The sequence below is a fragment of the Lygodium microphyllum genome, chromosome 11 (assembly GCF_053477565.2).
Source record: "Lygodium microphyllum isolate KBCC chromosome 11, Lygodium_microphyllum_v1.1.10, whole genome shotgun sequence".
In the NCBI taxonomy this organism is placed as follows: Eukaryota; Viridiplantae; Streptophyta; class Polypodiopsida; order Schizaeales; family Lygodiaceae; genus Lygodium; species Lygodium microphyllum.
Window position 1 is genome coordinate 151,931,258 of NC_141145.1, and position 72,089 is coordinate 152,003,346.

The following is a 72,089-nucleotide window of genomic DNA, read 5'->3' on the forward strand; positions in this document are numbered from 1 at the left end:
CATCCTTGATACCTTTAGCACTTCTGAAGTACCTAAAACCTAGGCTTGAGGAGAAATCTCTCAAATATTTGGCCAAGGAGATGGCGCATCTGACTAATGAGCCAGAGATGAAGTGCCTGGTAAAGCTTGATCACAAGTTGATAGCCATCACATGTGCGTACGTGCATGTGGACATCAGAAGGCCAACACCAAAGTACACAAAGCTAATAGCCGAACCCCTAACATGGAATGAGCAACAACATATTTGCTCCCACTATGTAGCTATTGCGGAAGAAGTCGTGAAGGACATCCCAAAGGTCACAACTAGAGCATTGCGCTTGATACCCTCACTCTATACTGCTCAATGTGAGAAAACAAGGAAAGGCTTGAAGCAATCAAACGAAAAGGAAAAGGACAAGGTAACTTTGCGCGAAATGGTACTCCAACCAAAGTTTGGTAGCCAAATTGGCCACCAATTAATGATACTTGCTAAGCAAAGAAAATCCCTTTGGACATCAATACATGATCCCACATACCTTGCCCCAACCTCATTATGAGTGTTGGCAGCGGTCCACGAGGTCCAACTTTCTACCACTGTCCAAAAACATCCCTTGTATGATAAACTGCTTCTAGAAGAAGATCTACACGTGGCTAGCAGGCTAGGAGTAGGGAGCATGATTCTTGATGTTAGTGCCTATATCTTTTGCCTCACTCAAGACCCGCAATCCTAGATCTCTATGCTTTCCATCAATACAACCCTAACTCCTTCAACTGGTTTCGTCCAAGTCTATACGGTAGGAACCCTAAAACGTCTCCTGGCTCTACACTAGAGTCAAGCGAACCCCCAGAGCAAGATAAAAACAGCTCTAAACACAACACTCGCTCTAATAAGAAGCAATGGAGGCATGTTCAAATGGGTAAGGGCAAGAGCCTAAAGCAAACACTCCCCGACCAAGAGAAACTGCCAATGCAATTGGATGAGGGGCTAGACAAAAGAGAATCGGCCAAAGAACTAAACTCTCCACAAAGAGAGGCAGTTATACCCTCACAATCTAGCGAAGCTGTTCAGCAGGCCGTGGCTATGTCCCATGAGAACACACTAGAAAAAGAGAATGTTGAGGCCCAACCAAGCATATCAACGGCTGACCTAGTTCAGGGTCCTAAGTCCTTAAAGGATACACCTCAATTGCCTAAGAAAAAGAGGAGAAAACAACGAAAACAACAGTAGTTGCAAGCACTGATAGACGCCAAGAGGATCAAGACCAAGAGCACTAAAGAGATGAGGAATAAATCATCGAGTCCATCCACCAATGAACCCATTGCCATCTCTCCTAATAGCGGTGAAACCTCAAACACATCCATGTGTTCTCATAAGTCCAAGAAACCATTACCATCAACTGTTGCTTGCAACACTCAATCCACCGACAACAGAACTTACATTGACTAATCAAGATTGGATACAACACTATCACAACAAGGTGACAAAACTATACTAGTCACATTCGAGGAGAACCATGATGCAATAGCAACAAAGCCTCAGGAGAAACACGAAAACCCTGAGGACATAAGCGATCCTAGCATTGACCAATCTTGCTCATCTAGGCCTAAGTCCTCCAGCTACGCTAAAGCCTAGGGAAACCCTCAAAACCTTGCATGAGATAGCAACTGAGCAAGCCTTCGTAGAACATAGAAGTGTCACAGAGTGCTTGGCTGAGTTGGATGCTAAACTCAAAATATTCGCACGTGTCTACATCCTTGCAGACATAAGCACATTCCCTAAGGAGTAGCTTGAGGAATGTTTGCCATATCCTCTATCCTGCGAAGAGCAAGAGTATCTTAAGGAGCACTATGACAAGCTCCTACATGAACGCATGCAACTCATCTCTAACGAGGAAGTCAACGAACTATGCTTAATTGTGACATTCAACAATGTGCTTTGCCAACCAAATCTCTTAGAGATAGAACAACTAAAGTGACAATCTGAATGTCAGAGTCAATTTGAAAAAGGTTGGTTTGAAAACTGTGCTATAATGGCCAAACTTGGAGCCCAGTCTCAGAGGAGTGATTGGCCAAATGGCAGTCTCAAAGAGACCCAACCTATGTGGCGCCAACTTCCTTTTGAGTACTAACTGCCATTCGGGGTACAAACTTAGCTGGAACTAGCCAAGAGAACTCTCTGGTTGATAAGATCTCACTAAGGAGGAGCTACATTTTGTGAGTAGACTCAGACAAGGTACCATCCTACTCGATGTTGCAAAATATATGTTGTTATTAGGTAGGCTACTATGAGCACTGGATGTGTGTGCCACATTCCAGTACAATCTCGAGTTCTACAATTGGTTTTTATCCTCACGAAGTGACATGGATTCATAAATGGTATATAAATAAATAATGAGTTTTGTGACTATGTATAGAGAATTCCAACACACACAAGCAATGATAATCGAGCATAGGAAGAAAATTTTGGGCTTGATAGGCTGAGCTCCCCAGGTCCTCTCACCACGCGTCGAGAAGTCGTGTGACCATTCCCGCCTCCAAGTGGAGGGCATGCAGCCCTCATTGCCGCCATTGGAAGCCCTTGCAAATACCTCTAAGGCTGTGGATGGGACACTGTCCCCTCCTACAAGTTTCCTCCCCTTTCGGTCTATCCTTCTAGGAATGAGCCATGTTTCGTTCAATCACAGCCAATCCACATGACTTGGCATAAGTGAAGACTTGCTACCGGCTGGAATCCGTTCCACACTTGAGGCAGGACGAGTATCATCGCAGGGGCCACCCCCCCTACAACAAATACTGCTTGCTTGCCTCACCCCTCCTTGTCATATGCACATGTTAACCTACTATTTAATCCCTCTCAAGCGAGTAGCTCTATCCTGCCTCAGGCTCTAACCCTTGGTTCACATTTTGTAGGTTCCTCAACAGTCACCAGTCATGGAGCACCCCATGCCGTTGGCTTGCAAGGAAGCTCTCCTTCGTAGAAGGGAGCACACAGCGCAAGCTCCGCCGCTCGAACGCTATATGCCCACCTTGAAGAGATATTTGTCAAGACAAGGCCCAAAGCAGAAACACCCAGGACGCAGGTCGAATGCAAGAACTCCCCCCAAACCAAAAAGAGGAAGGTTCAAAGGAATGCACAAAGGGTAGCGATCCATGACGTCCCGACCTTCCACCGACGCTCGGGAACCAATTGCTCGAAAGAGGAAAAAGAAGCAAAAATCAAGAATGAAATTGCTGAACTATTATAGAGCATTCTTAATATGGTAGCAGCCAGGGACTACACCATTTGAATCCCGGTCGACGCCTCCACTAGCCTTAGCCCGAATCAAGATGTGAAACTCTCCCCGACTGCTCAAACTCTGGCCCCTCACATGATGGATCAAGACGAGGGTTCGCACGTAGTACCTCAATCGTCTGGTCACCCGAACTCACCCTGCCTCGTACAAATAGAATGGCCCTATTTTGTATAAGATGCTTACCAAGTGCTATCTTGCCATGACTTTTAGTCTTTAGGTGGTTAAAAGGGGCAAGTTCCCCAATTATATAAACTTTCCATACCTACTTCTAATACATTTCATGTCTTTAACACACAAAAAAAGGATAATCAAACGCAGGTGATATGCATCGAAGTCAACACCATAGGATTTAGATAAGTGATGTCTTTTTACATTGCACCTGTTCATTATAGTTGAAGCATGTGGCTTGCATGTACTCTCACGAGTTGTCAAGTGGATACACGATGACACAGGTCTCAGTATGAAAGTGTCCAAATGTCCAAGTTACCACAAGACCACCAACCCCACAAAGAGCCATTACAGAAAAAGACACAAAAATACCAAGAACAAAGAGCTATGACAGAAGCCTCACTGCTAGAAGAGAAAATTGCCCTTACAAAACACCCACATTGCATTCGAGCATGGCCCAAAGCATAGTCATTGGCTAATCTCTCTTTCTTGGCCAAACTCTACATTTGGCTCATTGTAGTTGCTACCTCAATTATACCGATATCTCACGTGTTACAAAGAGGTTTGCAAAATCTCAAGTGTATCTCCCCATCTCAACAACTGTTCCTCTAGCATCGAGGCTAGTAACACAATCATCGTTGTAATATCCATTTTCACAGCCTTTGGATCTCGATATTTTCTAATCCAAATGAAAGGCTGGTAGCCTCAACATATTGCAATGGTTGTACTCATGTTATAAAAAAAAAGCAAAAGAAAAAAGAAAAATAGAGAAAACAAAAATAAAATAAAATAAAATAAAATAAGAAAGGCACCCACGATCACAACACAACACCTAGGGATCCTCAAATTAGGTACATTCACTGACCTTGGTCGGTTGGCTCTATCCCTAGTCCCCTAGCCCCTTACACATCCACCACAATTGTTCATGGCACATCAAGGGCAGGACATACCTAGAGAGCTTGTCTCGCCTATGGTTAGACCTGTATCAATTGTTCAGGGCACATCAAAGGCAAGACATACCTAGGGAGCTTGTCTCGCCTATGGTTAGACCTATCACCCTAAACTATTTGCACCATTCTTTTTTGCACTCCATCTCAGTAGTACCATTGCAATCAATAGTGGTAAGCAAGGCATGAAGGACCATGGAAAGTACATCATACTCTTTGAACAATACAAGTAGCCACCAACTACAAAAAAAAAACATCAACAATTTTTTCCACCCCATCGAACCCTTGCTTCATCCACGCATTGCTACGAGAAACCAGACCAGTAGTCTTTTAACTACATAATCTACATATGCACGTGCACTCACATAATATCTACACCACCATCTATACTCAGTTTGGGTCCTCCAGTGTAGGACATTACTCTCATCTTGCTTAGAGTTCAACCTGTCTCCCAAACTAATCAAACTACATCTTATGTACACAATAAGAAGACTAGCACTAACCCTTAGGAAGAGACCATATGAGAGGTTTTCAATTGCAGGTATTGACAACTCCAACGAAAGTACTGTCAACTCTTCATTAACACTCAATTCTGAACTCTTGTCATTTCTCATCATGCAAGCCTACCAAAAAATCGTCATGTGCAGAATCCCCAAAAACCAACACATGAGCTAGCCATCAGTGCAATCCCCAACAAAGAACAACCCTATCACCAACTCCAACAACCCTACCACCAACCACCTAGGCTAGCAAAGTGCCCCCAACGACCTTCATCCGCACCACCACCAACACTCCTCCAAGGCAACCGCTGATGTCCCTTCCACCCACGTCTTCAGTGCATGCCAAAGCCTACTACCTACGATGGTGAGTGCCATGGGACTGTAGTCGTCTAGGAGGGGTAACAAGGTGGAAAATCCATAAAATCTAAAGCAGAAGACAAGGCCAAGGCAAAAGTGAAACGAAAGACAAAGGCGCACCAAGAAGAATCTAGAAATACAAGAAGTGCAGAAAAGTCCTAAATCAAGGATAAAGATGCACACGAAAAAGCGCATGTCAACACTTTTGTAAAAGAGCACAATGTGCACCATGATTTATCTCAAGAGCGTCGGGCTCTCACCTGTGCAATTTGTAAAGGTAGATGGGTGGTAGAAAGGAAGCTAGGAAGATACGAGGACAATGGGAAAAAGGGCCAATATAAAGTTGAAAAGTGAATGAGAAGCTCATTATTGTGTGTGGCCAAAATTAGCTCTCTTCTTCTTCTTCTTCTTGCTTGCTTGAGCTTGCGCTTGAGAGAGGGAGTGTGAGAGTTTGAGGGAGTGAGTGTGTGAGGGTGAGGGACCATGGTGGAGAAGCTCTCCATCTTCTCCTCTCTTCTTCTCTTCTCTTCTCTTCTCTTCTCTCCTCTTGCTCATGGCAATGGAGCTCAGAGCATGGAGCTTGAGGATGGAGCTCACTTGAAGCTTGCACTTGGATTGTGGAGCTACTGGAGTGCTCGGGAGAGGAGGCAACTCGATCGGGCATGAGGGTAAGCTCACTACACTTGTAGGGATGGATAGCGTGTCGGCTATGTGAGAGGTAGCCATTAGTGCTCGGCTTGGAATGCTTGAAACAATAAGCGGTCCGTGGGTCTTGGTGATTGATCACCTCTACACATGAACAAATGTAGGTGTGGTTGTGTACGTGTGCACACACACAATATACATACATCTAGATGTGTTTGGATAGGAGGAGTGTTTATTTGTAAGTATGGCTGTGGGTTTTTTTATATAGCATGTGTATTACATGCACGTGCACATGTATGCATTGTAAAAGAAGAGAATGATGTAACCTATAACCCATGTCAATGCATCTTGCTTTCATAAACATGCAATCAAATTTGATATGAATTTGACTTCATGCTAAATAACAGTTCAATGAACAACTTCTAATCAAATAAATGTTAGAAATACAAAACACTAAATCTTCTTGCTTCTTTTAGCATGTGGCAATGTCCTATTCTAGGGCTCTCTTCATTTCCTCTTCTTTGTGCTATATACTTTATGCACACTATTGTGACTCTATAAAATCATGTGTGCTATGCACTACATTTTCTCTATGGTATATGTTTTATACACATTGTTCTAACCTTATAGAATCACATTGAATGTTGTTGTGCCAATGAGGCATTATAATATCCAACCTTGCCACATTGGGGTAAGTTTAAACTTTGAAGCTACCTAGGACACAATTTAGAAAGCTTTCTCCTTCGTTAGGATAGACTTGAAGCTTAATGGGTAGGAATTATATTGTAGTTTCTTGGACAAGAAACACCTAAATTTGTGGGATTCAAAAGAGACTTTAGAGGGAAACATGGCCATTTTTGCTTGGTTGTACAATAAATTAGTTTATTTTATAGGATAAGCATTTATCATCCATATAGTTGTTATGATACTCTTTTTTGGGTTTTCTTTATGAAAATCAATGTCTTCTTTTCCAATTAAAAAATATCCCTATCTCATTATCTTTCTTTCTCGCTTTGTTTGGCATGTTACTTTTATTACATTAATTAAACCTAAACATATGAATCTCACATTCTTGCATATGCATATTTGTATATTGCATGGTGCGCTTGTGGAAGATTGACAATATCCTATGCCTACATGAATGAATGTGTCCTTTACATTTTTTAAACATATTTTCATGTGCATGCTCATGCACTTGCACTTTGGTTGAGGCTCTATCCATCCCTATCAAAATAAGCTTTTCCCTTGTCCTCCACTCTTTTCTTTTATAACAATGAACTTACGTTCACTTCTCATGGAAAGGACATTTATTCCATAGCAAAATCATTTGTTGCTAATTTAAATATGTTAACTTGGCATTTAAGAAAAGCTTGGTGAGCATATTTTATAACTATGAACTTACTTTCAATTCTCATGGCAATGACATTTATTCCATAACAAAATCATTTTTTGTTGATATAACTGCATTAGCTTGGCATTTAAGAAAAGTCACATTAGCATTTAACTCATTACAATTCGTTTTTCAATATTCTCAAGCAAGTTTCCCTCATAACAAACCTTATAATTATAAATTGATTGACTATTGAAAACATTATATTTCAATGCTAGAAAATCACACATTCAAAATGACTCGTTCTCTCTTTTTTTTTCCGTAATATGACTCTCTCTCTCTCTCTCTCTCTCTCTCTCTCTCTCTCTCTCTCTCTCTCTCTCTCTCTCTCTCTCTCTCTCTCTCTCTCTCTCTCTCTCTCTCTCTCTCTTTAAGCCACATTGTGCCAACACATTATATGTTTTTTTGAAGATATTCTCTCTAAAATTAAGAATTTCAAAGTTACAAAGATCCCTCTCTATTTGCCACATGAGCTTGGGACAATCTCTAGAGAGTTGGTGATAGCTTCACATCTCCCTCTATAATAGAAGCATAGATAGACAAAGGCATACATAGATATTTAAGTTAAATAGATTAAATCTAGAATCTAATGATGTGACATCTTGTATTGCAAATATTCACAAATACAACATTAATCACATTGGTTTCATTGAGGCATCCAAAGCTTACCATTCTTTCAAATATAGTCTCTATCTAATTAAGTGGTAACACATTATTGTGTGACTAATATCATTATCAAATATTGGAGAGCATATTCTAGCTTCATAAAATTCAATTGAGTAGCATTATCAGACAAAGAGGAGTTAATTAGACCTCATCCTACCAATGGTTGATAGAACTATTATCCCAAGTCATATTGTCTTAACTCAGATGGCGTGTAAGAGCTTCCAATTCAAAAAGAGAGGCGAGTCTTCTAAATATGGACCAATGCAAACCTTAATTAGAGCTCTCTCCTATATACAATGATTACATGAACATTAGCACACAAAGATCACAACTGTACCATATTCTATGATACACCATTTTTGCCTTCCCCAACCCAAGTTGCAAAAAGGGCCTCCTCACTCAACTCATACATAACCTACTCATCTTAGTCTACTGATGTTAAAATACATGCCTATGATCACAACACCCCCTTGAATACAAAGATGACAAGAACATCAACATATTATAGACTAATGGAGATAATGGGGGGAGAGAGAGAGAGAGAGAGAGAGAGAGAGAGAGAGAGAGAGAGAGAGAGAGAGAGAGAGAGAGAGAGAGAGAGAGAGAGAGAGAGAGAGAGAGAGAGAGAGAGAGAGAGAGAGAGAGATGAAATGGTGCTACTAGAGAGCTTGCAACCATCAATGCTACCTTAAAGAAATAAATAAGTTTGTGCAAAAATACTTCTTTTCATGGGCTTCCATCAGTCATATATCCAAATTAGAGCTCCTCCTATCAATCCACAATAAACAATAAGTAGCTCAATAGTGTAATGCATACAGACATACAAATAGAGTTAACTCATCAATTAATGTCTTATAAGACTAACATGCAAAATAAAAACAACAATATGTTGAGATTATTTGAGCGGTGAGGAGTATTTCAAGTGTGCTACTAATTTGAAACGATCCCACATTTGTGAAATACAACTTATTGTTGCACAAGTCCCTAGTCTACAAGCCTACCTCGCCATCTACAAATACATCACTACATTAAACTTGTATACATTACTAAATGTCATCAAATGAGACATATCCAATATTAGATTACTAAGCTAAGCACGCAGAATATATCAAAGCCAATTTCAATGTCTAAATTTCACCAATTTATTGAAGCAAGCTTCAATATGTAAATTTGAATTCAAGACCTCATCTCCTTTTTCAATTTGATATTGATAGGTTTTACTTACATTTTGTTAATTTACAACATGGCATTTACTTGTTTATATTGTGCTTGTGAGGTCTTATTCGGCATGTCAAGCACATACTTGTAGAATGCAAGTGCCCCGAGAAGGTGCACTATAGATTGGAAAACCAATGATTGCATTGACCTTTGCCTCTGTGTGTGTGCGTGCGTGCGTGCGCGCACGCACGCATGCGTGTGTGTGAGAGAGAGAGAGAGAGAGAGAGAGAGAGAGAGAGAGAGAGAGAGAGATATATATATATATATATATATATATATATATATATATATATATATATATATGTATGTATGTATGTATGTATATCTAATGCTACCATCTCATCTTCACAAATATTAGATCACTTGTCCGATTCTATGAATATTGCTGTTCTTTTAAATCTTATCAATCAATTGATTGTGAGTTGTGATGTCTTGCACCTCCTTGATCATTGAAATTTTCATTTTTTTCAAAAAATCATGAAAAAATGAAAAGAATAGATGCATCTCTATTTCTAACATGAACATTATGGATCCAATAACCTCAATTAGTAGTAGGGATAGTGTTACATCATTGTAGATATGAATGGGCATTGTCATGCATCACCACCATGTGTCATTATTGATCAGATCAAAGATTTCCAACCATTTGCACACATTCATAATGATAGACATAGCCACAAAGAAGCAATGAAGTTTACATGAAGTAAGCCTTCTATTGATATCAAGGTCCACCAACATGTGTAGGATAATGACAAGCGTCGTGAACACAATAGCTTGATGATCAACCATTCTGTTTACCCCCCATCATCATGCCTGGAAGAGCACCTATCTCGAGGGCATCCATGAAGATGCTCACATAAGCTGAGTCTTTTGCCACACCCAAAAACTTCTAGTGTTGAAACAACACCTCGAATTCTCATACTCACACTAGAGAAATATCAAGCACACTAAAGGAAATATGCCTCACACATCCTTGAATTCATCACATTGAATGCTTCTCTCTCTCTCTCTCTCTCTCTCTCTCTCTCTCTCTCTCTCTCTCTCTCTCTCTCTCTCTCTCTCTCTCTCTCTCTCTCTCTCTCTCTCTCTCTCTCTCTCTCTCTCTCTCATAAACTGCCTTTATCCCTAGATGTCCAATAGGCGCAACAAGGAAAGGGTCTCGATCTCAATTTGAAGGCCACAAGCTCAACAACCTACATACATGTGCAAACAGAAAAACGTGAGAAGAAGAAGAAGTAGTAGTATAAGAAAAATAAGAAGTTGCTTGTAGTGTAATAGATCTAGCACCCCACTTGTAGGTTTGGCCTCTTCACCCTCTTGTTGTAGTAGAAGAAGAAGAGAAGCAGTTTATTGTGCCTCCCCTCTTCATGTCATAAACTGCCTTTATCCCTAGATGTCCAATAGGCGCAACAAGGAAAGGGTCTCAATCTCAATTTGAAGGCCACAAGCTCAACAACCTACATACATGTGCAAACAAAAAAACATGAGAAGAAGAAGTAGTGGTAGTATAAGAAAAATAAGAAGTTGCTTGTAGCGCAATAGATCTAGCACCCCACTTGTAGGTTTGGCCTCTTCACCCTCTTGTTGTAGTAGAAGAAGAAGAGAAGCAGTTTATTGTGCCTCCCCTCTTCATGTCATAAACTGCCTTTATCCCTAGATGTCCAATAGGTGCAACAAGGAAAGGGTCTCAATCTCAATTTGAAGGCCACAAGCTCAACAACCTACATACATGTGCAAACAAAAAAACATGAGAAGAAGAAGTAGTAGTAGTATAAGAAAAATAAGAAGTTGCTTGTAGCGCAATAGATCTAGCACCCCACTTGTAGGTTTGGCCTCTTCACCCTCTTGTTGTAGTAGAAGAAGAAGAGAAGCAGTTTATTGTGCAATAGATCTAGCACCCCACTTAGAGGCTTGGCCTCTTAACACTCTCTAGTTGCCTTCTCACGTTGAAACAAGAGTAAAACTGAATGGCAACCTAAAAGCAAAAAACTACAAATAGTGTCAAGTACAAGCAAACATTACCATCAATTGCCATCAACAAATCACACGTGTTTCTTTCAAGAACACATATTAAAGGGCAAGCAATGCTAGCCTAACCATAAATCTCAACCCAAGAGTTTGTTTGCAACAACTTCCTACTTCTAATCATTTATATGGTGAAAACAATTAAGCAAAATATGTGGTATGTGTCCAAATCCCTATATGATAAATGTTCATTGTATCACACAAACCATAAATGGTGTCCAATATATGGGTTTGAACTTGATACGTACATGCTCCTCATGTGTGCAAGCACTAAAAGTACCCCCATGTAATATGGACCTCACCCTTTAGCAAACCCTTCCTTGTCCAAGGTGCATGTATATGCAAAGGAAATTAGCCTTTATAAGCATTTTAAAAATGAAAAAAGGACCGTCGGCCTAGGCCATGGGGGGGCATTCCAAGATTTCCGTGTAGGATCAACCCTAGCTTTGGGAGATCTCTCAATCGTAAGATAGTATAGATGCTTATTCTACCTTGGATGTTAGGATCCTTGAAGGAAAAATTTGTAAAATCTATGAGATGGTGTTTCATCAATGGTGTGTTCCAATGACATGCAATGTGCCCTCTAGATTTTTATGTTTTGTACTAAATAGAGTTGTCATGCCTCGTTTCTTTTAGTTGTTTTGGATATTCCCTAATTGATTAGCTAGATTTGTAGAAAGATAACATGCATGTAGAAGATTAAAGAACTTAACTTTAGCAGCCCATCTTGAAATCATCAGTCCTAAATACCACTAGTACCATAGGCGGATCCTTTCTTGAATTCCATAAAGGCTACTCCTTCTTTGCTATGATGACACCAACCCTAGTTGGTGGAACAAACAAACCTTTGCTAAAAGCCTCTAAAATTGTTGGGACTTCTCCACATTGAGTTTGCTAGGCTTGCTTCGCGCATGCTTGGCAAGCACCTTGTAAGTATGTAAGCCACGTGAAGCATAAAAGGAGAAGATGGCTACCAATTGTTGCTTGAACAATAATTAACAACAATGGTCAGCTCAAATTTCATCATGCTTAAGAGAGAAGCATGAACTACTCTTATTTTAATAATTGAAAAACAAATTAAGCCCCTTCTTGTGTAGCATTTCATAAGCTTATGGAGAATAAAGAGTCTGCAAAGAAACTTATGTCATGTAATGGGAAAAGAACACAAAAAAGAAATAAATGTAGAGACTTCATCATCAAGCAAATAAGATTATCAAAGTGCTTGGTTGGCACTCCATGATTGGTTTGTGAGACCCTTACAATCGAACAATTCTACAAGGCCAACTTTTTTTAAGGTGCTAATAAACCACTTTGAGTGTTTTAAAAAGTCTAAACCCTTGCTACTATATGGTTTGACACCTCTCGTGTCGCATTTGCAACACACTATTTGCCTATATGTGTTGCATAAGAAAAGGCTCATCGGTGAGCTTTTATACACATCGAGAAACCACTTTGAGTATTTTAAAAAGTCTAAACCCTTGCTACTATATGGTTCGACACCTCTCGTGTCGCATTTGCAACACACTATTTGCCTATATGTGTTGCATAAGAAAAGGCTCATCGGTGAGCTTTTATACACATCGAGAAACCCACTTTTCATAGGCGTGTCTAACAAATGTGTCAAAACGAGATTGATTAGTCTTGGAAAATATGGACGGACATCAAGCTCATTTGCTAGTTCCACGCTGTTGAAGAAGAGACAGACATGCTTGCAAGGGTGATTGTGAGCTTCGATCAATTATTGGTTTGTGAGACCTTTCCATGTGAACAATTCTATAAGCCCAATATTTTTGAAGGTGCTAAGGAATCACTTAGAGTGTTTTCACAAATCGAAATCCCCACTAGTAGATGTTGTGATATCTCTTGGGTGGCATTTGCAATGCATTATTTGCTTATATGCATTGCACAATAAGGGGCTCATAATCTGGGTTTGGACACATGTGGACACCCACTTGATGTAGGTGTGTCTAGCAAAAAAGCCAAAAGGAGAATGATTAGTCTCTAGAAAGATGGATGGACATCAAGCTCATTTGTTGTGGGCATGTTGAGAACTTATGGCTACAAATATGAGGAAGGAGCATTGCCCTTGCAAGTGGCCTACAATGGATAATTGGCAATGTAAAGTTAAAACGATATACCTATGAATAAATTATTTGCTCACCACATCATGCATATGCCATTGGGTCCTTGCCATATCCAAATCCAAGTGCCAACTACTAAACTCCTATGGGCTAGAAGCCATAGAAAGAGAGAAATCTTCCTAGGCTTGAAGTTGTCATGTAGCTACCTCCAAAAGTTGTGTAGGAAGTTGGAACTGATTTGAGATTCTGTCTCTGTTCCAATGGCAATTGGCAATTGGCAGTGCTTTGATACTGCTCATTTTATATTCTCGACCCCAATCTAGTAGTGTAGCCTAAAAAGAGTACATCACATGATCTACCAAGGAGAGGGTTCCTCCACACTCACTCTCCTAGATCCCATTGAAGTCACTATAGAGGCTCCCTCTCATTGATTGGATTTGCATCTATGGGCCATTACTCTCATCCTTTGCTTTTAGCAACCACTGAGTGCTATAAGGTTAATGTAACTCAAATCTATGGTGCAAACTTTCAATTTAATGAAAGTTTTGCATTGCACATGGTTCCTTTTGGCATGTCCTCGTACCACTTGGCCTATATATACACTTGTCCATTGAATGTTCGATGTCTAATGCTTCACTATTAGTGCAATGGTCTTAGCGCCAAGAGCTAGGGGTACCAAAATTAAGAGTTCATTTTACTTAAATAATCAAGCCCATTTCTCATTCAAGTGACAAATGAACGATAAATATAATGTTTAATATCCATAGTATGCATAAAACGGGCACCCTTTCTTAGATCATGAGTGATCTATACACTAAATGTCCAAAATATCCCCTACCATTGCAAGCACTAGAAAGCCCTCAACATCATATTATAGACAAGAATGACAGCTATTGCACCATAGATACAAAAGCTTGGGTGATCAAGCAATTTTAAGGTGCTTTGAAGAATATACTATCAATGTTGATCATACTTGAACCCTGATCATAGAGAGTAGAAATGGTGAAATTCTCATTGCTTGTCATAAACAGTGAAATTCTCATTGCTTGACATAAACAACCTTGTAAAAGCGCATCATGAGCATGGCTATTTACCTTCAACCATCTTGTGAAAGGATTCCCCCTCATGAGAACCAACGAGGAGCAAAGCTAGCTTGCTATTGTATCTCCTATCATGGACTTGAAGGCACGCTAGCTTCTAGGGTTTTAACATTGCTAGATTAGCCAATGCATGTAGGAAGCCATGTTGAGGGAATCACATTACCAATGATACAAACTATAACGGATGCTTAAGCAAGAAAACCCTTGGTTCGTATGCAAGGTGGTACAACCCATGGTTCCATGAAGTTTCTAGAAGATTCCAAAACATTCTAAAAGATATCTACATCACCACTCCAAGCTAATGATGAGTATCGTACCATGTGAAAGAGACGTCGGGATCCTTGAAGGAAAAAAATTGTAATGTCTGTGAGATGGTGTTTCATCAATCTCGTGTTCCAATCACATGCAACATGCCATCTAGATTTTCAGACATATTCTAATCCCCCATAAGCAATGCAAATTTCAATGCTACTTTTATTGAGATCTCATAATTGATACCACACGTTTTTCCTAAATTGAGTTGTCATTCCTCATTTCTTTTCATCTCTTTGAATATTCCCTAGACATAGCAAAATGGCTAGATTCTCCAGGCATATAACATGCATGTGAACAATTGAATAACTTAACTTTAGCAAACCATTTTGAAATCCTTGGTGCTAAATGCCTCCTATACCATAGGTGGATCCTTTCTCGATTCCCATACATGCTACACCTTCCTTGCTACGATGACACCAACCATAGTGGTTGGAATAAACAAACCTCTGCTAAAAACCTCTAAAAGTGTTTGGACCCACTCCAAAAGAGAAGGAAGGGAGACACAAACCTAAGCTTTGATTTGCACTTGCATGGCAAGCACCTTTATAGGCATGTGGGCTACATGAAACACAAAAGGAGAAGATGGCTATTGGTTGTTGCTTGAACAATAGCAAGCGATAATGGTTAGCCAAAATTTTGTCGTGCTTAAGAGAGAAGGGAGGAACTACTCTTCTTTAAAACAACTTTCCTTGAGGAATCATAAACGAGTTTAGAAAATTTAATGCATTGGAGACCTCCTTTTTTGATTATGGCATGACTTGATGAAAGTGAAAACAACTAGCAAATCGATGTGCAATGACCCTTATAGGGAAAGCCATCAAAGCAAGGAAAAATTAAGCCCCTTCTCATGAAGCATTTCAAGGGTCTATGGAGAATAAAGAGCGTGCAAAGAAACTTGCGTGGTGTGATGGGAAAAGAACACAAAAAAGAAATAAATGTAGAGACTTCCTCACGAAGCAAAAAAACTTGTCAAAGTGTCTGGTTGATACTCTATGATTGGTTTGTGAGACTTTTGCATTTGCACAATTCTATGAGCCCAATATTTTTGAAGGTGCTACTTAATGAACCACTTCGAATGTTTTCAAAAAATCCAAACCTCTGCTAGTAGATGGTTTGACATATCTCACGTGGCATCTGTGACACACTATTTGCTTATACGTGCTACATAAGAAGGGGCTCATAGGGCACATTTTTAGATACATTTGGACACATGCTCTATGTAGATGAGCCTATCAAACATGTGAAAAGGAGATTGATTAGTCTTGGAAAATATGGACAGACATCAAGTTCCCATGTTGAACAAAAGATAAAACACCCTTGTAAGTGTGATTGTGAGCTTTGATCCATGATTGGTTTATGAGACCTTTGCATTCAAACAATTCTACGAGCCCATATATTTTTGAAGGGGCTAGGGAATCATTCTGTGTTTTCAAAAATCTGAATCCCAGCTAGTGTATGGTGTGATATCTCTTGTGTGTCGCATTTGCAACACATTGTTTGGCTATATGTGTTGCATAAGAAGGGGCTCATAGGGCGGGTTTAGACACATCTGGACAGCCACTTGATGTAGGTTTGTAAGATCATTTGTCCATCCCATGAACAAGAGCTACTACATGCTGGCAAATGCACTTGCAAGCTTTTGAACTTGTGGCTAAAGCTGAGGAAGGAGCATTGCCCAATGCCTATGCAAGTGGACTACAACGGATAATTGGCAATGTAAAGTGAAAATGATATACCTACGAAGAAACTATTTGATCGCCAGTCGGGATTCGTGAACACGCACGGATTGCAGTGCAAACCGGCCCATGGAAGAATCTTCAATTACGAATCACGAAGCGAAAATAAAAAGAGGACTTTAGGAGGAATAAAACGTCTTTGTTTTTGATGCTTGAAGGCTTATTCGTTAATAACCCTCCTGGCGTGTGTTCCCCCTTGTTAAGCCTATAGCCCCCCTCCTAACGCGGGCAGAAAGACAGAACCAGGCCGTAAGGTTTCGTATTGCCGTGGCGCGACAGCGCCTCCGACTTTGGACCGATCGCTCTCCTTCTAGCTCCTCTCTCAGGAGTCACCGATTTTGCAAAGACACCATCGTTGTCTGCGAAAGCTAGGGTTTCCAGCACACTTGAAGGAGCCAGGGTTTGCTGAGACCGCTCTCCTGGCCTCGCAATTTTATTGCATCGCTCCCGCAGCCTCCCACGAATGGAAAGCTCTGGATCTTCTTCTGGCGACACACACAGACGGCGCAGATATGATTTGCACTTGTATTCTGGCCTGCTGCAGGCTCCTGTTCACGCAGCCTTAGAGCTTCTCGGTGTTTACAGGGGCTCCACCCATCATCCTGACAATGAGACACCGAGCACGTCGTCTTCCTCTTCAGCTGTGGCAGTCAACCGTAATAGGGACTCAGGCACCAATGGAGATGCAGAGGTTTCTATCAGAATCACCGCCATGGGAGAGATTAGACCGGCTGCGGATAATATCAATAGCAACTCAACTGTATCCGCTCCTCCGACAGCAACTGCTGAAAATGCACAGAGTTTAGCTAATTCCAATGGCATAATTACTACGGGCCAAGTTCTGGAGAGTTCTGAGCCGGGAATGGCAGCCATTGAAAGGGATACAGGTCCACAGAGATATGATTTTCAGCAGCTTGCAAGATGGATCGAACAAGTTTTGCCATTCTCCATGCTTCTGTTGATGGTGTTCATTCGGCAGCACTTGCAAGGTAGGCATCTTAGTTTAGATCTGCTCATTTACTTTGTCACTGTTTGCACCTATGCATTTGATGATGACGATGATGTCTCCCTCAAGCATTTAATGCAATGTTTTTATAACACAGTGTTACATTTTACTGTGTGTCCATATGGTTTCTTAAACTGTGCAATGCTAACTGGACACCCAAACATAACACTGTGCTTTCTATTTCAGGCTTTCTTGTAACGCTCTGGATTTCTGCAGTCATGATCAAGTCAAATGAACTTTTGCGAAAGCAAACAGCACTAAAGGTAATGTATGCAATTCTTTTGTCTCTTGGGCCTACTGTAAAATTGTACTTGTGGTGGGCACTTCTGGCAGCTGCCTGTTTTTAAAATTTTGTTCTGTATCCTGTAGCATCACCTAGATAGGCAATGCCTTATTAAAGTAATGTAGCATTGCTTAGATAGACAATGTCTACATGTATCAATATGTATCGATATTTATGATGGTTTATATGTCATCTATGATCTATTCAATATCCTGTTATTTGTGTCCAAAACTTGCACTAGTTCTTTGTTGTCTAATCCTTGACTAGCTGCAGACTGCCATGCTCTACATAGACTGCCATATTACTGCCCCAACCATGCAGGCTGTTATTGTAGATCTGCCATGAGGCTTATCCGGCAGACACACAACATCCTTTCCTTCAAAATTCAGGTTTGTTATCCTTGGATTGCTCACTCCAGCCAAGTATAGGCCACCTTCGTCCATCGGCATTGAATGTAGTAGTTTTAGGCTCTCTCTCTTCAATTGCTAACTGGTTGCCTTGTGAATGGCCTTGTGAGTGTACTGCAAAAGCGGAAATCCCCCCCCCCCCCCCCGCAAACAATACTAAAAGGGTGAAAGCCAAGCCTTGTTGGTCAAGCTTGAACCTCCTTTCACAGCCATTGTTGTTGTCTTGCTCATCACCTTGTTACACATGATGTGATTTGGCTAGGATGGTGAAGTACCCCTAGTGGATTGGCACTAAGTCACTTCATGACGAGCGAGATCAATGGTACTAGCATTCATCCCAAATGTCCAAGGATATAAGACTTCCCTCCTTATGTATGATTGTTGTCGTCAGCAATATCCTCAAGAACAAAGTGGGGAAAATGACTCTTCAATCATCATATTGGTTCTCATGTAGTCTTTGCCTCTGGATGGTTCTTCCACTTGACCAAATACTTCGGATAAAGAGTTTGATGAGATCATTCAATCATATTGTCAAGAATCAAATTGGACTCAAGTGGATTATAACAAGCAATGTTCTTGAGTTATGGGACTTTCTCAATTGGGACTATTAGTTCACCTCACCCTAGTCGTCCTTCCAAACGGCTCACATGGAACACTAGGCAAACTTAGATATTCAGCGGTGACCCATATGAAAGGAGCACAATTTCTCAAAGATAACTTACAACACTTGTCAAATCGGAGTCCTTTCGGACTTCTAAGATAAGCCATGTGCCCTCTTGGAGCTCTTGAGGAGTGTAATTTTGGTTAGTATAAAATATAGCATGATCTTGGGGGGGTTTAATACCTTTGTTTCTAATTGTCATAATCTTTTGTGTATTGGGTAGAAAGTTAACCATGGACTACATTTTCACCCCCTTGAGCTTGATGACAATTGGTGGTTTTGACTTATAATCGTACATCAACATAAATGGTTTATTCCTAGTGATTGACTACTTAGCACTATTATAAGTAAACTCAATTTGAGAAAGACAACATTCTAATCGGGGTGTCTATAGAAGACATGTATGCACCATATCCTTTGCATTGTCTCAAATTTGATTTGTTCTTTCGGTTTGACCATTTGTCTTAGGATGTTTTGAGCAGGAGATGGATAATCGAGTCTCTAATTTATGAAAGATTATTTGATAGAAATGATAGAGTGAACTTAGGATCATAGTCATGACTATTTTCTTGGGGAAACCATAGAGGTTATACAAATGCTTAGTAAAAGGGCTAGCCAACTTGTGGCTTTCGAAGGTTGTATTTGTTAGAATGAATCAAGCCATTTTTGTTAATCCATCAACCTTGACTTAGATTGCATCATGATCTTGATGCGTAGGAGGTAATCCTACTACAAAATCCATAGAAATGCTACTCCACTTTTTATAGAAAATTTGTAAAGGGTGTAACATCCCTGCTTATTCATGCTGTTCAGCTTTATTAAGGCGACATTGCAAGCTCTTACATATGTAAGATAACCAAAGTCCTCACATGCGGCCAATAAAAATATTGAGTAACCAAGGTCAAAGTCCAATGTATGCAAGGGTGTCCCATACTCTCTGTCTCATGACACTTATAATCTTTTTGCAGATATCCCCATGATCGACACACACACACACACACACACACACACACACACACACACACACACATTGCCTTGTTTAGCATTACAGATGGTTTGATGGAATACTTTTCTATCATTATCATGGCTTGTCATGTGTGCCTCGCTTTGATGCACAGGTTGTGAGTGGATCCTAGCACATGGAGAATGTCCAATCACCTTCGCTTGATTTTAAATATATATACAAGTGCCTTTTTGAAGATTCTTAATCCCTAATGTTAGATATAGAATTGTTCCTTGTGGTGGCTTTGCAAGCCCAATTGAAGGAAATGCATTGACAATTTGCCCAACTTTTTGTTTATGTGTGCAGCCATGAGGATGTGGCCTCTTTAGTTTCTCTTGACCCTTTAAAGGGGAGAAGAAGGAATGTGATGAGATGAATATTGGCTCGTTGTTTTCTAAATGGACGGTCTATATTGATATGTCTTAGTTTGATGATGTTGACGCATCAGAAAGATATAGATTATGTTGCAAGGAAAGATGTACGCTTGCTAGGTGCGGCTATGCCCCAAGTTGAAAACATAGGTAGATTTTCAATTGTTTATTGAAAGTAATTTGTGACTGACAATTGGATTGAGAACTTTTGTAAGTTGTTCAAATTGGATATGGGTAAGAAGACCTTGGAGGCATATTCGCAAGCATTCAAGAACTTTCTTTACAAAATGAAGGCCTTGGACGATCCACATGTTAGCGTGCCATTTAATTCTCTCAATTTGTCATCTCTTGATTGTGAACTTTGTCAGAGTTTGATGAAGATGTTGGTGCTTTGACTGTTTTTCCACTCAAATTTGTTTGCATTTCTTTCTCATTAGTGTTAGGTGTGTCCACATTGCATGGGTTGTTGGCACAATAACTATTGCACTAACAGTGAAGGATTTGATATCGGGCATGAGATGGACAAGTGTATAGGCCAAGTTGTACGAGGACATGGCAAAAGAATAAGATATTGTTGGGTGTAAAGGCCCTTTATGCGCTCTCTCATGTATATATTACTTTACACACGTGAACTCACCCTAGCGGGTGTAAGTGTACCGTACCCTAAGTATAAATACATTCTTTTATTCTTTGTGTGTACCACACTGGTACACACCTATTGGTAGTCTCTCACTCTTACACTCTCTCACTGTTTAGCACCTCGATTGATGTTCATGCTTTCTCTGCTTTTGCTCGCGCTCATTAAATTGGTATCAGAGCCAATGGCTCACTCAAGCATGTAATCGTGACCGGTAGCCACTGCTAACAGTGCAGCTGTCACCATTGGGACCAACAGGCGTAATAGTTTGTCGGGCCGTTGAGGAGTAGGTAACATGCGTCAACAATCAAAGAGTTTAGTTGACGGGCGCTAGGCGACAGGGTTGGGTGTAGGCGTAACGGGCCAGGTGATTGATTGTTTGCAACGGGCGATTGCTGCGTGACTATTGCATTGACTGGAGGCGTGTAGTCGCGACGGATTGCTAAACTGATGCGCGGCGGGACTGGAACTGGAGGCGTGCGTCAAATGCGCACGCGTGATGGGCGACAAAGGGCTGCAGGAGTTGACAGGTCGTCATGCCGCACGGACGACGGTTAGTAGGTCAATGGCCCCAATATTTCTTTTTTTTTCTTTCTTAAAATAAAAATCTTTAATCTGATTTATTTTCCCTCATGCGGGTGTTCATGTGAGCAAGCACAGAGTACGAATCTGCGCCAATTTGCTGCATAAAATTTGGGGCTTTTCCCAGATTTGGTGCCAGACACGTGTCAGTGACTCCTGATCCATAAATTGCAAACATTGAGTGGACGGGTCTCAGAAATTTTGAGGATTTTCAGATACAAGTGAATTTTTTGCTTGTTTGAACCAATTTCTTGGAAATTGTGGACTCTTGGACCTCGAAATTTTGGGGCTTTTGTAGAATTCGTGAAATTTCTGCAACATTTACTCGTACTTGATGCTCGGGAAGATGTATTTATGCAATTGGAGCAGATTCACTGCAGAAATTTTGGGACTTTTAACATTGGTGATGTATTTTGAGTTGTTTTGAGAGTGGACGGTGAAATTTGCAGCAGATTCATTGTTGAGTGGGAGTCTTTTGAGTTTTGGATGCTTCAAATGTTGAAAAAGGGGAGCTTCTCTTGGTACATGTATTGCTGAATACTCATTATGCAGTGAAACAGTGGTAAATACAGCATTTGGGTCGTTGCATCTGGGAATTTTGGTGATGTATTACTGAAGTGGGAGCTATCCTTAATGCAAATGTATCAGATTTGATTCGTGCATATGCTGTAATCAGTACTTGAGACTGAAATTTGCAGCTGAACATCTGCTTCTTGGACATCGTGGAAGTACAAGAGTGTGTATTTGTTGTTACAATTTAGCAACCTTGCTATTGGCTGAGAGCATTCAGCCCTTTATCACAGCTGTGTATTGTTGAAGATGGTTGGCAGTGTATCTACATCTGACACAAAGAATCTCTTTGAGATTCGTAAATTTGACGGCAATGGTTTTGATCTTTGGAAAGATTGTATGTAGAGTATACTCCTTCTAAAGGATTGTGATGATGCTTTAGAAGAACATAAGCCTGTTGCTTTGTCAGATGAGGATTGGGCTAAAATGAATAAAAAAGCCATTACTTACATTAAATTGGCCGTCACAGATGATATCTTGGTTGATATAATTAGGCTTGATACTGCCTATGTAGTTTGGGAGAAACTCAAGGCTACTTATGAGAATACAACTCCTCTCAATTAGGTACATCTCATGTGGAAGTTGGTCAACTTAAAGCTTGATGAGTCCAAGCCTGTCTCAGAGCATTTGAATGCCTTCACTGGTATTTTGAGTCAGTTACAGGATGTAGGTTTGCCAGCCTTTGATTCTAAATTGAGGGCTACCTTCTTACTCATGCCCTTACCTGATTCATGGGAAGCATTGGTTGTGTCATTGAGGAATAACCCCAGCTTGACATTTGATGGCGTGTGTGATTCTATTCTAAATGAAGAGATTAGATGCAAGGTAAGTGGGGAAAACAGTGGACCAGCCTACAATGTAAGAGAAAGAACTAAAAAAAGATATAATGCTGCAAATAAAAACAAAAATCGCAGCAAAAGCAAGGAAAAACAGCAAGATATAACTTGTTATCAATGTGGTTGCAAAGGGCATAAAAAGCCCGATTGTAGGTATTTTTAAAAGGAAGAAGAACGCAAGAAGCAGGCTAATGCAAAAGACAGAAAGAACGACAAGGATGGCAGCTCTAACCCCATAGAGATAGAAAAAGCAAATGCGGTATCTAGTGTTGTTAGTGAGGAAATAGAAGATGATAAAGATGCTAATTTGTTGGTTGCATTTTTAGATCCGCTTGCTATGATAGTGGAGGACATGTATATCACTAAAACAGATGTGATAGATGCTTTGTTGTTAGCTCATGATGGTTTGTCATAATCGTGGATTGTTGACAGCAGTGCTTCTTTTCATGTAACTCCATCTTGGGAGTGTTTTTCTTCTTATGCAGAAGGTAATCTTGGAAAAGTCTACCTTGGCAACAATCCTTTCATGCATGTGATATTGAAGGAATGGACACCCAACACCTGGCTCTAAAAAATGGTTAGGAATTGATTCTTCATGATGTTAGGTATGTATGTGGCATCAAGAAGAGCTTGCTTTTTGTTGGGTAGCTAGACAACAAAGATTACTTCACTACTTTTGGTGGTGGTATGTGGAAAATACAGAAAGGATCTATGCTAGTCACTAGAGGTGGTAAAAAGGGGACTGTGTATTATCTCTACTGCAAGACACTTCCTGGAAAGTTTGTTGCAGTTACTGAAGTACAGTCACACATGAAGTTATGGCATAAGCGTCTTGGACATATAAGCCAAAAGGGTTTGTAGGCACTCTCTTCATTTGGAAGAGTTGACGTGAAAAACTCAAAGCTTGACTTTTGTGACAATTGTGTTCTTGGTAAACATGTAAAAAGCCATACTCTCATGGAGCCTCTAGGAAGGCATGTATCTTGGATTTAGTCCATTTTGATGTTTGCACCATGTCAATAAAAACTCATAGTGGTTTCTGTTATTTTGTCTCTTTTATTGATGAAACAGAAAAATGAGACATTGAATGCTTTTAAAAGGCTTTATGCATTGGTTAATACTCAAAAAGGCTTAAAAGTTAAAATGCATAAAAAAAAGATAAAGGGGGAGAGTATGTGTTTAAAGAATTTAATAAGTTTTGTGATGACAATGGGATTAAATAAGAGCTTACAGTTCCTTACAATCCATCATCTAATGGTGTGACTGAGCGAATGAATCACACGTTATGTGAGAAGATTTGGTGTATACTGTCTATAGCTAATCTCTTGCAATCGTTTCGGGGAGAGGCACTTAAAATCACGGTGGATATTTGCAACCGATCTCCACATCGTGCACTTGAAAGTGGCATTCTTGAAGAGGTTCGGTCTGGCAAATTCATATGACTACTTAAGAGTCTTTGGTTGCGAATGCTATGTACATGCACTTGTTGATAGCATAAGCAAACTTGACATGAAATCTCATAGAGGCATCTTCATGGGTTATAGAAATGAAGGTGAAATGGGCTATAGAGTTTGGGTTCCAAGCATGAAAAATGTGCTATGCAGTCGGGATGTGGTATTCAATGAGTCAAAGCTATTGAAAAATGTCACATCTAATGACTAAGACAAAAAGAAAGTTAAATTTCAGCATGATCAATTACTTGAGCAGCCATCAACCATTGATAATTCAGCTCCTTTTGATGTTGATTATGACAATCAGCGTATCATTATTGAGCCAGATGAAAATGGGCAGCAAGGGGATGCTGACGAACATCAGCTTGAGCACCAAAATCAACATGCTGAAAATGAATTACAGCAGCCTGAAATTGTATTACAGCAACCTGAACATGAAGTTCAACAGCCAAACAATGAGGTCATTGACATTCCCTTGGATGTGGATCCATTACCTGATAACACAGATCATTGGGTAAGAAGGTCTACACATGTCAAAAGACCTATACAAAGATTTGATCCTTCTTTGGACTGCATTTTGTGTCAGAGTGTAGCGGTGCGGAAGCGTAGGACTGAGAGAGAGAGAACGCAGAGAGAAAAAGGGAGAGAAAGAGACAGTGTACAATGAAGATCTGCTGTATAAAGAATGCTGAATACAAAGATATACACGGGCGCAGTGCGCTGGACTGCGTGTCTCCACCTCGACGATGCGACCTGCTGTCCACCTCGAAGTCTGCTGCAGTCTGCACTGTCTGCTGTCTGAAATCTGTGAACAGAGACAGAAATCTGCACGGCACCGGTCTGTAATCTGCGACAGAGAAGAATAGGTAGACTGCTGAAGTCGTCGACAATAAATAGGCGAAAAAACACCTAGAACGGGGCTCCAGAAATAGGGCGCAGCCTGGTAAAAAACGGCTGCAGGTAGTCGGACTGCTACGTGGCAGTCCGACTGCACAGCCCGACTGCAGCTGCTGGTCCGACTGCTGCTGCTGACTGTGCAGCTGCCTAAACAGGCTATGATCTCTGACACCCCCTCTCAGAGCCTGGACAGGGCAGAAGCCTGAGGGATCTGGAATGTTGCCGAAGTAGAGCCTGAGGAAGCGCCTTCGTAAACAAATCCGCAAGATTATCCTCCGTCTTGCAATACTCCACAGTGATGGTCTCATCCAGAAGCTTTTCTCGGATGAAATGGTACTGAATCTCAATGTGCTTCGTCCGGGCATGAAAAACAGGGTTTCTCGCCAAGGCAATGCAACTTTCATTGTCACATCGCAGCAATGTAGGACGAGTCTGGGGGCACCCAAGCTCCTCCAACAATCTCCGAAGCCACACAACCTCGCATGTGGTGGAAGATGCGGCCCGATACTCCGCCTCAGTAGACGAAAGGGCTACCGTGGGCTGCTTCTTGCTACTCCATGAAATAACACCTGCACCCAAAGTAAAGCAGTAACCTGTTGTAGACCGCCTGTGGTCCACGTCACCGGCCCAATCCGAGTCGCTCTAACCTGCAAGTACAAGATCTGACCCATCTGTCCCTGCGGGGTAATGAATCCCCAAATCAGACGTCCCCCTCAGATACCGAAGTATCCTCTGAGCAGCCTGCCAATGCATGGTCTTAGGTTCACTCATGAACCCTGCCAAGAGCCCAATAGCAAAACATAGATCAACCCTCGTGTTGAGAAGCCAAATCAAAGACCCTATTAACTGTCGATAGCGGGAAGCATCCGCCAAAGGAGAAGCTGAATGGGAAGTGGCCTTCCAGTTCGGATCCATAGGAGTAGAGAGGGTCCGACAATCTTCCATCTCAAAAGTCACCAAGAGCTCCTGTACATATCTCTGTTGGGAGAGAAAGATCCCCCTCTGAGACTGATAAATCTCATGGCCTAAAAAGAAATGGAGTAGCCCCAAATCCGTCATCTCGAACGTCCGATGTAAAGCTGACTTTGTCTCCTTGACCTGCTGTGCATCATCACCTGTGACAATCAAGTCATCAACATATAATACAAACAGCACACAACCATCCTCGGAAGTGTGAACATACAGCTGCGGATCGGCCTTGGACCGCCGATATCCCAACTGAGTCTGGAGGAACGAATCAATCTTCTCGTTCCAAGCTCGCGGGGCCTGCTTGAGACCATACAGGGCCTTCTTCAACCTGTAGACTTTCCCATCTGAAGAACCAAAGCCAGGAGGCTGCTCAACGTAGATCTCCTCCTTCAAATCACCATTCAGGAAGGTTGACTTCACATCCAGCTGATAAACAGGCCATCTCCTATGGCCAGCCAAAGCAAGAACAGCTCTAATGGTTGCCATACGAGCTGTAGGGGCAAAGGTGTCATGACAGTCAATCCCTAGGCGCTGGGCAAAACCCTTAGCAACAAGGCGAGCCTTGTGCTTATCCAAAGTACCATCACTAAGATATTTGGTCTTGAAGACCCACTTGACTCCAATCACCTTCTTCTTAGGGGGGCGTGGCACAAGTGACCAAGTGCCATTCCTCTCAATAGCCTCCAACTCAGCTTCCATAGCTTTCTTCCATGGGGCGGACTGTAAAGCCTCCTTCACGGAGGTGGGCTCTCGATCCTGCATAACTCGGGACATCAAACAATAATTGGAGCAAACAAGCTCCGAAGAATGCGCCTGGTGCCTCCGTGACCGCCGCGGACCATCCTGCGGTCCCCACTCCTCAGGAACCCCCTCGATCCCTGAATCACGGAGTGTGTCACGGGCCCAGCGAGGAGGAGGCCGAACCTCCCCTCGTCGTTCTCCATCAGTAGAAGACTCTGGGATGTCCACCGGTGGTAACTCCTCAGAAGGATGCGATGGAACAGTAGACTCTGTGTCAGAAACAGAATCATAATCAAACGGCACAGGCTCCAGTGGAACTGTAGAAGGAGCCAAACTCTCCCCTGGATCTCCAAGAACGGGATACTCCTCACCCGTTGAAGAAGCCGGAACCTCCACAAACCGCACATCACGGCTAGTATATACATCCCGCTTGACGGGATCATATAGTCGGTAGCCTTGGGACTGAGAGCTATAGCCAACAAATACCTGTTTTCGGGAAGCCGCTTCAAATTTGTCACGGTGAGCCTTGGGAATGTGAACATAGGCATCACACCCAAAGACCCGAAAGTAAGAAACATCTGGCTTTGTCCCAAAATAAGCCTCAAACGGAGTCATTCCTTCCACGGCCGAAGTAGGGGATCGATTAAGGATGTGGACTGCAGTAGCCACAGCCTCGGCCCACAGAACCGGAGGGGTGTGTCGGTGCTCCATCATGGTGCGCGCCATCTCGATCACACTGCGGTTCTTCCGTTCTAGAATACCATTTTCTTGAGGAGTATTGGTATTGGCAAACTCCTGGTGAATTCCTCTATCTGCACAAAACCGAGCAAATTCATTAGACACAAATTCACCTCCCTTGTCGGATCGCAAGGTCTTCAACTTCCGGCCTGATCGGTTCTCCTCAAAGAGAAGCCAATCCTTGAAGTGCGAGAAAGCTTCTGATTTTAGTGTCAATAAATAGGCCCATGTCATCCTGCTATAGTCATCCACGATCAGCATGAAGTAGAGCTCCCACGCAGGGACTCATTCCTCATAGGGCCACATAGATCCGTAGATACTAGCTCCATCGGTGAAGTAGACCGCCGCGAAGCTGTGTGGGGAATGGCATCCCGATGCTGCTTCCCCCGTATGCAGGAGACACATGGATGCTGGCTCACCACTATATTCGGCAACCCTCGAACAAGCTGTCCACGTGACGCCTTCCGAAGATAGTCATAGTTCAGGTGACCAAACCGAGCATGCCATATCTCAGACTGTGACTGTGAGGTAAGAAGAAGAGAAGAGAGGGCAGTGGAAGACTTCAGTTTGTAAATGCCGTTCTCCTTATATCCAGATGATAGAACCTTCCTCGATTCACGATCAAGGACTCGCACAGTAGAATAGTCAAATTCCACCAAAAGACCAAGGGAGCAAATCTTATGAACTGAAAGGAGATGGTACCCTAATCCTGGTACATGCAAAACCTCTGAGGTATGGGTGCCACCTCGTCCATCCGGAATAAGCTGTATCTTACCCCGACCTGCAATAGAAACTGAAGAGCTGTCTCCAATGAGGACCTGCCCATGCGAAGGTCGCAGCTGGGCAACACCATCTGATGAAGGAGTCATGTGCCGTGAGGCACCACTATCAATAATCCACTCTCGAGATTGGGGAGCCGCCATCGCAGCATCAGAAGCATTCGGTGAAGCGTCCTCAATGACAACTAAATGTAGAAATGCAGCTGATGAGGGTGCAACCACCACTCCAGAATCCTTGGTTTCCTTCTTCTTGGTGTCCTTCGAGTCTTTGTCAGGGCAATCCTTCTTCCAATGGCCAGTCTTTCCACAAATATGGCATGTGGAGTCTTTGTCCTTGTCCTTCTCCTTGTCCTTCTTGGACTTGTTATCCCCCTTCTTCTTCTTTTGGTCCTTCCCCTTCTTCTGAGAGGCTTGACTTGTCAACGCCTCCCTCTTGGAAGCATTCTGTCCCTTTAACTGTTCCTCTTGGTCCAAGACCATAGGAACCAACTCTTCCCACCGAAGAGTAGACTCTCGCCCCAAAGCAATAAGGGCAGAGTAAAATGTACCAAATCGTGGCGGCAACTGGGACAAGAGTGTGATTGCCATGTCTTCGGAGGAAATTGGCTTCCCCGCATTCTGAACCTGCATCTGTAGCTGCCTTAGCTTGTTAATGTGTTCCCTTAGCGAAGAAGACTTATTGACGGACAAGGTCCGCATCTGTACCTTCAAAGAAACCCTCTTCATCAGGGTCATCCGATTGTACATTTGATCAAGCTCCAGCCATATCTCACGAGCCACCGTCAAGTGCTCGATGTGAGCGATCACGGCTGTAGTGCATGATAGAAAGAGAAAGGATCGAATCCTGGCATTCAGTTTGTCCCAATGAGACTGGGCCCTGGCCAACTCCGCACGAGCATCGGAAGAGAGTTTGGACTCATCTCTTACCGAAGGCCGGTCAATATCTTCCTGTACCAACTCCGCCAAATCATAGGACTCAAGAATGGCCAACATCATAACGCGCCAAATGCGGTAGTTGTCGCCGTCGAGCTTCTGATCTGTAGGAAGAGCCAGTAGGACAGGCACCTTCCGGTCCATAATCGCCTGGAATTCCAAGTCCATCTCTGTAGACATCTTCACCTGCAATGCCTTCTCAAACGCAAAAGCAGCCCCCTCTGACTGGGTAAACTCAGCCTGCTAAGGCTCTTCCGCGTCCTGAAGCTTCTTCACCCGCCGGAGGCGATGAAAAAGCAAAACCTGCACTTTTAGGTTGAAAACTCAAACTTCCTCCGCGTCAAACAGCAGTAAACAGCAGCAAATCCACCACCTGTACTCCTTTCCTGTGCGCCCACACTCGTTTCAGCCTAGTTCCAAGGCGCAGCCCTCCTGTCTGCCCTTAAACGCAAAAAACACAAATTTGTGTCGCGATGGAAACTCCCCTTCAGGTTGATTCTGCGCTCAGTCAGCCCTCAAACACTGCTCTGATACCATGTCAGAGTGCAGTGGTGCGGAAGCGTAGGACTGAGAGAGAGAGAACGCAGAGAGAAAAAGGGAGAGAGAGACAGTGTACAATGAAGATCTGCTGTATAAAGAATGCTGAATATAAAGATATACACGGGCGCAGTGCGCTGGACTGCGTGTCTCCACCTCGACGATGCGACCTGCTGTCCACCTCGAAGTCTGTTGCAGTCTGCACTGTCTGCTGTCTGAAATCTGTGAACAGAGACAGAAATCTGCACGGCACCGGTCTGTAATCTGCGACAGAGAAGAATAGGTAGACTGCTGAAGTCGTCGACAATAAATAGGCGAAAAAACACCTAGAACGGGGCTCCAGAAATAGGGCGCAGCCTGGTAAAAAACGGCTGCAGGCAGTCGGACTGCCACGTGGCAGTCCGACTGCACAGTCCGACTGCAGCTGCTGGTCCGACTGCTGCTGCTGACTGTGCAGCTGCCTAAACAGGCTATGATCTCTGACATTTTGTTCATCGATGAAGGTGAGCCTCTTACGTATAAAGAAGCCTTTTCATGTGAATTAAAGAAAAAGTGAGAGCTAGCTATGCAGGAAGAAATGAAGTCATTGTATCAAAATGATACTTGGGATTACATTGCCCAAGGATAGGAAAGCCATTCTTAACAAATGGGTCTATAAAATCAAATGTGTGGATAGCAAGCCCAAATACAAAGCTAGACTTGTGGCCAAGGGCTATACACAAAAGGAGGGTATTGATTTTCAGGAAGTGTTTTCTCCTGTTATCAAAATGACCACTCTTTGAGTGTTATTTGCCACTGTAGCATCTATGGATCTTGAACTTGATCAGATGGATGTTAGAACTACATTTCTGCATGGTGATCTGGAAGAAGAGCTGTACATGAAACAGCCCGAAGGCTTTGTTATACAAGGAAAGTAGTAGTTGGCATGTAAACTTAAGAGAAGCTTGTATGGTTTGAAACAGGCTCCTAGACAATGGTATAAAAAGTTTGATGCCTGCTCTCACATGGATTTAATAGTAGTGCAGATCACTGCTTATATATTAAGAAGGCTAATGATGGAAGCCTTATTATACTTGTGCTTTATGTGGATGATATGTTTATTGCTGGTAAGCATATAAGCAAGATTAATGCATTGAAAAGATAGCTGAATTCAGCCTCTTCCATGAAGGATTTGAGTGTAGCTGTGAACATATTTTGGGTATGTGTGTAACACGAGATAGAGAGCAACAACTCTTATTTCTCTCACAAGAAAAGTACATCACCAAAGTACTTGTTCGTTTTTCTATGGCTGATGCTAAGCCTCTTGGTATATCTTTTCCACCTTATCTTAAGCTTAGCAAAGCAGATTGCCTGAAAGATGATAAGGCAGCTAGTACTATGAAGGGTGTTCGTTATGCTTCAGCTTGTGGTTCACTCGTGTATGCTCTGGTTGCCACTAGACTTGACATTGTTTATGTAGTGGGAGTTGTAAGCAGGTTCATGTCAAATTCTGGAAAAGCACATTGGGAAGCAGTGAAATGTATTTTACGGTATCTTAAAGGCACACAAAGAAAATGTATTTGCTATGGCAAGGATACATTAGATGTGCAGGGGTATTGTGATGCAGACATGGCAGGTGACTTGGATACTCGTAAGTCTACTAGCAGGTACATCTTTACCTTGACTGGTGGGTCAGTTTCTTAGTGCTTTAGATTGCAAAAAATAGTAGCACTCTACCACAGAGGCTGAATATATTTCAGCCACTGAAGCTTCAAAAGAAGCAGTTTGGCTTGGTTGCTTAATCAAGGATTTTGGCCTGCCTATCAAAACACCTGTATTTACAGCGCTTTCTATATTTGGCTAAGAATGCCATGTTTCATGCACGTACCAAACATATTGATATTTGGTATCATTTTATCAGACAGGTTCTGGATGATGGTCTAGTCACACTGACTAAGATCAAATCACAAGATAACCCTGCAGATGTTCTCACTAAAAGTCTTGCAAAGGTTCCACATGAGCATTGCATTAGACTTGTGGGAGTTGGTTAAAGGTTCGCTTTGGACCTTTAAGTGGAAGGTTGTTGGGTGTAAAGGCTCTTTACGCGCTCTCTCGTATATATATTACTTCACACATGTGAACTCACCCTAGCGGGTGTAAGTGTACCGTACCTAAGTATAAATACATTCTTTTATTCTTTGTGTGTACCACACTGGTACACACCTATTGGTAGTTTCTCACTCTCACACTCTCACTGTTCAGCACCTCGATTGATGTTCATACTCTCTTTGCTTCTGCCAGGCTCATCAGGCGCAACATGAAACTTTTATTAAATTGAAAATTTGCACCTTAGAATTGAGTTACATTGACCTTATAGCACTTTGTCGTAGCTTCAAGCACATGATCAGATTAGTGGCACACTTTGACAAAATGTGGCACATAGATTCAAACCTAGTTACTTGTCTTGTAGATGGATGGAGATACTAGCATATGAAAGGATGCCTCTACAAAGACTTAAATGGGATTTAGGAGAGTTGATGTGGAGGGTCTATAGGGGGGATGTGAAATTTTGGGATATTTTAATCTTGCTGCTAACATTTGATTAAGTTAATAATCAAATGTGCAAGGTTGTTTAGGACATGTGATTCTTCTCTTTGTGTGGGGCGCTTCTACAATTAAATGCGGCAGATTTAGCATGTTTGCAAGCCTAGAGACATGGAATTTCACTGGTGCAAGGTGATAATTCAAATGAGGAGTCTATACATACTCCCTTGGATGCGTGGTTTGATCATTGCAAAGATTGGAGGTCAAGGTTCAATTTTGCATAGGAACCATCACGTGACAGGTCACCGAGATCAGAGCAGCCCTCTCTTCATGTCTCCCATAGGGCTCGTCTTTCTTGCCCTTGGATGCCTATGATGGTACCTTTTGTGTATTGCATGTTCTTCCTTCTCTACTCAAAGAAGGTTGTTTTGATGGATCTAATTATTGACTTTGGTCCTGCAAAGTGGAGTGTATTCTTGATACTTTTGATCTTTTGACTTTTGTTACTATCCATATTTCTCAGCCATTGTAGGATCTTGCTATTGGTTCATGTATGGATCATGCAACCCTTTGGTATAGGTTCAACTCTCAAGCTTAGACGTTTCTCCTCATGAATATATTGTTCTTGTTCATGTGCGCAGGTTAAAAAGTGTGGACAAAGCTTTCTTCTCCCTACCATCAAAAGGCTTTTGTGCTTCATATCACCTCAGAGAAGAAGCTTCACATGTTCTCACTTGATGACCCCTCTTTTATGAAGGTCCATGTCAACAAAATGGAGGATATGAGGAATGAGCGTGGATGAAATCTTTGGAGAATATGGCCATGGTCCTTCTTACCCAACTACCATCGGTGCTGCCATCATCTTCAGCCTCATCGGGTGCTCTCACTGATGCTTTGGGGCTGCATGCAGGGATTGAATCAGTCCGTTGTTGTATTCGGCTTTCTTTCCAGATTTAGTGCAAATATCTCTTTCATTCTTGGTGTCTCAATCTTTCCCTTTTCTCTCCATGTGTGTGTTCCTCATCCGTTGCATGCTCTCACATGGTATCATAACCTAAGTAAGGACGTGGAGGTTTCCTTCACACAAGACCACCCTATTCTCGAAAACACAAATTTTCAGCCTGCTATTTGCTGCAGAAAACACAGATATTTTGCATTCTAGAAGTGCTTTCAACAAAGATGGGACATCTACAATTGATTTCTTGCATGTATAGTTGATTCTTCTCTTCATTTGGGCTCTTCTTCAGTAAAATGCAATAGATTCGGTGTGTGCAGCCTAGAGACATGGGATTCCATTGGTTTCAAGGTTAGATGAGGAGTCTATTTATACTCCCTTTGATAGGCGTAGTGATCATCTTGAAGATTAGAGGTTAGAGTCTCATCCTACATAGGAACCATCACCCAACAGGTCATAGAGATCGGAGCAGCCCTCTTCTCCCTCTTTCATGTCTCCCATAGGGCTCAACCTTCTCACCCTTGGATGCCTGTGATTGCACCTTCTATATAGGTACTTGTTCTTCCTTCTCTACCTAAAGAAGATTGTTTGGATGAATCTAATAACTCCCTTTGGTTTTGCAAAGTGGAGTGTATTCTTGATACCTTTGATCTTTGGGCTTTTGTCACTATCCCTATTCCTTCGCTTGTGGAGAATTCCACTATTGGTTCATCTATGGATCATGCAACCTGTTAGATTACGGGCACAGATTTTTCAAAACTGATGGAAGCACGAGTGTTCTTCACCTCCCAGCCACGCCTAGATAAGTGCTGGCCCTCAGTCTTATCTCTTTGCCAGCCGTCAACTTGCTGGAGTCCTACTATTCCTGGACTCCCTTACTCTCTAGGCTCCCCTTGATCCCGTTCGGGCGCCCAAGAGCCCGGACGGTCACTCTTGTGCATGTTCCCCTAAATTTACCTTAATGTAACATTAAATATCCCTTTTAATGTCACATTTCACACTTATGACCTTAATGTGACATTAAATATCCCTTTTAATGTCACATTAATGTCACATTTCCTTCCCCTTAAGAATCGGTTTCGTCCTCGAAAACGATATTTGGAAGGTCTAATTGTAAATCGGGAAACCTTTTCTTTAAAGTACTTACTCGCTCCCATGTTGAGCTTTCCTCTGAACAATCTTTCCACTTAACCAAACATTCTTGATAAATAGTATTTCTCGTTCGTCTATTACGAACATTTAATATTTTTTCTGGTTCATGTGGATTAGATTGATCATAGAATAACTCCTCAATATCATCATTTAGGATTAGATTATCCAAATCCCCCAGCTTCTTCCTTAGTTTACTTACATGAAAAACTGGATGTATTTTACTACCAGCAGGTAGTTGGAGCTTGTAAGCCAATTCTCCCACCCTTTTAAGTATTATGAAAGGACCACAATACCTTGGTGAAAGCTTTGGACAATGTCCCTTTTTCATAGTTTTAGTTTGTTCAGGCACCTTAAGATAGACCAATTCTCCTTCTTCAAAGGAGATGTCTCTTCGGTGAGGATCTGCATATGCTCTAGCTCGACTTTGAGCCTTTTTAATATTTTCTTGAGCAAGTTTTAACATATTATTCATATCCTCCAAAAAGTCTTTAGCTACCCGAACCTTTTCCTTATGCAATCCTACTGCAAAAGGAGCTCTGGGCTGAAACCCATACATCAACATAAACGGACTATATCCAGTGGAAGAGTGTTTGGCACTGTTATATGCAAACTCTGCTATCGGTAAATACTCTTCCCAATTAGTTTGCCTTTTGCTTACATGTGCCCTAAGCATATCTTCAAGAATTTGGTTAATCCTTTCAGTTTGCCCATCTGTTTGCGGATGATCCGCCGTACTCATGCTAAGTTTAGTATCCAATTTCTTAAATACCGCACGCAAAAAATGGCTATCAAATTTTCTATCCCGATCAGAAACTATATTTGCCGGAAGGCCATACAATCGGTATATGTTCTCTACGAACAATCTAGCCAATTCTGGTGTTTTAACATCAGTTGAAGTTGGAATAAACCTAGCCATTTTGGTTAACCTGTCCACAATTACCCACATAGAGTCGTGCCCCCTCTGTGTTCTAGGTAAAGCAACAATAAAATCCATGGAGATACTCTCCCATTTTCCCGAAGGAATTTCTAATGGATGGAGAAGTCCTCCCATTTTTAATTTTTCAGCTTTATTAACCTGGCATTTATTACATTTGACCACATAGTCAAGGACGTCCTTATTCATTCCAGGCCAATAGAACTGCCTTTTAATAAGACTATAGGTCTTATTAACTCCTGGATGTCCCGCACTAGGGGTATCATGACACTCAAAGAGTATCTGGCGCCTTATTTCTATATCTTTCGGGACACATACCCTACCCTTGTAGAGTAAATAACCATTATCAATGGTAAAATTCTTCCACTTGAATCCAGTTTGAGCAACCCCTGATGCTCCATTTCCTAGTTGAACATCCTCAGATATTCCTTCCTCAGTAGAAGCACTTTTATTTGGATCCCCATTTTTTATTGCTTCCCATATGTTGGAATATGCCGGATCAACCTGACATTTCCCTTTTAAAGATTCAAGCAAGTTGGAAGTGAACTGAGTAAAACTCTATTCATTAATGATGGGCATTCTGCTGAGTGTATCAGCTACTATATTATACTTTCCTTTTCTATATCTTATTTCATAGTCGAACTCTTGGAGGAGTTCGGCCCATCTGGCTTTACGCCCATGTAAATCTGGTTGATCATTAAGCCACTTAATGCTTTCATGATCCGATAAGATCAAAAGTTTGGCACCATACAAATAATGCCTCCATTTCTTCATTGCATGTACTATTGCATACAACTCCCTCTCATAAACAGAATAATTCTGTTTTGCACGATCTAATTTCTTGCTTTCAAAAGCAACTGGTCGACCTTCTTGTAATAAGACCGCGCCTATTGCCTTGTCACTGGCATCAGCTTCAACCACAAATGGTTTATTGGGATCCACTATTAATAATACTGGAGCTGTAGCAATAGCTACCTTAAGTTTTTGAAAACTTTCATTTTGGTCTGTTCCCCAATTAAAACTTTTCCCTTTCCCTTTAAGTTGGTCTGTCATTGGAACAGCTATTTTGGCATAATCTCGAATGAATCTACGATAAAATCCAGATAAACCTAGGAGGATCTGCAGCTCTTCCAGGTTCCGTGGAGGTGGCCATTCAATAATTGCCCTTACTTTTTCTGGATCCATGTTGATTCCCTCTTTCGAGATTATATGCCCTAAATATTTGACCTCTTGTGCAAAGAATTCACATTTAGTTTTCTTCGCATAAAGGGAATGTGTTCTTAACAGTTGGAATACTAATAATAAGTGTTCCAAATGTTCTTCTCTTGATTTACTAAAGATCAAGATATCATCCAAAAAGACTACTACAAAATGTCCTAGATAGGGCCGTAAAACACTATTCATCAGCTTCATAAAAGTAGCTGGTGCATTAGTGAGACCAAAAGGCATCACTAAAAAATCATAATGCCCATATCTAGTACGAAATGCCGTTTTGGAAATATCTTGTGCCTTAATTCTTATTTTGTGATAACCTGATCTTAAGTCTATCTTTGTGAAGAATTTTGCCCCTTGCAATTGATCAAAAAGATCTTCCATTTTGGGCATAGGAAATTTATTCTTCACCGTTATTTTATTAAGTGCTCTATAGTCAACACAAAGTCGCATAGAACCATCTTTTTTCTTTACCAATAAAATTGGTGAAGCCCAAGGTGAATTACTGGGTTGAATAAACCCTTTATCCAGGTAATCCTTAATTTGTCTTTCAACTTCTTGATGCTGTGTTTCACTTAACCTATATGGTGGTTTTGAAATTGGGTGTGTGTCCTTATTTATATCAATTGGATGATTTATTTCACCCCTATCTGGTGGAAGGCCACTAGGTAAATCAGAAGGAAACACATCTTTAAAATCATCTAACAAACTGTTCAATTCATTATTTACATTCAATTCGCAAACATAAGAAAATTGTTGCTTTATATTACAGAAAGTAAAAGTACTCTGTACAGGAAGAGACCATAGTATATATACCTCACAAACTTCCTTCTTTATCAGCTTCTGAACTTCAGTAGAACACAGCAAAGGATTATCAGATACTTCATGTTCACCTTGAATGACAAAAGTCTTACCATCCCTTTCAAATTCCAGTGTATTATGGTGATAGCTACGTTTTAAGGATGGTTCCAATCCCCATAGCCACTCCCTCCCTAGAGCAATGTCAGCTCTTTCCATGTTCATTATTTGGAAATCAAGCTTATCTTTATATCCTTGAATCTCGATTTCCAAATTGGATACCATTGTATCCCATATTTTATTGTCTTGGCCTTGCATCATACGCACAACGTATTGATGCTCACTGTTTTGTTGGGGAAGTTTCAATTTTTTGACAAGTGCATAATTTATAAAATTATGTGTGGCAGAGTCATCAATCATGACTCTAACCCGTTTTCCAGCTATCAATCCATGTACTCTAAGTAAATCATGTGGCCCAAAGGTAGGCTGCCACAAAGAAGTTGACATACAACACTTATGTTGTACATCCATGTGCAAGACCTCTAAAGATTTATACTTTTCATGGCCCTTTAATTCTAAGGTCTGCACTACATGGATTTGTTTTTCTTTTCCTTTGCCCTTGTCCTTTTCTTTGTCTTCCCCCTTTTTCTTTTGAGGGCAATTCCAAGCAGCATGGTTAGTAGATAGGCAATTAAAACACAATTTTTGTTTTTTGGCCTTATCAAAGTCATCAGGACTTAGCTTTGGCCTCATATATGGTTTCTTTTCAAAAGGTTGTTTTTTACCTTTGAAAAATGGCATTTTTCTTTTAAATTTGCCCACAAATTTTGAGGTTTCTAATTCCTTAGACTTGGGCTCCATATCAGTGAAACTGGTGAGTGTACCTGGACGTGTACTATCTTCATAAATTAATGCAAATTTAGTTGCCTCTTCAAGCGTCTTAGGTAAACTCCGTTTTACTTCCTTTTTACAGGCTTTATCCAGTCCCCTAATGAATCCTCTAGTTTTTTGGAATTCATCAATTCCTTCCAGTTTGAGGATTATCTCACGATATTCCTCCAAATATGTCAGTAGGGGTCGTCCCTTTTGTCTGACATAATCCCAATCTTCCCAATTTCTTTCCATTTCATTTTCAGGAAGAAATTCTTTTAAAAATACGGATTCAAATTGAGCCCAAGTTTCAGGTATTTTATTCGCCTCCTTTAAGGTTCGCCACTACTTATATGCTTTGGGCCCCAAAGTTAAACTGGCCTCCAATGCTTGGAGATGTGGTGGGGTGTTTTTTAATTTATGTAAATCTTCCCATTTCTGGAGGAAATTAAAGATTGTATCTTTATTCCTATCTTTTTTCTCCCCGTAAAATTGAGGTGGTTTCATATCCTTTAAAACCGGATTATCCCTCAATTTATGGTAGGTTTGGGGTTCCTTAGGATCTCGCATAGTCACATCTAAATCTTTCGATGAAGATGGGACATCCGAGATTTGTATCTTATTTTTGTCTTTTTCCAACAATAAAGTTAACTGAGATTTTATTTCAGTTAGTGTTTGAGTTAAAAACTCCATTTGAACCCCTTGAGTTTGCACACGAGCAGAAAGATCATCAAATTGCTCTCTCGTGGCAAAAAATTCTTCCCATTGTTCTTCTTGTATGTCTGGTTCATGGGGATCTACCATAGGTTGATCCCCGGAACTAGAGCTTTCCATTACCCTTTCTTTCCCTTTTTCTGCCATTAATACACTGGAATTGGAAAGCAAAAATAAGAAATTTGCATACAAGATAAAATACTTCCCTGATTTTTAATGGCAGGCTGTGGCTTCAGTTGTATATAAAGTTTTCAGCCTGTTTCCCAGCAATCGCAGTCTTATCCGCCTCAGGAGCAGTCCTATCCATCAACAGCAGTCTAATACATCTGTTTCTCGCGGCTGCTGACAGCTTCACATTTGAGCTGGTTCGTTCTCGCGAATACTGGCGACTCCACTCCTGGTCCTCGCGGATGCTGGTGGCTGCTCGCCTGGTCCTCACGAATGCTGGTGGCTGCTCGCCTGGTCCTCGCGACCCACGTTTTTTTATATTTTTTTTTTCTCTGCCCGTTTCTGCCCTGTCGCAGGTCCCCGTAACGTTAGACTAGTATTAAAGGTCACTTAAGTGACGTGGCGCTACATTACTAATGTGATAAGTCTCCTCCGTTTTCCTCACGATCCGTCGATTCTCACGCGACGGACGGAAGAAGTAATGGCGCGTTTTCTTATGTGACGGTGCAGGACAGAAATAATCCGTCAGATCGCGTGACGATTTTCTTGGGCGGAAGTACTGCACGCGACGGGACAGGGTAGACGACACGCTTTCTCACGCGATGGAGCAGAACACTTCTAACTGATGGCCCGTTTCTTGACTGATGACCTCCCAGATTCTTGTTTGATCAGAAACATAGGCTCTGATACCAATGTTAGATTACGGGCACAGATTTTTCAAAACTGATGGAAGCACGAGTGTTCTTCACCTCCCAGCCACGCCTAGATAAGTGCTGGCCCTCAGTCTTATCTCTTTGCCAGCCGTCAACTTGCTGGAGTCCTACTATTCCTGGACTCCCTTACTCTCTAGGCTCCCCTTGACCCCGTTCGGGCGCCCAAGAGCCCGGACGGTCACTCTCGTGCATGTTCCCCTAAATTTACCTTAATGTAACACAACCCTTTGAAATAGGCTCAACTCTCGAGCTTGGTCCTTTCTCCTCATGAGTCTATAAGATTTTATTTATGTGTGTAGGTTAAAGACAACATAAAAAGTACGGACAAAGCTTTTTTCTCTTTACCATCAAAAGACTTTTGTTCACCATATCACCTTAGAGAAGAAGCTTCACATTCTCTTAGTTGATGACCTCCTCTATGAAGGAATACATCAACAAAATGAAGGATATTAGGAATGAGGACGGACAATATCTTCAGAGGATATGGCCATGGTTCTTGTAACCAGCCTTTCTCCTTGGATAGGGTGGTAAATAACATGATTAAGCACTATTTACAGCAATTAACAAATTCACAAAACTGAAATGCACACTTTACCATATAATCTTGGACATTGACACCTTGTTGGCTCCAAAACTGGGGTGTGCCTCTTTTGGTATTTATTTAACTTAATTGAAGAAAAAGTTGATGTACAATGCGATTCTCTCAATCGCTTTCGGTATTCCAACTCCACTTGCTATCCAAAATGACCAGCAAGTCTTCAATTCGATTTGCTCCTTGATTCAGGCAGTCGATTGGCCTTCACCCGCTTTGATAGAGATGGAAAATTCCCCAAATTCAATGTTTTGCTGGTCCCTCCACTTGAATAGGTCAAAAACAGCTTCAACCCAGTTGAATCTAAGTCTTGGAGCTTCCAATTTTTGGCACGCTTCTTGAGGCTGCTGCTAAATCCTAATTTTTGTTTGAGATTAGGGTTTACAGTAGAGAAATTTGAAATTTCTCAGCCTTTGGTGATCTTAATACTGTAATCTTCGGAGCAAGGCTGTAGAAAGGTTGGGAGATGAGAGAGAATGCTGAGGAGAGAGAAAATTCAGACTTTCTTCGCGAAGAACTGAAGAAAATCTGTCATTTACTGTTGTTGCCCTGCCTCAACAGCTTATAGATGCAAAGAACTGAAGAAAATCAGTCATTTATTGCTGCTGCCTTGTCTCAACAGTCTGTAGATGCTGTCACCTGCTGTTGATTGGTTTTCTCTTGTCCCTAGTTGCCTCAGAAGGTCCTTCAATGGCTGCAAATTAGACCAGTAGCATCTCCTCCCTCTCTCTTGCAGGCTGAATACACTAAAAAAGCCTCTCTCCAACCTTTAAAGACGTTTTTCAGTCTTGCATGGGTATTTTTGACAAGTGACTGCCTTTCCAAATGGTTTTTCTAGCATTATCCATGATTAAATATTCATTTTCAGTCTTCAAATATTGAAAATTAATCTAATAATTATTTTGGTGCCTTGAAAAATAATCTAACTGGCCAATAGTTAAATTGGCTAGGTAACTTCCATTCCTGAGTGTCTCTGTGCTATCTTTGATAATCAAATTGACATTAGGTACCATTAAATGCCATTTTTCTATTGTCACCAATTGAGACTTATGGCCAAATGAATGACCTAGGCCAACAATCGGCGCCAGATATGACCAAGTACCTGTGCGGTATAACTTATAGTAACTTTTGCCTTTGACATCCTGTGATTTTCTCGGGTCTTGGGCTTGTAAATTTACTCTAATCCCAATTACATCTCACATGTGCAACATTTACTTAACCATGTGATTAAAAATTAATTCATATGTGAAGTGAGGTTTCAAAATCACATGTCCTCATAACACGAAGCCCTTCCCTTGATCTAAAGAAGTGGATCTCCTTTACGCTTTGGACTTGTCCTTGGTCGGCGTATTGGAGTAAGAGTCCAAGGAAAAGAATGATGCGTTGGAGGAGTCTGAATCCCACTTCTTCTTCTTCTCCTTCTTGCATGAGGTTGCTAACTTCTTGCGGTGATGTCTTCGATAAAGTCAGAAGGATCTCCGATGGAATGAAAACCTTGCGGAGTTAGTAGTGAATGCACTCTTGCTTAGTTCTTGGCATATGCTCCTTTCGAGATTTAGTTGGTATAGACATGCCGAAGTAATTTATCCTATTGTAGTTTGTGGCTTTTGAAAAGAGCTTTTAGATCAAGGTCTAGGTTACCTTAGAGAGTATCCAGCTCTGATACCATGTGGAGAGATGCCCTAATAGAGAAACTCAAACACAATCATACGACAAATCATAAACTAATACTAGAACATAGTTAGGTTCAGGGTAACTCAGAGATAATGACACAGAGAATAATGAAGTGAATGAATATGAATAAATTATAGTCACAAGTAGTAGGCGGAACAGACATGGAATGCTGTTAATAAGACAGTTCCGTGATGGGACACATCACTTTTCAATGTGATTGCACTTTTCTTTGTGTCACCTTGTGACATTACAGAATGCAAAATGTGATGGGCAACGTTGTGACGGATAATGTGATGATAAAAGTGATTGAGTGATGTAAGCGACTAATCTTAATGAATCATCGATTAAAAAAGGGCTGACTAATCGCTTTTCTATTGTGCTAACAACTCCCTTTGGATAGGACAATTGAATATTCGACTTCATAGCCCCACAGTGCAGCTCGCTAATTTGCGACTGAAATAAAGGTTGTTTGATTGTTTGTTTTGTAGCACATAGCGTGCCCCCAAGGCTTCAATCAGCTCCACGTTAGTGTCCACAACTAGAACTTCTCTCTCTCTCATGTTCCCGCATGGGCAATACTCTATCTATAGCTTGCCTTGGCTCTCAAGTTTTAATCTCTTCCCTCTCTCTCTCTCTCTCTCTATCCTTTTTTAATCTTTCTCATCATCTCATGGCATCGACATCCCAAACACGGGGAAACTACTCATTGAGGTGGTCTTTGTTGTAGAAGTAGGAGGTTTGACACATGGTCTTGGTGGGATGAGGTGTATATTGAGTGCCTTGAAAGTGGTGGAGGATCTCGTGTATGGACATGCAAATTGTGCCCATGTTGTTGAACAAGTGGAACAAGCAAAGTTTGAGCTTGCACATTGAAGGATATGAATTGATCTCAAGTATCGAGCTCTCAAGTATCTCGTGAATCATCTTGTATTGATGCTAGCTACATGTCATCTATTCAAGTAGCATTTGTTGGGCAAGGATTGATTGATCCTCCCATGCGGCTGTGTACTCTTGAGGCTATTTGGGATTAACAAAAAAAAAGAGGAAGTTGATGCCATTGTTGCATGGTTCTTTTTTCATGATTACATTGCATTCAATGTTGCAAGATTGGAATATTTTAAAGCAATGTGCAAAAAGATTGGGAAGCATGGCCCAACTTATACTCCTCCTTCATTAGAGACCTTGTGTACCATATTTCTTGAAAGAGAAAGGCACGTGGTGGAGCAAGCAATTGAGAAAACCGTGTGCATGGAAAAAGAATGGTATGTCACTGATTGTAGTTGGATAGAGTGACTTGCACAAGAGATCTATCCATGGGGTGGTCACTTAATCTCGAGGTGAGATGTGCTTCTTTTATCTCATGATGCTTTAGGAAAATGTATCACGAGGATGTGAAATTTTATATTGGTTTGCTTAGCATTTGATTAAAAGTTAATTAAATGTACTAATGTGACTTGCACATGTGAGGTACAAGCTGATTATTTCACAATGTGGGACCCAAGACCTTGAGATATCAATGGTTGCATTGTAATAAGTTATGTGTGATAGGTACTAGGTGGTATCTGGTGTTTGATTTAGGCCTAGATCAATTTATTGGCCACTAATGTTAGTGGCAACATTAGAGACAAGACATTAATTAATTAATGCTAGTCTAGGGGTCAATAACTACTTAGGGATACTTGGAAGACAACTTGGCCTAGCTAATTTAATTATTGGTTGATGGAATTAGTTTTTTGGATACTAGAATAATCGTTAAATTAATTTTAAAATATTAATTCTGAAAATTCGTTTAATAAGTTGGATAATGTTGAAACATGGGTTTAAAAAGCTGCCACTTGGCAAAAATGCCCATACAAATTGAGAAAATTTTTTGAGGGGCTATTCCAGTCATTATGAGAGAGGAGGAGGCTGCTAGAGAGCAAGGAGAGGCCAATAATGTGATTTGTGGCCACTAGGGATCAGCCCTATAGCATGTGACAGTAGTTTGGAGTTTTGCAAGAGTAGATGATAGTAGCCCAAGGTTCTTTTGGTGTAGATGATAGCATACAAGAGAGGGCAACGGTCTTTTTGGCAGTCCTCAGCTGTAGGTAATAGCTTCCATGGCTATTTGAGCAGGGCAGCTGCTATTTTTTAGCATTTCTTGCAATGAATGTGAAATTTATCTCTCTACAATATTCTCTCTCATCCTTCAAACATCTCTTAAGTTATCTTAGCATTTTCCAGCAAATTGAGCCAACAGAGGAAGAGACTTCAGCCAATCATTGTTGTCAACCCTAATTTATAGTAAAAATTAGGGTTTGACAGCCACCTTGGGATGTGTGCTAAAAAATTGAGGGCTTAGAACTTGAATTTCAGCAGCTGAATTTGAGGAATTTCAAGGGGATTCAAGAGGTTGGCCAGCCAATATTAGATTTGGGGCCGAATTTGTCTCTCAAAGGAGGGGAGTGAAGGTGTCAATCCTCGAGCAAACCAAGGGGCAAATTGGTTTGGAGATTTGCTGGCTAGTTTTGATAGCAAGAGGCACTTGGATTAGTGAAGGAGATCAAACGATCTCAGTTGTACTCCTTTCTTTTGCAATTTAAGGTAAAGAAATATCACAAGGGACTCTTGTTTCAGGGCCAACAAGGTGTCCAATGTCCAAGATTAAAGCGGTAAGGTATGCATTTTCAGTTTACGTGAATTTTATGCTTGTTGTAATTAGTGCTTAATCAGGTTATTTACCACCCTATTTGAGGAGGACTAGTTTCAAATAGGAAAGTCAGATGCTGATACACTTGCTACTAAGTGGACATATGCGGTGAATTTATTGGTAGGAATCTTGTTGTGGGGTTTGTTGTTGTTGGTGAGCTTGCAAATAGGATAGCATGTGAAATCAGCCTTCCTTCTTGGAAAGGGTAGTAATTTTGTGATTAAGCACTCAACTACATTAATCAACAAATGAATATAACTTGAAATGCACAAATTACTTTAATAACCTTGGACATTGGACACCCTGTTGGCCCCAAAATTGGCGCCCCTTTCGGTATTTCTTTAACTGTATTGCTAATGGAATGAGTTCAAGTTGAGATTCACAATCTTCTTTGTTGTTCCAAAGAGCCCCTTTGCTGTAGCAACAATTAGCAATCAATTTGGGCCAATTGCTCCTTGATTTTTCACCCAGGACTTGTACAAATGGAATTACCAACTGGCCAAATGCTGCCCCAAATTACAATGAAAGGGTTGGCATTTGAATTCCTTGACAATTACACAAATTTTAGGTGCTGAATGCAATGTATGATGCCTTCAAATTTTGGCACGGGTCTCGAGGTGGTTGTTAAACCCTAATTTTTGCTGGAATTTAGGGTTTACAACAAAGATCTCTCTATTGTCTACCAAATTTGACTGAGATCTACTCAAAATGGTTGAGAAATGTTGAGATCTCTTGAGAGTGGGTTGGAGAAGGTGAGACAAAAGCCAAGTTGAGAGAAAAATATGATTCTCTTCGTGAGAAAACCCTAAATTCTGCTTGTTGCCTGCTCTAGCTCGCATTGAATGTAGTCACCCATTGCCACGTACCTCCAAAATGCTGTCACTTGATCAAAATTCTGTTGCCATCTCGTGGAAGTTGACTCCTTGCTATCCCCTGCTTGTTGAGGCTCCTAGATGGCTGTCTTGTACAGCAAAGTGCTTTCTTTGATAAGAAAATGGATCAATAACTCTCTCTCTTCCTCTCCCAAGCTATAAACTAACTGAATGGCTAAGACCTAGCTCTCAAAAATGTTTTCTCAATTTGCATGGGCATTTCTGCCAAGTGGCAGCCTTTTAAACCCATTTTTCAGCATTATCCAGTCATTTAATTAATTTTTAGAATTAAGTAATTTTAAAAATTAAATTTAGCCCTTTTTGACGCTACCTAAAATTAAATGTGCTTATCCATAATTTTATTGGTTAGGCCATTTGCAACTTGAAGTAGTCCTCAATCTCTATTGATCCTTATATTGGCATTAATTAATTAATTAATGTTAGTCCTTGTTGCCACGAATGACAGTTGTTGGTCCAAACCATCGCCCTACGGTTACATTTGATACCAACTAACTGCCAAAGTGTAGTTGGCATAACTTATCACAACTTTTGTCTATGACACCCATTGCATCCTCAAGATTCTTGGCTTGTTATCATGAAATAATTGCACATGTGCTTAAACAACCTTACACATTTAATTAATAATTTAATCAAATGTTATCGGGAAGATTGAAGCATCTCCAAATTTCACGTCCTTGTGACAACATGTATTGTTTTGCCGAATGTTTATTTAGTATTTAAATACTAAATAGTTTTATTTCATGGCTCACTATTTGAACAACTTACTAAAAGATATTGGAAAGTTGCCATGGATACAACTTGTCATTGACAATGTGAAGTTGATGGTATCATTTGTGCTGAATCATCAATTCTTGCGCCATGAGTTCAACAAGAAGTCAAACAAAATGTTGCGGGAATATTTTGAAACCCAGTTTGTATTCAATTTCCTTATGTTGGGTCGACTGAGCGTATTCAATGGGTGCTTTAAGACATTTCTTTATGAGTGATGAGTTTACTTTTTCATCATTGGCAAAGAATTAGTAGAGAATCTTGTGTTTGGGAAGATGTGAAGCACATTGATGCAATGGTACAACCAATAATGCATTTGTTGAGGTTTATGGGCAATATGCAACCATGCATTGACAAGTTCGATGAGGCTATGGACAAGATATTGGAGAAATTGAAGGATTTGGAGCTCAATGTTGACAACTATGAGTTCATCCATGACTTGTGCACCAGCATATGAAGTTCCTACTATTCTCCCTTGCATGCAGCATCATGGTTCTTATGGCTGTCCTGTTGGAGCGCGCGGGTAGCGGAAGCGTGAAGATTTGCAGCAGAGGAAGTGAACAGGTGAGTGAGAGTGAGAGTAAGAGCGACGAACAGATTTTGGGTGTACCAACAATGTGTTGGTACACAAAGAATAAAATGTATTTATACTTAGGGCCTGTAAGGGTGCATTCACATGTACAACATAACAATACACGTGTAAAATACACGGAGGTGAATAAATGACCTTTACATCCCAACAATGTACAACATAACAATAGACGTGTAAAATACACGGAGGTGAATAAAGGACCTTTACATCCCAACAACCTCCCACTTAAAGGTCCGGAGTGAACCTTTAACCAACTCCCACTAGTCGTATGCAATGCTCATGCTGAGCCTTGCCTAGACTTTTAGTGAGAACATCTGTAGGGTTGTCCTGCGTTTTGATCTTGGTCAATGTGATTAGACCATCCTCCAGAATCTGTTTGATAAAGTGATATCGCACATCAATATGCTTTGTGCGTGAATGATACATGGCATTTTTAGCCAGATACACAGCACTCTGGCTATCACATCCCAACATTGGAGTACTCACAGACATGCCGAGATCCTCTGCGAGTCTGCTCAACCATATAGCTTCCTTAGAAGCTTTAGTAGCTGATATGTATTCAGCTTTAGTAGTACTCAATGCGACAATGTTCTACAACCTGGAGCACCAAGAGACGGCCCCTCCAGCAACTGTAAAGACATACCCGCTAGTGGACGTGCGAGTGTCTAAGTCACCTGCCATGTTTGCATCACAATAACCCTGCAAATTAAGTGCACCCTGCCCATAGCAAATACACTTTCTTTGTGTACCCTTCAGGTATCTAAGAATACTCTTGACAGCCTCCCAATGTGGTTTGCCAGGATTTGACATAAACCTGCTAACAACTCCCACTGCATGAGCAATGTCTGGATGAGTAGCCACCATAGCATACATAAGAGAGCCACAAGCTGATGCATAAGGGACTCCCTTCATAGCATTGGCTTCCAAGTCATCTTTTGGGCTGTTGGCTTTACTAAGCTTAAGGTATGGAGGTAAGGGTACTCCGAGAGGCTTAGCTTCAGCCATGTTAAATCTGTCCAGTACCTTTTCAATGTACTTTTCTTGAGATAAGAACAGCAATTTCTGCGTTCTATCCCTACGAATCCTCATGCCCAATATATGCTCTGCATTCCCCTAATCTTTCATGGAAAAAGCTGATTTCAGCTGATCTTTGAGAGCATCCAAGCTAGTCTTTCTCTTCCCAGCTAACAACATATCATCCACATACAAAACAAGTATGATAGGGCTGCCATCTGTATCCTTTTTCATATACAAACAATGATCTGCATGGCTGCGTGTAAACCCATGTGAGAGCATAAAAGTGTCAAACTTTTTGTACCGCTGTCGTGGTGCTTGTTTCAGCCCATATAAGCTGCGTTTTAGTTTACACACCAACTGCTCTTTTCCAGGAACTACAAAACCCTCGGGTTGTTTCATGTAGATCTCCTCATCAATGTCACCATGCAGAAAAGCTGTTTTCACATCCATTTGGTATAGCTCTAAATCCAATACAGCAGTGAGAGCAAAAAGCACACGTAGTGTGGTCATCTTCACAACAGGTGAGAGGACCTCCTGGAAGTCAATCCCTTCCTTCTGTGCATAACCTTTGGCAACCAATCTTGCCTTGTACTTGGGTTTCCCATCAACTGTCTTTACTTTGTAAACCCATTTGTTTGGAAGAGGCTTTCTTCCTTTGGGCAACGACACAAGATCCCAAGTATCATTAGCATACAGAGATTTAATCTCTTCCTGCATAGCTAGCTCCCACTTATTACTGAATTTGCATGACTTAGCCTCTTTATATGTCAAAGGCTCACCCTCATCAGTAAGCATCACATAATGCAAAGAGGGGTCATACCTATGTGGCTGCCTTCTTGGGTGTGTAGACCTGCGTACCCAATGATCTACATTCTCAGGAATCGGATCTACATTTGGAGGCATGTTATTTTCAGCATTTATTGGCTGCTGTAAGCCATTTTCAGCATGCTGTTCATGCTGTACGGCACCTTCATTTTCATTTCCAGCACCTGCATTTTCATAATCAGCAAGTCTATCTTGCTGTCCATAACCTCCCTGTGCTTCTATTTGTTGTCCATCATCATCTGGCTCGAAGATAACCGGCTGATCATCAGTTTCAGCCTGTGGTACAGCACCATGAGGCTCATCATTTGAAGTAATAGGTGGCTGCAAATTCTGAAATTTGACCTTTTTCATGTCTTCATCTGAGGCTAAAGTGCCTTTCAGCAACTTTGCCTCATTAAACACAACATTACGGCTGCGAACAATTTTCTTGGACTGAGGTAGCCACACTCTATAGCCAAATTCACCCTCATCACCATAGCCCATGAAAATGCCTTTGGTGGATTTCGGGTCAAGTTTATTCCTCAGCTCATTTCTAACATGCACAAAAGCATCACAGCCAAATATTCGTAAATGGTCATATGAGGCCGGTTTGCCAGACCAAACCTCCTCAGGAATGCCATTATTTAGGGACTTGTTTGGAGAGCAGTTGCAAATGTGAACCGTGGTTTTAAGTGCCTCTCCCCAAAATTCATGAGGGAGATTAGCAGTGGACAGCATGCACCGCACTCTCTCACATAGAGTCCTATTGTATCTTTCAGCCACACCATTTGAAGAAGGGCTGTAAGGGGCTGTAAGCTCCCTCTTGATCCCATGCAAGTCACAAAAGGACTTAAATTCATTAGACGTGAACTCACCCCCATTATCAGTTCTCAAGCATTTCAACTTTCTACCTGTCTAAGTGGTCACGAATGCATGAAATGTTTTAAAAACAGCAAACACTTCATTTTTCTTTTTCAACAAATAAACCCAAATCTTCCTGGAACAATCATCAATAAAAGAGGCAAAGTATGCAGCACCGCCCAACGATTTCAAAGGCATGCTACATACATCAGAATGCACCAAGTCCAATACATTTGACTTACGGGAGACACCAGAGTAAAATGAATTTTTCATTTGCTTTCCAAACTGACAGTCATTACAAAAATCAAGTTTAGAGCCTTTTCCATCAACCCTCTTCAAAGAGGTAAGAACAAGATCTTTCTGGCTCATATGGCCTAATCTCTTATGCCATAACTCCAAATGACAACCAATTTCAGCAACTGCAAGAAACTTGCCATTCAAAGCTATAGTGCAGACAGTACAAAGTGCCCTTCTTGGTTCCTTTAGCAATCAGCATGGAACCCCTTTTTAATTTCCATAAACCACCACCAAATAGTGTGGTGTAACCATGCAAGTCAAGCTGTCCAACAGATAGTAAACTCTTCTTGATGCCAGGCACATATCTGACATCTTTCAACACAAGTTCTTGCCCATTATCCAAAGACAAGTGTATGGTGCCAATCCCATCAATGCTGCAAGCATGATTATTTCCAAGGTAAACCTTGCCATAATAGCCTGCATCAAAAGTAGCAAAACACTCCAAGCATGGAGTCACATGGAAAGAGGCACCAGAGTCTACAATCCAAGTCTGAGTGACACAATCATCAATTGACAAAAGTGCATCAATCACATCAGCCTTGGTGATCTGCATATCCTGCATGTGACATACAAGGGCATCATAATCCACTGCACATAATACATCAGCCTCTGCATCTGAGAGCTCCTCTATGACAACACTAGAGGCCACATTGGCCTTTTCCTTGCCTTTACCTGCCTCAGATGCATCTGTCTTTTCCTCTTTCTTCTTTTTGTCTCCTGCATTCTTCTTTCTCTCTTGTTCCTTCTTGTAATACCTGCAATCAGGCTTCTTGTGGCCCTTCCGACCACACTGATAGCATGTAACATCACTCTTTTCTTTTCCTTTGCTCTTGCTCCTGCTTCTGTGTCCAGCATTTGCATTTTTCTTTTCAGCCCTGCCTCTAACATTATAAGCTGAGTTGATGCCTTCTCCACTAGACTTACGTCTAATTTCTTCATTCAAGATGGAACCCCTCACACCATCATATGTGAGATTGGTTTTATTGCTGAGAGAAACAACCAAAGTCTCCCAAGAGTCAGGCAATGTCATGATCAAAAAGATCGCCCTCAACTTATCATTAAAATCCAAACTTGCATCCTTGAGCTGATTTAAAATGCCAGTAAATGCACTCAAGTGCTCAGCTGCAGGCTTGGACTCATCCAGCCGCATATTCACCAACTTACGCATTAAATGCACCTGATTAACAGGTGTGGTGATCTCATAGGTAGTCTTCAACTTCTCCCATATTGCATGACCAGTGTCTAAACCCTTAATGTCTGTCAAAATGTCATCAGTGACACCCATCTTTATATAAGCCACAGCCCTTTTATTGACTTTGGCCCAATCCGCCTCAGACATTTGTGCGGGTTTATCCATTTGCAAAGCATCCTCACAATCCTTTAAGAACAGTATGCCCTGCATACGATCTTTCCAAAGATCAAAGCCCTGACCATCAAATTGCTTGATTTCCATCAAACTTTTAATGTCAGAACTGGAAGAAGTTGCAGCCATTTTTCACAAGTACAAGTGTAAAAGCACTGAACTGCAAGAGCACAAGCTAAATCAGCAAATACGCTGCTGTTCTTGCATAACCAGGAATAATCCTCTGCTGTTTTGACATAAACCAGCCACTGCACAGGCAAATAATGCAGAAATTTATCAAATTCTGCACAAAATCCCAAATTTCCAGGTCCAAATGTGCGCAAATGTCACCCAAACTGACTCAGCTGAGCAAAATTTCATCAATACATGAAAAGCCCCAATTTTCCTTGGTCCAATGCCAAGAAATTTTACTCGGATGAGCAAAATTCCAACAAATTTTGAAAAATCCCCAAATTAATTGAGGTCAATGCGCACACTGTCTGCAATTTCTGACACAGATGTCATTGTCAAGCATAAACAGCATCAAATCTGGGAAAAGCCCCAAATTTCCAGGTTCAAATTTGACCAAATCTGAGAACTGTGCTTGCGCGTGCGAACTCCCATCAGTGGCAAAGAGGTTGCTTGCAGTAAACCTTAGAAAAATTTTTAAAAATTTCTGGAAGAAAAAATGTGTCGAATCACCCCGTCATCAGCCGTTGACTGTCGCGCTGCCCGTCAGATGCCACACAGCCTGTCGCCTGCCCGTCAGATGCCACGGAGTCTGCGTGAGCTGTCGCCTGCAGTCGTTGACCTGCGCCTGATGCCATGCAGCCTGTCGCTGCAGTTTCGTGACCTGTGCAGCCTGCGCCTAGCTGCTCGTGACCTGTTCGATTGCTTGCCTGGTCAAAAAACGACCTGTCCTGGCTGCTCGTGACCTGTTTGACTGCCGCCTGATCAAAAAAGGACCTGTCCTTGCCTGCCAGGTCAAAAACGACCTGTCGCCTGTCTATCAGGCTGTTGCTTGCACAAAACGTGACCTGCAACACTGTCGCTTGACTGTCCAGCACATACACGTGCCTGGAAACAGTGACGACTTGACCTGTATGAGTGACGACTTACTGATTTCTCGCGAGCGAAGAGCTGGTGTTGTCTCACGCGGACTTCCAGGAGCGCGAGCACTTGAACCTCAGCTCTGATACCAGTTGTTGGAGCGCGCGGGTAGCAGAAGCGTGAAGATTTGCAAGCAGAGGAAGTGAACAGGTGAGTGAGAGTGAGAGTAAGAGTGACGAACAGATTTTGGGTGTACCAACAATGTGTTGGTACACAAAGAATAAAATGTATTTATACTTAGGGCCCGTAAGGGTGCATTCACATGTACAACATAACAATACACGTGTAAAATACACGGAGGTGAATAAAGGACCTTTACATCCCAACATGTCCAAATGCACTTGTGGACATTTTAAGATTGGGGTAGTATTATGGTGGGAGGATTTTGGTGCTGATGGCCTTGAGCTGCAGGAGTTGGCCATTCATATACTTAGTCATGCAGTTAGTTCATCTTGTCTGGAGCCCTTGGCACACAAAAGGCAAATGGCTCTATTTTCACATCCTGCATCGGGGTGAGCTGCAGAGTGTGGCGTACTCCTGACAGATCCCAAAATGTAGCAAGGCGGCCTCCATAAGTGTTTGGCAGCAGGAAACGCTCTATGGCCAGCTGGATCAATGTGATAGATAGGCAAGAGGCAAGAGAAAATCTGCAAACTCAGCAGCAGGAGTCTAACAGTCAAGGTGGCAGCTGATATGATCACAATGCAGCCTCTAGGTGGTCCAATAGAACAAGGTGTTGGTGGCAATGCTCTAGCACTTGCAATCTGCAAAAACGAGATTGATTGAGTGGGAGACAGCCTGTCTATTTATAGAAAGTGTGGGGTCTCCCAAGTTAAGGTTTGAATGTGGGACACAAAGAGTCTCTAAGACCATGCCTATTTTAAAGAAAAGGTTTAAATTCATTGATTAATTTGAGTTTTTGGGGCTGTTTTAATATAGTTAATGTAATTTTAGCTCAACACTTGTACGAATAAGAAAGTCTGTTTCTAAAGCCTCTGTTCAAACTGCTGTTTGTATGTTAAGATGCAATGTGAGCAATCTGGTGTCTTAGACACTTGGATTAGGTTTGCATTATAGATGATGGACATTCAAATAATATTCCAGTTTTGCTCACTGGAGTGCTTAATTTTCTGAGTACCTTACCTCTTTGCTGTAGAGGTAATGGAGGTAGAAATGGTGTAAAGGTTGAAAGGCACAGTTGCACTTCAAAATTTCTTTTCTTCTTTCAAAAGACATTGAGACAAGGCTTTAATAACTTGCTGGTCATTTAAGATAATATTTTGTTGATTTTATAGGGTGAAAGGAAGAACCTGATCCTTCTCACAGTTGGAGCAGGGCTGTTGTTTCAAATAATTGCAATTTACTGGTGGTTCAGCAAAGAAGATTTATTTAGACCTTTCTTGATGCTTCCACCTAAGGAAATCCCCAAGTTTTGGCATGCCGTCTTCATCATTGTAGTGAATGGTATGGGAGTTTCCAAATGCTGTGGACAAATGTACTATCACAGAAACATTTTAATGATCAAAGAGAAGAGTTTTTATCTGCCCTCTGTTAATTTGTTTTTTAAGTGTGGTGGTACTGTGCATGACCCATTCTCTTGTTTTAGATACCATGGTAAGGCAAGGTGCTATGGTTTTGAAGTGTGGGCTTCTTGTTTACTACAAAAATACTCGCGGACGGCATTATCGCAGGCAGGTGAGAAGCTTTTCGTGCTGTTATTAGTGGACTTGATGGTGTTCAAATAATCCTTGTTGTTATATTTTTGACTATTTTTCTTACCATGTTGGGATGATTTGGATCACTTACATACCTGATTAGAACTTCATGATTACTTGTTTAGCTTTAGCAGTGGATCGTACAGAGAATTTTAATCTTTCGTCCTATTAAAGGTTTGAGTGTGTGCATGCAGGGCCAATTCTTGACCTTTATTGAGTATTTGGTACTTCTTTATCGAGCTTTACTTCCAGCCCCAGTTTGGTACCGATTCTTTTTAAACAAAGAATATGGAAGTCTCTTTTCTTCCCTTACGACTGGATTATATCTGACTTTTAAGTTGACTTCTTTATTGGAAAAGGTAACTGTTCCCTTTTTAATGTGGCTACATATTTGGATTTTTAGTTGTGCTCCAAGTGGAGCTTGTGGTGCATTCATTTAGCTTTTGTTGATGCGATTTGTAGAATAAGTTGAATTGTTCACTTTGTCAACTTGATTAATTACATGCTTTTCCTTCTCACAACTTAGGACCATATCGTGGTACTGGTCTCACTTAAGCTTCATCATCTCTTCTTCTTTACTCTTTTAGCCAGACTTTCTCCCTAAAGTTTGTCTCCTTGTCAATCTTTTAAATCTTAAATTAAGGCTATTTGTTTGAAATTTCAATAGATTATGCTCAGAGTAATTTTTTTACTAGGTGTAATTGAACACTTGCTCAAGCTTATCTGGCAGGCTCAAGTGTTGCACCTCCCTACTCGCAATGAAATTGCAGAGTCCTTCCTCATTGTCATGATGGGTTGCACCCCTTCCCACCATGACGTGTCACTCCTTGCCGCCTCCCCACTCAGCATGTCTCATGCCTGTCTGGTCCGCGATATGTCAGCCAACCTTGTCGTGATGCATCACCTCCCATGATGACATGCCAGATTACACACCCCTTAGACCAGTTCCTAGTCAACTATACCAGATTGTTTTACCATACTAGCCAACTATAATGCCATAATGCCTTACGTCCTTCTTCACCCACCATGGTGCATTATAAGTCAATCAAGATTGGAATTTTCGTGAGTATAAAAGCTCCTTGACCTTCCTCTGATGTCCTATAGCAAAAGCATTTCTGTTCTTGTTTTAGTGCTTTGCTTGGGTGCTCGTCTTCACCAATAGTCCAAAGTTGCTCTCTGGTATGCATGCGAGGTTTCTTCACACCCTTTTCATACAAGTTTCAACATTTCATTTGAACCTCTCAGTCTCTAGGTTTATGGCATAGGCAGTTCAAGCTATATTGGTTGGGCTTGTGCATGGTATAAAGGAGTCCATTCTTGTTACAAAAGAAGTTACTGATGCTAGGATTACTGAGTACGTTTGTCTGGGAATATCTTCACCCACCATTGTGCATTGTGAGTGAATCAAGATTGGATTATTTGTGATGATCAAGCTCCTTGACCTTTGATGCCCTATAGCAAAAGAAGTTGCTGATGCTAGGATTACCGAGTACATTTGCCTGGGAATATCTTCACCCACCATTGTGCATTGTGAGTGAATCAAGATTGGATTATTTGTGATGATCAAGCTCCTTGAATTTTGATGCCCTATGGCAAAAGCACTTCTGTTCTTGCTTACTGCTGCTTAGGCACTCTTTTTCACCATTCTTCCAAAGTTCGTCCCTGGTATGCATGCAAGGTTTCTTCACACCCTTTTTATACAAGTTTGAACAATTTATTTGAACCTCAGTCTCTATGTTTGTGGCATAGGCAGTTCAAGCTATATTGATTGTGCTTATCAAACTCCTTGCTTTGGTTCTGAGACTTCTTCTCACCAGTTCACTAGAGTTATCTAATATCCTAAACCTTAACCCGAGGGCTTCTTGGACTTTTGCATGGTATACGAAGAGTTTCCTTCTTGTTTTGAAAGAAATTGTGAATGCTAGGATTACCGAATACCTTTGTTTGGGAACACTGGCCACATTTCTCTTTCTATTTGTGTATAGTCAGTCTTGCAGGACATACTGGAATCATAGTTTATGCATTGACTGGGTGTCATGCATGTGCACATTGAATGGAGTAAAGATGGTGTCTGTCAAGGAATGTCTCTGCTTTCTTATTCATGAATTATTGAATTGTGAACATGGTAAGATTGATGCGTGTTTATGTGATATTTTACTAACAGCTTTAGGGTGAACAATAAATAGGAATTGTACACATTATTTCTGATTTAGATGTTTTATCTTCAGATGCAGACATTCATTGCATCGCTAAAGGCATTATCTCGTCGGGAAGTTCAATATGGAGCATATGCAACAACAGAGGAGGTATTATGCTAACCATTTTTGACTCGAACAGATTTGATATTTTATATTATATGGTGAAAATAAGCATTACAAAAAAAGAATAACTCCAGTTCAGGCATGGGCAGAGGAAGGCCCTTCTACGTTGAGGAGGGTGGACATATCTCTGGCCTCAAGCCGACCCACCATACATAGGACTTTCCAAAATGACTTGGTTTTCTGAAAGATAGACACCTAATAAAAATTGGGTAGATTAATGCCTCAGCCTATTAGATCTTAACTCCCACAAAGTCTGGAGAGTGGTGATACGTATCTTCTGCAGCCCTAGCAATTTGACATGATTCTGTGAATCTGTCGGACCCAGTACACAGAATTTTCGAGCTTCAGTTGTGTTGAACTGCAGCCCAAGGCGCGGGAGCACAGTGTCCCATGCAGTTCTGGCAAGACACCCATCCCAAAAGACGTGCATGAATGTCTCCTTTTCCCTGCAAAAGCATTGAACATCTGCAATACCTCGATTGTTGATTTTTTCAGCAGTGATGAAGGCTCCTATTAGCACCCGCCAAGCAAATACTCTGTCACAGAGGAGTAGGCCAGCGCCCACAGAGACCTGAGAATTTGTTTCAGAAGGTCTTGTGTGAGTTCCAAATCCCATAGCTTGCGAATATTGTGCTATCCATTTTGTTTTGATGTTATAAAGAAATGTTCACGGTCTTATCACACATTGATAGTTTACTCTGTGCATATAGAGGTCAAAGAGAACTGTACAGTGTAAGAAAAAGTAAACACCGGTATAAAGTTCAGTCTGACAGCAAACATCCCATTATTGCTATAAATGTAGCAACACTGTCAAGGAACTACACATTTATTATGCCACATCTTTATGTTCTTGATATTTTGATATCACTAGTAACAGGCATATTGGCTAGAGACAATGTGACAAATGAACGACTAGCTTGTGTCATACCACATTTGACCTCGGAGCTTGCTGTGTTTGCAAAGAAGTCCAAATGACCTTTCAGAACAAATCATAGTACATTGAATCTGCATGACCTCTCTTATCGATTAAACAAACAAAATAACTAACTAAATAGAGTTACTAAAGTGATAAAACTAACACTCTGTATTGGATGAAGAAGCCACTGTAAGCTGTGAGGAATTTTCAAAACAATGAGCATGAATGAGTCATTGAGGTGTTGGGGAGGGAAATGGTGCCATAATAATAGTATGGTGGAGAGTCGGCACAAATCCTCTGTAAATTCAAAAGGCAGGCCTGACCCTCCTCCATTGACCTAAAAATAAATACAGCAAGGGTTACCAGCATTTGGTGCCAGCACGTGTCATTGTTTTAATGTGTGAGCATTCTAGCTCCACTGTTTGTGAGGAGGTATTTGTTTGGTGATTTACATTCTTAGTTTACTATGCCTACTAGTTACTTCAATACATTTGAAGGCTGGTTTCAATTTTGCTAAAATAAGGCCGCCCTGTCTCGCCTACACTATTAAGATTGTACATTGAGTTACTACTGCCCTTCAATACATCTGAAGGTCGATTTCCATTGTGGTAAAATAAGACTACCCTGTCTTGCCTACATTGTTAAGATTGTACATTGCCGAGTTTGCAAACTCCAAAAACTGGAGTCAGAGGCCTTGGGACTACCATTAGCAAGGGTATTGATGACCTACATGCCTTTTGCATCTCACATTGGACCTTGGGAAGACCAAGATTATAATTCTCAAATTGAACCTTGGGAAGACCAAGGTTATTCTTTCTAATGCCTCATCCAGCTGGGCAGCGAACTTTGTACCATTGTTCACATACAGCTGGAAAGAGCAACATCCACATATATGCGGGGACACCTTTCTTGGCCTGAAGTTCCACAAGACGGTTCAATGATTGTAGCATTCACTTTTCCAAAAATGACCGTCATCGATTGAAACTTTGGGTTGCTTCTGTCTCTTTGTACTCTCACATTGGATCTGATACTAGAATTTGCAACCCTTATTGCATGAGAGTGTGCATGGGTTCTAGGACTCCGGCACAATGTTACAGTTGTTGGACACTCTAGTTACTTGAAACTCATGATGAAATTGCCTTCTTGTAATGTGACCTCCACTAGGGTAGCGAGTAATGGAAAGGTTGTAACTTATGATGAGACGATCTTCAAGTTCGAGAAAAATTAGAATTACATAAGAAATTTCCTATATAGGGAAACTATCATATGTAGGGAAACATAGTAAAATTTTCCCATGTTGGAAAATTTCCCCACACACAAATTTTCCCACATAAGAAAATTAAAAAAAAGGGAATTCCTTATCAATTCCCTAGTAAAAAATACACACAAGTAGGGAAAGTAAAATATAGGGAAAATAGAACATTTCCTAGTTAGAAAAATTGAGGAAATCACATTTTTTCCTATGTAGAAAATTTCCTCTGTCCCTAGGCAATAAAATTTTCCTATGTAGAGAAATCACATTTTTCCCTTCGTAGGGAGATTTTCCTAAATGGGAAATTTTCTATGTGATCCCCTAGTTTCTCTAACTAGGAAATGTTCCATTTTCCCTATGATTTACTTTCCCAGCAGCAAAGCATTAGCACATTTCTCTGTAAATTCATTTCTAGGAATCGATCACTAAAATCCAAACACCCCAAAGCTTATTGTAAAGTCGCCTTCTATAATTGGATCTTCTCAGTGGATTGAGAAAGATGGAAAGACCATAATTTATGATGATTGCTAGGATAATACACAGCAAAGCATTAGTACAACCATGTAAAATGAATGAACTTGTGATTTTTATAATCTCTGATTTGTGGTGTCCTCCATCACTAGAGGGAAGCATGAAATCTAAATTCAAATAATTCGACCTTGGAAAATTACTCGATTGGAATGAAGCTAAAGGGATAATCGTTCTTCTAAACACTTTCAAGGACAATTGAGATGTGATTACGTCCAAGCTGGGATAACCATTATTCTATCTCAAATCCCAAGGACTATTAGGCTGTGTATTCTTCTGACCATGCTATGCAATAGTTCCTGGTGCTTAATCTATATCTGGTGATGGTGAGTGCGGGATTCTCTGACTAAAGAGCAACTAGGAGTGTTGTGTTAGTGTACATGCTGATGACAAAGTAGCAATTGACTGTAATTTGTTTTACGAGTATTCTGAATTTATCATCACACCCTAGATTTAGGAATAGGTGGTTAAGAATTGTGGTATTTATGGACCTTCAGGTGCTTTCTTGCAGGTTGTAGCTGCAGGCGATCTGTGTGCAATTTGTCAAGAAAAGATGCATGCACCCATTTTACTCAGCTGCAAGCATATTTTCTGTGAAGATTGTGTGTCAGAATGGTAAGTCCATAGAAGGTCTTTCGGTAATGATGATTTGTTCAAAAACCTTGGAACTCTAATCTCTCTTCATTTTCCAGGTTTGAACGAGAGAGGACCTGTCCGTTGTGCCGTGCTGTTGTGAAACCTGCTGAGTTAAGGTCTTTTGGTGATGGGTCAACAAGCCTCTTCTATCAAGTATTTTAATTCACCTACATAAAAGCTGCCATCCTCGTCGACATTGATGCTAGTTGCCTCAATAAAAGGTTCCCAAGTATATCTGTTTGCCAGGATTGCAGTACGCCGATCTGTGCACGAATTGTCAAAGATTGCTTTGACTTATTTTAACTTGGTGTGAAGTGGATAATCAGCTTTCCTCTAGTGTTACCTTGTTCTTACAGTCATCTTGAAACAAGCAACTCGAGGGGCATGCTCGCCATCTCAGTTATTTGTAAACACTGCTGATGTTTCTAGAGTGACATTGTAAGACCTTTTGTCTAGCAAGGACGATAAGCGTACTCCCTTACTGGGGGCTGTAATTATTCCTCTCCTATAGTGGCTAAAACATAAGTGATGTAAAGCCATGATTTTCTGTTGTGAATCGCTGGCGTCTTGTTACTTGCAATCTCTTACCATGTTATGAGTCTGAACATGTAGTTAGTTTTTCAGAGAAATCTTTGCTTTGGCAGGTTGAGAAAGGAAAAAGGCCTCGTGTAGCTCTATTTATTGGCCAATCCCTTTTCTTTGGTTGAGGAACAATGAAATCTTTATTGCCTTTTGATGTCTATATGAAATATATTATATCCAAAAAAGTACCAATTATTAGATAGTGTAAAATAAATCCTCCTTTTGGTCCTACCAGAAACGCATGACATAGGCCCAACATGCTCCTTAGTGAGCCAGCCAAGTCATTTAAATTAACAAAGATTAGTCTTTTAAGTGCATAGATCTCAATATTTGATACATTTCTAGAACGATTTTAACATTTCAACTTGTGAATCGTTTGGTGGGTTAGACATAAATTGGTTTGATTAATTGCCCAAGTATTGGACAGAATGGTTATAATCATTACTCATTATATGAAAGGCTGACCATTGACTGCCGCTACATGTAGAAAACAAACTGTCTTCTCATGCAGGTTTTTCAGCTGCGAATAGAATTGGTTGAGAATTTCCTTCTTACATACAAAATGAAAGCCTTGGTATCACTTTGTTGAACCTAGCATTCTTGTTCTCTTCTACTCTGCCCAAAAATACAGGCTACTTGTATACACCTTCATACTTCGTCCCTCGCTTTGGCCCTGCTCAGTTTCTGTTTTTCACCTTTAAACAGAAAAGTGTTCCTAGCCTCCCATATTTTGAGTATGCAAGTTTACCAAGCATATCGATCATATTCCTCTTGATTCTACTCTGGAGCTTACATTCTTTAAAAAAAAACTAATGTACCATCATCCCTTCATCCTCTTTCCTATAGCCCAAAATTGGGAGCACCTCCTGCCAGGTATCCCTTGCTATGTGCCCACACCAGAACATGCCATACTGTTTCAGGCTCTTTGCACCTGCATCTTCCATCTGGTGCTCCCTTTGTTTCTAGAAATCTTGCCTTTGTGAACGCTCCCACCATGACCCTCCAGGCACAAAGCTTATCCTTAAGTGGCAAACTAAGCTTCCAATTGCTTGTGAACCATGTTTTTGGTTAGCATTGCCAAGAGTCGAGTGGTTGTTTACACATTCATTTTGTTATTTTGGCATTTGTTTGATGAGATGGAAGGAAGAAAGGACGTTGCATGTACTTTGGTGGTTACTCCAATTATTTAGAAGTTGATTTGAAGTGGCTTTTTTGATCGGGAAAAGGTCTCTACTTTTTGGATTTCCTTGTTTATATGATGTCTTGTGTTTCTCTTTTGTACCAAGCTGATTTATGCTTTGTTAGAGGTAATCTTCTGCGATGCCTAATCTTTGATGTGTGCAATGTAATTGACATGTTTTATTCAAATATTAGTACTCTATCTAGACCAACCTGAAGATTTCACTCTTGAGGGGGATCTTTGTTTGTGGATGAGAGAGAGAGAGAGAGAGAGAGAGAGAGAGAGAGAGAGAGAACCACGACACCCCTTGGCATGATTGGATGTTTAATGGTTAGCTATGCTTGGGTGGCACGTAAGAAAATCGGATATACCACTTGTTAATACGAGATAAGAGTTGGTTGGCCTTGAAGGCCTACTGCACTTGGGGTCTCCATAAATTCGGCGCTTGTTGGAAATACATGTTTCTGAAGGAAGGAGAGAGAGAGAGAGAGAGAGAGAGAGAGAGAGAACCACGACACCCCTTGGCATGATCGGATGTTTAATGGTTAGCTATGCTTGGGTGGCACGTAAGAAAATCGGATATACCACTTGTTAATACGAGATAAGAGTTGGTTGGCCTTGAAGGCCTACTGCACTTGGGGTCTCCATAAATTCGGCGCTTGTTGGAAATACATGTTTCTGAAGGAAAGAGAGAGAGAGAGAGAGAGAGAGAGAGAGAGAGAGAGAGAGAGAGAGCCTTTCTTGCTTTGAACTAGGACACCCCATTGGCATGATTGGATGTTTAATGGTTAGTTGTGTTTGGGTGGCACATCAGTAAATAAGATATACCACTTGCTTACACAAGTTAAGGATTGGTTGGCCCTAAAGGGCAACCACACTTGGGGTCTCCATAAATTCGACAATTATTGGATATACAGGGTGAGAGTGGGTTGGCTCAATACAACCCTATTTAAATACAATGTTTATTTGGCAAACATTGGTTGTTGCTCTTTCCTTTTGCAAACTCCATGTATCTAGAATGGTGGTGGTTTCTTTTGTACGAGTGATAAAATTTCCCATCATTGATTTTTTTTGATTTGGTGGTTGAGAAAGTTTGGTCTTTGTTGTTGCTATTTGGTCTTGAGTGGTAGGGGTATAGAATGGCCTATAATAGTTTAGCAATTTCAAACTTGATTTTTGCTTCTTTTTCCTCTTTCGAGCAATTGGTTCCCGAGCGTCGGTGGAAGGTTGTCACGTCATGGGTCGCTACCCTCTATGCATTCCTTTGAACCTTCCTCTTTTTGGTTTGGGGAGGAGTTCTTGCGTTCGACTTGCGTCCTGGGTGTTTCTGCTTTGGGCCTTGTCTCGACAAATACCTCTTCAGGGTGGGCACATAGCATTCGAGCGATGGAGCTTGCGCCGTGTGCTCCCTTCTGCGGAGGAGAGCTTCCTTGCAAGCCAACGGCATGGGGTGCTATATGACTGGTGACTGTTGAGGAACCTACAAAATGTGAACCAAGGGTTAGAGCCTGAGGCAGGACAGAGCTACTCGCTTGAGAGGGATTAAATAGTGGGCTAACATTTGCATATGACAAGGGGGGTGAGGCAAGGCATGCAATATTTGTTGTAGGGGGGGCGGCCCTTGCGATGATATTCGTCCTGCCTCAAGTGTGGAACGGATTCCAGCCTCGGTAGCAAGTCTTTGCTTATGCCAAGTCATGTGGATTGGCTGTGATTGAATGTAACAGGGCTCGTCCCTAGAAGGATAGATTGAAAGGGGGGGGGGGGGGGGGGGGGAACTTGTAGGAGGGGACAACGCCCCATCCACACCCTCAGAGGTATTGGCAAGGGCTTCCAATGGCGGCAATGAGGGCTGCATGCCCTCCACTTGGAGGCATGAATGGTCACACGACTTCTCGACGCGTGGTGAAAGATTTGGGGAGCTTAGCCTATCAAGCCCAAAAATTTCTTCCTGTGCTCGATTATCATTGCTTGTATGTGTTGGCATTCTCTATACATAGTCACAAAACTCATTGTTTATTTATATAAACATTTATGAATCCATGTCACTTCGTGAGGATAAAACCCAATTGTAGAACTCGAGATTGTAATGGAGTGTGGCACACACATCCAGTACTCGTAGTAGCCTACCCAATAACAACATATATTTTGCAACATCGAGTAGCATGGTACCTTGTCTGAGTCTACTCGCAAAATGTAGCTCCTCCTTAGTGAGATTTTATCAACTAGAGAGTTCTCTTGGCTAGTTCCGGCTAAGTTCGTACCCCGAATGGGAGTCAGTACTCAAAAGGAAGTTGGCGCCACATAGGTTGGGTCTCTTTGAGATTGCCATTTGGCCAATCACTCCTCTGAGGTTGGGCTCCAAGTTTGGCCATTATAGCACGGTTTTCAAACCAACCTTTTTCAAACTGACTCCGACCTTCTGATTGTTGCTTTAGTTGTTCTATTTCTAAGAGAAATGGTTGGCAATGCATATTGTTGAATGTCATAGTTACGCGTAGTTCGCCGGCTTTCTTGTCAGAGATGAGTTGCATGCATTCATGTAGGAGCTTGTCATAACGCTCCTTAAGATATTCTTGCTCTTCGCAGGATAGAGGATATGGCAAACATTCCTCAAGCTGCTCCCTAGGGAATGTGCCCATGTCTGCAAGGATGTAGACACGTGTGAATATTTTGAGTTTAGCATCCAACTCAGCCAAGCACTCTGTGACACTACTATGTTCTACAAAGGCTTGCTCGGTTTCTATCTCATGTAAGGTTCTAGGGGTTTCCCTAGGCTTTAGTGTAGCTGGGGGACTCAGGCCTGGATGAGAAAGATTGGTCAACGCTAGGATAGCTTATGTCCTCGGGGTTTTCGTGTTTCTCTAGAGGCTTTGTTCCTATTGCATCATGGTTCTCCTCGAATGTGACTGGTATAGTTTTGTCACCTTGTTGTGATAGTGTTGTATCCACTCTTGATTGGTCAATGCAAGTTCTGTTGTCGGTGGATTCAGTGTTGCAAGCAACCGTTGATGGTAATGGTTGCTTAGACTTATGAGAACACATGGATGTGTTTGAGGTTTCACCACTATTAGGAGAGATGGCAATGGGTTCATTGGTGGATGGACTCGATGTTTTATTCCTCAGCTCTTTAGTCCTCTTGGTCTCAATCCTCTTTGGCATCTACCGGCGCTTGCAACTGTTATTATTATTGTTGTTTTCTCCTCTTTTTCTTGGGCAATTGAGGTGTATCCTTTAAGGACTTAGGACCCTGAACTAGGTCAGCCACCGTTGATGTGCTTGGTCGGGCCTCATCATTCTCTTTTTCTGGTGTGTCCTCATGGGACATAGCCACGGCCTGCTGAACAGCTTTGCTAGGTTGTGAGGGCACAACTGCCTCTCTTTGTGGAGAGTTTAGTTCTTTGGCCGATTCTCTTTCGTTTAGCCCCTCATCCAATTGCATTGGCAGTTACTCTTGGTCAGGGGGCGTTTGCTCTAGGCTCTTGCCCTTACCCATTGGAACATGCCTCCATTGCTTCTTATCAGAGCGGGTGTTGTGTTTAGAGCTATTTTTCTCTTGATCTGGGGGTTCGGGTGACTCTAGTGTAGAGCCAGGAGACGTTTTAGGGTTCCTACCATATAGGCTTGGACGAAACCAGTTGAAGGAGTTAGGGTTGTATTGATGGAAAGCATAGAGATATAGGATTGCGGGTCTTGAGTGAGGCAAAAGACATAGGTACTAACATCAAGAACCATGCTCCCTACTCCTAGCTTGCTAGCCACGTGTAGGTCTTCTTCTAGAAGCAGTTTATCATACAAGGGATGTTTTTGGACAGTGGTTGAAAGTTGGACCTCGTGGACCGCTGCCAACACTCGTAATGAGGTTGGGGCAACGTATGTGGGACCATGTATTGATGTCCAAAGGGTTTTTCTTTGCTCAGCAAGTGTCATTAGTTGGTGGCCAATTTGGCTACCAAACTTTGGTTGGAGTAACGTTTCGAGCAAAGTTACCTTATCCTTTCCCTTTTCGTTTGATTGTTTCAAGCCTTTCCTTGTTTGTTTCACATTGAGTAGTATAGAGTGAGGGTATCAAGCACAGTGCTCTACTTGTGGCCTTTGGAATGTCCTTCACGACTTCTTCGGCAATAGCTACATAGCGGGAGCAAACATGTTGTTGCTCATTCCATGTTAGGGGTTCGGCTATTAGCTTTGTGTGCTTTGGTGTTGGCCTTCTGATGTCCACATGCACGTACGCACATGTGATGGCTATCAGCTTGTGATCAAGCTTTATCAGGCACTTCATCTCTAGCTCATTAGTTAGATGTGCCATCTCCTTGGCCAAATCTTCGAGAGATTTCTCCTCAAGCCTAGGTTTTAGGTACTTCAGAAGTGCTGGAGGTGTCAAGGATGTTGGTTGTGACATCTCTTCTGCAAGTGAATTACTAAGGACACGTTTCGCAAGAGGCATCATTATGGCCAAAGGCTGTGACTGTTGTGATTCCTGATTGAAAGTAGTAGTGGCTAGTTCAGTGGACTAGTCACTATTGGTAGACTGCAGTGTTAAGTCCTTAAGCAAATCAAAAGTGGTCATTGAAAGGTGAGAAGGATCGAAGCTTGCTTGGAAGTGAGCTATGGCGAAGAGCAAGAGCAAGAAGAGAGAGAGACACAAATGGAAACTCCAATAGTCACAATGTGTGACCGAGCTTGCCTTTATTCAAATTGTCACTAAAAGAATAAAGAATAAAGTGATGGTGACGAGCGTTCGCCACTTGCACTATGCAGTGGTGGGTACTCTCAGTGTAGTAATACACGGGTGGCTAGGCAGAGGCGCCTTTACCCCCAACAACCTCCCACTTAAATGCGAATCTACCCCAGTAAGGAGTAAAAAGAAAAAGAAAAGACAGTACAATGTACACATGTACAATAGGATGAGGAAAAACGTCATCTCATCCAACACCCATTAATCTCTTGAGGAAGTCAAAGCACTCAGTAGTGAGGCTTTTCATGAGCAGATTGCACGATTTTCGTCTGTGGAGATCTTGGCAAGGTCAACTAACTTGTTCTTCACGACCCCACGTATGAAGTGATACCTCGCCTCAATGTATTTTGTCTTTGCATGGAAGACCGGATTCTTAGCTAGCCGAATAGCACTCATAGAATCCGAATGCAACTTAGGTGTTGCATCAATCCCAAGGTCATGAACCAAACGGCCCAACCATATGGCCTCCTTGCAAGCCTCAGTGGCTGCAACATACTCGACCTCAGTGGTAGAGAGAGTCATACACTTCTGAACCATGGACATCCAAGAAACAATATCTCTAGCATAGGTGAAGACAGAGCCGAAAGTGGACTTTCTACTGTCTGCATGTCCTGCATAATCAGAGTCTATGTAGCTCACAACTCCTGTATCCTGGCTGCCATAGCAAATACACATATCTACTGTGCCCTTCAGGTATCTCATGATACCCTTCACGGCATCCCAATGCTTCTTGCCAGGTGTAGCCATATAGCGTACCGCAACACCAACTACAAAGGCAATATCTGGACGAGTGGCTATCATGGCATACATCAAATTACCCATGGATGATGCATAAGGGATCTTGGCCATCTCGGCCCTCTGCTCATCTATCTACGGACAATCGGCCTGTGAAACCTTCACATAATAATGTAATGGACAGCTAATATGCTTTACATCTTGCATGCAGAAATGCTCAAGAACTTTATGAATGTACTCCTTTTGGGAGAGGTAGAGTAGTCCCTGATGCTTGTCGCGCTTGATGCGCATACCAAGAATGTGAGAGGCCTGCCCCAAATCCTTCATCTCAAAACTCTTCTTCAGTTGAGATTTAAGAGCATCCAGCTCATTATGAGCTTTCCCTGCTATCAGCATATCATCCACATAAAGTACCAAAATAAGCAAGAAGCCATCACTGGCTTTCTTCTTGTAAAGACACAGATCCATAGCACTCCTATTGTAGCCCTGTGACTGCATAAAGGCATCAAACTTATGATACCACTCCCTAGGTGCCTGCTTCAAGCCATAAAGACTTTTCTTCAATTTACATACTAGGTGCTCCCTGCCAGGTTCTGCAAAGCCCTTAGGTTGCTCCATGTATATCTCATCATGCAAATCCCCATGCAAGAATGCAGTCTTGACATCCATCTAATACATGTCCAAGTCAAGTTGCGCGACTAAGGCCAAAACCAAGCATAGGGTGGTAAAATCTTGACTACATGAGAAAAGACTTTATCAATGTCAACTTCGTGCTCTTGTTTAAAACCCTTCATGACAAGTCTTGCCTTATAAGTCGGCTTGGGGTTTCCAAGGGTACTTTTCAGCTTGTACACTCATTTGCATGGCAAAGTCTTCTTGCCCTGAGGTAATGCAACCAAATCCCAAGTCATATTCTTGTGCAATGAGTCTATCTCAAACTGCATAGCCCTCTCCCAGGAGTGATTGTCACCCCTACGCATAGCCTCATCATAGGTGAGAGGCTCTCCTGCATTTGTAACCAAGAAATAATGCATTGAGGGCTCAAATCTATTAGGTGGACGTCTATCTCTAGTAGAGGCCTTGCGGGCAGTCCAACACCCTCGCCATGTGTACCAATTGCTGCTGTAGGCTATCTAACTGGGTATGCAAGGGCAGGTGGCTCCTCCTGGAATATAACCTTGCGTATCTCTACCACCCTCTCAAGCTACCTATGCATCTTGTCTTCATGGAAGACTACATCGTGGCTGTGGATGACTTTTCGTGCTTGCAGATCCTAGAGGCGGTAACCCATCTCACCTGCATCCCCATAGCCAAGGAAAGTGTATTTGATACTCTTAGGATCCAACTTAGTATGCTTGTCTTTGGGCATATGGCAGAATGCCTCACATCCAAAGATAGGTAGATGCGCATAAGACGGAGGTTTCCCAGTCCATACCTCCTTTGCAACTTGGAAATCCAAACCACTAGAAGGTGATCTATTTATGGCATGCACACCTGTATTGACTTTCTCAGTCCAAAAGCTCTGTGGTAAGCCTGCATGGCTAGGCATACTATGTACATGCTCTTGGATGGTCCTATTCATCCGCTCAGCCAAACCATTTTGGGGTGGGGTATAGGGGGTGGTCAACTGACACTTAATATCCCCCTCGTCACATAGTTGCTCAGAAGCACGTGACACATATTCTCCCCTATTGTTAGTCCTAAGGCATTTCATCCTATGCCCAGTCTGGTTCTCAACAAATGCAAGCCATCTCTGAAATATAGCCAAGACATCTGACTTAAACTTAATGGGGTAAGCCCAGACTTTACGCAAAAAATCGTCAATGAACGTCACAAAATATTTTGCACCACCCATAGACTGACAGGGCATGGGCCCACAGACATCCGAATGTACCAATTCTAGAGGCTCACTTATGCGTGTCCTACCAGACTTCTTATGCGTATTCCTAGTCTGTTTGCCATAAAGACAATGCTCACATGAATCAAAATATGCATAGTCAAGGGGCCGTAAGTATTGCAAACTAGAAAACATTTTCATTTCCTTGAAGGACATATGGCCTAAACGAGCATGCCAAATAGATACATGTGGGATGTAACATACTGACAAAACATGGTCAACAGAGGACCCATCAACTACAAGAGGATAGAGGCTGCCAGCTTTGGCACCTCTACCAAGCACAAGTTTGCCACGGGTGATCTTCCAAGCAGAATCCCCAAATGAAACATAAGACCCAACATCATCAAGCTGCCCCGAAGACATAAGACTGCGTTTAAGTGTAGGTACATAATGTACATCTTGTAACAGAAAAGTATTGCCGGTAGAGAATTGCAGCCATACATCCCCAATGCCAACAATGGTAAGTAACCTGTCATCACCCAAGAGAACTGAACCAGAGACAGTGCGGTAGGAGTGAAACTAGTCACAACATGGTGTAACATGAAATGAAGCACCAAAATCCAAAAGCTAGCACTGTGCATATATAGAGTGAACATCGGTCAACGACATAGCATTACAAGAACTAGTTGCAAGTATGTACTCCCCATTAGAGTCATCCATCTGCATGACATTTATCTCCTCAAATTTCATACTAGATTTCACAAGCATAATGCTGGGATTAGAGGAATTTTCCTATACTTTGTCTTTCCTCTTCTCTTTGCGCTTCCCATTGCACAACTCATGACACTGTGGGCGTATATGACATGTCACATTAGCATTTCTCCTAGAGACTTGCTGCAAGATTTACTATGCAACTTAGACCTAGATTTCTGCGAGTCTCTACCATGGCCATTCTCATGGTCATTGTTAACTGGTAGACGAAGAAGGTGGAAAATCAGGAAAAGCTAAGGCAGAAGACAAAGGCCAAGGCAAAGTGAAACGGAAGACAAAGGCCAAGGCAAAGTGAAACGGAAGACAAAGGCGCACAAGGAAAAGCGCAAGTCAATACTTTTGTAAAAGAGCGCAAGCGCATCATGATTTAATTTAAGGAGTGCCGGGCTCTCACCCGTGCAATTTGTAAAGGTAGATGGGTGGTATGAAGGAAGCTAGGAAGATAGGAGGACAATGGGAAAAAGGGCCTAGGCCATGGCCAGCCATGTAAAAAAGGGGATAAGGGGATGACTGCCCAAAAGAGATTTAGGGTTTTGTATATAAAGTTGAAAAGTGAATGAGAAGCTCATTCTTGTGTGTGGCCAAAAGTGGCTCTCTTCTTCTTCTTCTTCTTCTTGTTATTGTTCTTGCTTGCTTGAGCTTGTGCTTGAGAGAGGGAATGTGAGAGTGTGAGGGAGTGAGTGTGTGAGGGTGAGGGACTGGGGAGGAGAAGCTCTCCATATTCTCATCTCTTCTTCTCTTCTCTTCTCTTCTCTTGTCTTGCTCGCGGCAATGGAGCTTGGAGCATGGAGCTTGAGGATGGAGCTTGCTTGAAGCTTGCACTTGGATCATGGAGCTACCAGAGTGCACGAGAGAGGAGGTAACTCAATCGGCATGGAGGTGAGCTCACTACACCCGTAGATATGGATGGCGCATCGGCTATGTGAGAGGTAAGCATTAGTGCTTGGCTTGGAATGCTTGAAACAATAAGTGGTCCGTGGGTCTTGGTAGTTGAGCGAAAGCTCCCAGATTTTGGTTCCGTTGCCGGGACCAACGGATTCAATCCTTGAGCGCTTATGCGCTTCGAATCGAGCATTGAAGTAGGGTTTTCCCTGAACCGGTGCTTGAGGTAGATAGGTAGGAAGCGAGGGAGTTTGAAGAGGTATTCGATCTCCTTAGCAAGTAGGTTTTTGTTGTTTTGGACTTGGAAAAGTATGATGGAGTAGTGTAGGTATTTTTCTTATAACTTTTTCTTGCATTTAGGAAGGATAGGAGCAAAACATTGGAGCAAACAGTAGGGTTTTTTGTTGCTATATAACAGACTGAAACAGGGAAAAGAAGGGCAAGAATTGAAAAATTGGGTTAAATGTTAGTAAGGGAAGCAATATTGAGGTGAGTGCAGGCATGGACATGGTGATAAGGGGCCAAGAGTGGCAAGAAAGGCCACATTGTACATTGCAGGGTTTCAGGAGAGCAGGAGAGAGGAAGAAAGCTTCGTTGAGTGGATCTACTTCGATCTTGCCATCCGAGAGATATTTGCCTAGCCCAGGTAATTCTACACCTTCCTCTACATGAGTAGGTTGGATTTGGAGCTGGTCGATCAGGGGAAGGCCTTCAACGCTCGATGCGACGGATTTCGTGAAGTTCGGCGAAAAAACGAGCCACACTCGGCGTGTCAGAGTGACAATGATCCTAGGACGAGTCCCAGAATCGGCCCTCGAACTTGCCCGAAAATTCGGCCCTCGGCCTTGTCGACTTGGCCCACTCGACTCAGACACCCACCGCTCGGCCTGTCCGAATTGAGCATTCGGACCAACTTTGAAATTCGGCTCTCGGCCTACTTGACTCGGCCCACCTGACTCGGCCTTGCCGACTCGGCCCACCTGACTCGGCCCTTGGCCCACACTCAGCCCTTGGCCCACACTCGGCCCTTGGATGACTAGACTCGGACTGGCCAAATTTGACATTCCGACCAGTTACATTTGGCCCTTTCTACTCGGCCCTCGGACGGGCCAAATCGGGCACTCGGCCAAATTTGACATTCGGACCAGTTACATTTGGCCCTTTCTACTCGGCCCTCGGACGGGCCAAATCGGGCACTCGGCCCTTGTAATTTGGACCTATTGGGCCGAATTTAGATTTTTTCAAATTTTAACCTATATACCCTGAAATTGAATGAGAGACCATATAGAGCCGAAACCATATCATAGATCGATCACTGGGCTGAAACTTAGAGCAAGTAGTTCAAAATTTGGCTATAAACGATCCTTCAAATCGCGCATGGTGTTTATCGTAACGGCCCTGCGGGCCGAGGGGGACTATCCCCCTCGGACCCTCGCAGAGGGGGCTGCCCCCTCCGCACCTCCCCTAAATAGGTTGGGGAGAAAACATGCACTGTGA

At 41.8% G+C, this 72,089-nt stretch overlaps 1 protein-coding gene across 2 annotated transcripts; it reads left to right on the top strand.

The window, feature by feature from the left end:
* Positions 1-16,537: 16,537 nt before the first annotated feature.
* LOC148029533 (RING/U-box superfamily protein) lies at positions 16,538-60,447 on the top strand. 2 transcript variants are annotated; one of them, XR_015692439.1, is made up of 8 exons: positions 16,538-17,409; positions 17,613-17,689; positions 53,795-53,963; positions 54,106-54,194; positions 54,409-54,573; positions 56,443-56,520; positions 59,729-59,846; positions 59,924-59,968. XR_015692439.1 is itself a non-coding variant. In XM_087688388.1 (8 exons), the coding sequence occupies exons 1-8, from the start codon at positions 16,884-16,886 to the stop codon at positions 60,027-60,029; spliced, it is 1,314 nt and encodes a 437-aa protein (XP_087544514.1). In that variant the 5' UTR covers positions 16,553-16,883; the 3' UTR covers positions 60,030-60,447. The 2 variants fall into 2 exon arrangements, 1 of the variants encoding a protein (XP_087544514.1); XM_087688388.1 differs by having other exon boundaries at positions 16,553-17,409; positions 59,743-59,846; positions 59,924-60,447.
* Positions 60,448-72,089: the final 11,642 nt, after the last annotated feature.

What these genes read in the sequence shown, in the direction of transcription:
- LOC148029533 (XM_087688388.1), top strand. Translation starts at nt 16,884, where the DNA reads ATGGAAAGCTCTGGATCTTCTTCTGGCGACACACACAGACGGCGCAGA. An exon ending in GAAAGCAAACAGCACTAAAG is followed by an intron (nt 17,690 to 53,794) that starts GTAATGTATGCA and finishes TTGATTTTATAG; the next exon opens with GGTGAAAGGAAGAACCTGAT. An exon ending in GACGGCATTATCGCAGGCAG is followed by an intron (nt 54,195 to 54,408) that starts GTGAGAAGCTTT and finishes GTGTGCATGCAG; the next exon opens with GGCCAATTCTTGACCTTTAT.